The sequence below is a fragment of the Vicia villosa genome, linkage group LG5 (assembly GCF_029867415.1).
Source record: "Vicia villosa cultivar HV-30 ecotype Madison, WI linkage group LG5, Vvil1.0, whole genome shotgun sequence".
In the NCBI taxonomy this organism is placed as follows: Eukaryota; Viridiplantae; Streptophyta; class Magnoliopsida; order Fabales; family Fabaceae; genus Vicia; species Vicia villosa.
The window spans coordinates 114953288-115025376 of NC_081184.1; the positions used below are offsets into that span (position 1 = coordinate 114953288).

At 35.5% G+C, this 72089-nt stretch overlaps 6 protein-coding genes across 6 annotated transcripts; 4 read left to right on the forward strand and 2 right to left on the reverse strand.

The window, feature by feature from the left end:
• The first annotated feature begins 10046 nt into the window (after positions 1-10046).
• On the forward strand, positions 10047-12383 carry LOC131607083 (uncharacterized). Its single transcript, XM_058879125.1, has 3 exons — positions 10047-10190; positions 10272-10331; positions 10532-12383. The coding sequence occupies exons 1-3, from the start codon at positions 10095-10097 to the stop codon at positions 12077-12079; spliced, it is 1704 nt and encodes a 567-aa protein (XP_058735108.1). The 5' UTR covers positions 10047-10094; the 3' UTR covers positions 12080-12383.
• A 7266-nt stretch (positions 12384-19649) lies between these two features.
• On the forward strand, positions 19650-21385 carry LOC131602084 (uncharacterized). The gene is made up of 6 exons (XM_058874088.1): positions 19650-19971; positions 20156-20256; positions 20393-20501; positions 20671-20684; positions 20847-20948; positions 21036-21385. The coding sequence occupies exons 1-6, from the start codon at positions 19794-19796 to the stop codon at positions 21177-21179; spliced, it is 648 nt and encodes a 215-aa protein (XP_058730071.1). The 5' UTR covers positions 19650-19793; the 3' UTR covers positions 21180-21385.
• On the reverse strand, positions 21085-22761 carry LOC131602083 (uncharacterized). The gene is made up of 4 exons (XM_058874087.1): positions 22614-22761; positions 22018-22364; positions 21814-21921; positions 21085-21722 (listed from the first exon to the last, which is right to left on the reverse strand). The coding sequence occupies exons 2-4, from the start codon at positions 22360-22362 to the stop codon at positions 21441-21443; spliced, it is 735 nt and encodes a 244-aa protein (XP_058730070.1). The 5' UTR covers positions 22363-22364; positions 22614-22761; the 3' UTR covers positions 21085-21440.
• Positions 22762-31253: 8492 nt separating this feature from the next.
• On the forward strand, positions 31254-32837 carry LOC131607084 (B3 domain-containing protein At5g18000-like). The gene is made up of 3 exons (XM_058879126.1): positions 31254-31403; positions 31504-31569; positions 31908-32837. Exons 2-3 carry the CDS (start codon positions 31504-31506, stop codon positions 32661-32663), a joined length of 822 nt encoding a protein of 273 aa, XP_058735109.1. The 5' UTR covers positions 31254-31403; the 3' UTR covers positions 32664-32837.
• Positions 32838-41264: 8427 nt separating this feature from the next.
• LOC131602085 (B3 domain-containing transcription factor VRN1) lies at positions 41265-44479 on the forward strand. Its single transcript, XM_058874090.1, has 4 exons — positions 41265-41700; positions 42839-43511; positions 43603-43802; positions 43884-44479. The coding sequence occupies exons 1-4, from the start codon at positions 41641-41643 to the stop codon at positions 44244-44246; spliced, it is 1296 nt and encodes a 431-aa protein (XP_058730073.1). The 5' UTR covers positions 41265-41640; the 3' UTR covers positions 44247-44479.
• Positions 44480-45974: 1495 nt separating this feature from the next.
• LOC131602086 (uncharacterized) lies at positions 45975-46671 on the reverse strand. The gene has a single exon (XM_058874091.1). The coding sequence runs from the start codon at positions 46585-46587 to the stop codon at positions 46138-46140; it is 450 nt and encodes a 149-aa protein (XP_058730074.1). The 5' UTR covers positions 46588-46671; the 3' UTR covers positions 45975-46137.
• Between the last annotated feature and the right edge of the window lie 25418 nt (positions 46672-72089).

Consider the following 72089-nt stretch of genomic DNA (forward strand, 5'->3'; position numbering starts at 1 on the left):
CTCCCCCTTTGGCAAATTTTTGGCTAAAACAACCTGTCACACCATATTAGAGAAACACTTGCAGCGGACACAAAGCAACCAAAACAATCAAGGCAAGCTAATACAATACAGACAGCATGGCAGGCAAACCAGAACTTCTCCAACCTTTTTGTGTTAACAAAGCTTGCCAATACATGGCAGATCCGCTTGATTCACATTGGAGTGCAGTAAAATGCATGATGTGCCACTTGAATGGCATAATATCTCATGGTCTAGTATTGGCACTTGCATCGCCTCAACAAAAAATGTTAGTGCATGCTTATAGTGACTCAGATTGGGCTAGTGACCACGATGACATGTGCTATTTGGAACCTTGTTTTGCAGGCAATAGAATTTTAATCTAGACATCATCTTTTGATAATGAAAACTATAAAGATAAGTACAGAGTCATCTATAATGATAAAGATGCAACCAATGATAAGTTAGACAATGCACTTAAGCGGTTAAAGATGCAAGAATGTTTGATAAACATGACTATTAGATAAAGGCAAACAAACAAAATTTTGTCAAAAGCCTCAAGAGATCTCAAGAAAGTGTCAATGCAAAAAGATTACAACCGAAAAAGGCTTTAAGTAAATATCTTAAATTAGTAAGTGAGTTAAACTATATAAAAGCAAATGGACTTTTTCATAGAAGTACATGGCTATAAGCACACACACTAAAACATTTTTCTCAAATGATTTACTAGAAGAAAATACTTTGAAAAACATATAGAAGTTGTACAGAACAAGATGGGAGCAGTAAAAAATCCATAAAAAAATTTATGACTATATCTAATCGGTTGGAGAAAAATGCTAACCGATTAGATTGGCGCAAACTAAAGGCGTAAGGCAAGATGAATGCACCCAGATTCTATACAACGGTTATATATCTTATTTTTCCATATTGGTAACTTTTATAGAATTGATTTTCAAAAATTAACTGATTAGAAAAAGTGTCAATCGATTAAATAATGACTTTTTTTGCTTAAATTCTATTACTTTTTTTAGGGAACCTCAAGCCTATAAGTAGAGACTCCCTTTCTCATTTTAAATCATCCAGAATACGAATTTTTGTATTGACACGCACACTCTTTATATCTCTCTCTCTCTCTCTCTAAGTTTTATTTTAACTTTCTCTCACTAGTTCTTATAGCCAAATGTTTTCGTAAGGAAAGTACCATTTGTGAGTGAAGTCATCATTGTAATTCTGGAAAGGTAGAATTGTATAAATTCACCAAGGTAAATATGTTTATAAACCTTGGTTGAATATGGTCCAAATAGGGATTTTATATATATATATATATATATATATATATATATATATATATATATATATATATATATATATATATATATATATATATATATATTCCCTTGGTTATTGATTGGTAATAGATTAGCGGATATTAGGTGATTGGTTATCTCGTTAAACCAAAATTAAAGAAGACGCAAACACCCATATCAATCTTCTTGTATCATTTGGTTGAAGGAAAACCATCATTTCCTTGTATAAGGGGGTTCGTGAGTTTTTCATACTAAAAGCTCTCAAGTATTATTGTATACTCTCAATACCAAGTCTTGGGGAGAGAAGCATGTCCTTTTTGTTTTTGACCGAACCTCTATAATTCTTGATGTTCTATTTCTTCCTTTAACTTTTTAATTTCTGCACTTTAAATATTTTCTTTCTGCTGTTTAGAATTAGAAAATGTTTTCAAACTCTGATTTTACTTGCCAAAAGTTTTCTAAGCCATGTTTTTTCAAAACACATAATTCACCCTCACCTCTTGTGTGTGAAGTCTTAAGTCCAACATGTTCCACACCTGGTTCATGCGTGTACCTTGGACCTAATATTGTTGCATGGATCTCGAAGAAACAATCATTGATAGCTTGCTCCAACACTGAGGCGAATTATGTAGATCTTGCTCACACCACATTGAAACCTCATTGGGTTGAATTTCTTCTCAAATAACTCAGCATCAATTACGTACTTCCCACGCTACTCTATGACACCTTAAGCGCGTTCATGCTTTCTCCTAACTTGATACTGCATGCCCGCACAAAACATGCTGAATTGGATATACACTTCGTAAGGTAGAAAGTTGCAGCTCAAAAGTTATGTATTCAACATGTACCAGCTCAAGCTCAAATAGTTGGCATCCTCACTAAGTTGTTACCAACAAATCTCTTTACTTTGTTTTGTGACAAGCTCAAGGTTTCGTCTTTCAATCCACCATGAACTTGAGGGGATGTATTAGAGATACAACTAGTGAGTTATTTATAAAATTTAGTTATGGTGGTTACACCTTGTATGAAGTTAGTTAAGATTCTTAACAACTATGTAAGCTTTACTATATATGCTAGTGCATTGGTGTAAGGAGGTTATGATGGTGAATACAATACTCACACATGTTAGAGAATCTTACATGGTTAACTTTTCTCTCACACTCTTCTTCTTCCTCCTCTCTTCACTCTATTTTTCTTAGGAACATGTATAATTCATACACGGAATACTCCATCGACAGAAAATAATTGCAGCAATTAATGACAAATATGAGGTTGTTGTTCAAAGTGAAACTCAAAGTATTGTCACATTCTTCAATAAAAATTAAATTTTAGTTACATTCAAATATTTAATAATAGTTTGGTTCCCAAATATAAACTATTTAACAATAAATTATAAGAGTTAATACTAATTAATAGGAATATTAAATTTGTTTTTTTGAAGTAATTTTAGAATTTTATCTTTATAAAAGAGAATTATTATACTTTTATATAAAAGTATTTAATACAAAAATCTTAAATAGACAACCAATGAATGTTGACTTAGTTGACAAGAAGTTAACTTACAAATCGAGAATTCATGAATTCAACTCCCATGTTTTATGTGAAGAAATTCTTATTAGATAATTTGTAGGACATTACTTTATCCACCCCATGGGGTTAGATTGAACTAATTGAAAACCTGAATTTTTTCGTCGGAATGATCAGTGTATTGTAAAGACACAAGGGTGTGTTCTGGAAGTATTATGGCTAAAAGACACACACACACACACACACACACACACACACACACACACACACACACACACACACTTAAAAGTGTTTTTGAAGTCTCTCTTTTTAAAATCACCACAAATATTTTTGGAGCCTAGTTGGTTGTTTTGGAAACTGTCAAATTGATTAAGACAGCTTTTTGAATTGTCTAAACAATTAGAATAATTGTCTAATCGATCATATGAGGGAGAATCAAGTCAAGAATAAATTATGACAGTTTCATAATGAATGGTAAGTACTCTATCAAAACCATTCAATTATGACAGGCTTATGTGCTTAACATTCTAAAAGATCTCAAACATTATTGGATACTCTTAATATCAGTACTTGGAAAGAAGAGTAGGTCACTTCTTTAAGACTGAACTTTAATAAATCTTTAGTGTTATCTCTCTTCCCTGAACTCTTTTATTTTCTACTTAATTTCCACTGTATATTTAAATGTTTTTTTAAAATGTATTCAAAATATGTTTTAGAATATAATTTTATTTCAAACTATTGTTTTTCAATCCTCCACAATTCACCCTTCCTTTTGTGTATGGAGTCATATGTTCAACATCGACAACGTATTCTTTTCAACATCTTTCTTCTAGAGCTTAGTTGTAAAGCTACAATGAGTAAGCGTAGCTAATTTCACTTTTGTTGCGGTTAGATATAGTAATTCTAATGCCCATGTATTGATCGCGATCATGATGTTCTATGTAATTCTTCTTAAGCTTTAATATTGATGAATTCTTTGTTCTTAATGCTTGTTTTGGATTAGCTACCTACAACATGTTTTCATGGTAAAACTTGATATGTGAAAGGTACTAGTTACTACTAGATCCAAGATTTGCATCTATTGGATGTTAAAGCCTAGACATAGATTTAGATTAAGTATGTGTATGAATTGTTGAAACTTAATGTTATCGTATTGGTTAATAGGCTGAAAGATCATCTATAAGGTGATAATACAATTGATCTCATGTTATTGACTCAGACATGAGTTGCGACGACAACGGTGGGCGGTAATATTAATAGCTTATTAGAATTCCATATTATCGATTAGTGATATTACATGAGAATAGGTCGATGAAATTTAACTCTGATAATTTTTCTTAACTGTTAAACACCAAATTTCATTTTACTTTCTATTATTTTATTTTTTGTATTCACAAACAATCAAATATTTGATAAATCATTCTTAAAATTATAGACACTATTGAACAATATGTTGTTCCTTTTGATTGGTTGCATTATGCAAAACAACATGGAGTGTACAAGATGTTTTTGTAAAGAAAGGACACACGTGGGACATGGTTTTCCAACAAGTGTGCAACATTTGACCCTTTACAGCAGGCCAATGTTATTGTCAATCTGAGCATAATTTTTAGTTATGTGCAACGTGATTTGTTGCTATCTTTTAGCAATATGCGATTTAGATTTTTTTGGTAGATTGAATAAGATCAAATCTATTTAATTGGAGATTTAAAATTGAATCAAAACAAATCAAATATATTTGGAGGTTTTTGAAAAAACAAATCAAAATAGAATCCTCTACAAATTTGGACGTGATCGAATCTTATGCCCATTGGAGAAAAGCCCAGATTACATCGCTATTTAAGGATACTCAAACCTAACGTTTGAAGGTGTGCAAGTATTGAAGATTCTCTGTGTTATGGTTAATATTTTGAGTCTTTTGTTTGTGCACCACTGTAGTGCCTACATTCATATTTAAGACATAAAGTTTGGTTTGTTAGTTGAGTTGTAATAACATTCTTGAACTGACTATTGTATTGATCACTAGGGTTAGTGATTGAGAAAAAGTGAGACGGATCTCATTTAGGGGGAGTCCTAAATAGAAATACTCGAGTAGAATTAAGAAGAGGGGCATTGAATAAGAGAATTGTTCATCTAAGACACTTTGTACTAATTCTATTGAGAATAAATTTTCTTTCTTGAGTTAGAAGTCCCCCAAACGTAGGTGTGATTGCATCAAACTGGGTTAATAATTCTTTAGGTCCTTTATATCATCTTATTTTCTATTATTTGTTAAATTTTAGTTTAAGATGTTCAACACATTGACTTAGGCATCTGGTCCAACATATGTCCCCATAGAGCAGAATTTCACAATCTTTAAAACATAATCAGTTCATATGGAGACGATAAAACTGCTTTTTTTCCTAAGCTGCAACAAAATGGCATCGCTGCCGGAGGCTAACGAAAGTTTTTAAAGTCATTGCAATAGTTTTTATCATTTTAATATTCTGTTTATATTTGTGCATATATGTGTATATTTTGTTTATAGTCACTAACCTACTAACAATGTTGGTTAGTCTATTGAAATTTGTTTATGCGGGCTAAGAACAAATTGTTTGATCCTGAAATAGAGCGAACCACACGTAGAAACAACAACAATACCTAAAAAGGACAACTTCTAGCAAAGAAACAAAATCTAAAAGAGTCTTATGTTTCAAAACTTGAAACTATGGGAGACTCTGAAAACAACAACAATAGTGATAATGTTGTGCCACAACAGTTCAAAACGACTAGTTCACATAGTTGGATTACAACAATCCAAGACGACTAACTCAACCCTAGACATTCAACAAAATTAAATTTTCTTATGACATAAGTTTACCATCTATTGTGATCTTCCCCATTTTAAGAGATTAATCTCTATAATTATACATAATACATATTTAATTAAAAAACATATAATATTAATTATAACACTGCAAATAATATTGTTAGAGACTATAACAACGAAAAATTTAAAATTTTCTAGTCTAGTCTACCTTGTGCTATAACAAAACATTTTAACGTCTTCCTCGAATTGAAATATTAATCTCCGCAAGCATATTTGATACAAAAAATAATATTAATAAGGGTTAATACCTATTTTGCCCCCTGCCATATAGGGCGCATTTGAAAAACCCCCCTGCAAAAAAAAAAGTTGCAAGAATTCCCCTAACATTTCAAAATTCTCTCATTTTTTACCTTCATCCCATCCAGTCAGCAAAAAAGCTGACGTGGCTTGTATTTTTTTTATTTTTTATTTTTTTTTAATGATGTGGATGCCCAGGTGGCTTTTTATTTTATTTTATGATTATTTATAATGCCACGTATGCAATTAATATTATATTAATTTTTTGTTCATATGTCAAAACATTTCAAATAATCAAAATTTGTTGGAAGTGGGAGTTGAACCCACTCCCTTCCATTTGAAAGCCTAGCGCCTAACCACTAAGCCAAGTGGTTTATCTTGTTCAATAATTACTTTTAATGGTATTAATAGCATACTGCATTTGAATGGTATTAACTAATACTGCATTTGTTTTGTTCAATATTTATATTTTATAATTAATACTATTTTAGTTTATATTTTACTGTTAACATTATTAATTAATATTTTTTATATTAATTTAAATTTTATTTTATATTTTCTAATTAATATTAGTTTAATTAAATTTAATGTTTATACGTAATTTAATTTAATTAATGTTACTTTACTTTTAACGTTATATTTAACTTAATAAATTTAATTTAAAGATTTTATATAAATGTTTATATCTAATTTAATTTATTTTAGTGTTAACATTATTAATTTAATTTAATTTAATTTATTTAATATTATTTTACTATTAACTTTATTGTTTAAATTAATATAAATTGTTTAAATTAAATTAATTAACTTAAATATAATGTTAATAGTAAAATAATATTAAATAAATTAAATAAATTAAATAAATTAAATAAATTAAATTAAACATAAACGTTAAATTAAATTAAACTAATATTAATTAGAAAATATAAACTAAATTAAATTAATATAAACAAATATTAATTAATATTGTTAACAGTAAAATAAAATAAATTAAATTAGATATAAACATTTATTTAAAATCTTTAAATTAAATTTATTAAGTTAAATATAACGTTATTAGTAAGTTAAATTTATTAAATAGTATATTATTTTTTATTAAAGTATAGTATTAAAAAAAGTTATGTAAATTAATATGCAGTATATAATATATATATTAAAAAAGTTACATTAAATCGTATATAATAGTTGTATATAATTATTAATTAAATACAAATAAGTAGATGGATACTATAAGAATAATTAAATGCAAACATATAACAAGTTGGATCTCTTAGCTTAGTGGGCAGGCGCTGTACCTTGTAGTGGAAGGGAGTGGGTTCAACTCCCACCTACAACATATTTTTAACATGTATTCTTATATTAACCTTATATTAATCAAAAATAAAAATAATATAAAATACATGTGGCATTAAAATTAACAAAAAAATAAAATAAAAAGCCACATGGGCATCCACGTCATTAAAAAAAATAAAAAATAAAAAAAATACAAGCCACGTCAGCTTTTTTTGCTGACTGGATGGGATGAAGGTAAAAAATGAGAGAATTTTGAAATGTTAGGGTAATTCTTGCAACTTTTTTTTTTGCAGGGGGGTTTTTCAAATGCGCCCTATATGGCAGGGGGCAAAATAGGTATTAACCCTATTAATAATAAATAACACTGCAAATAATCGTGTTACAGACTATAATAATATTAATTATAACATTGCAAATAATAGTGATGCATACTATCACACTGGAGATATTGTTTGTAGTAATTTGTTTTGAGGCTAGCCTACCTCGTGTTAGATTTATAATTTTAATTAAGTATTTTTTTCTTCTAAAATAAAAAATTAAAATTAAAATTAATTAAAGGTGGAAAAACAATTTCAGCTCATTAGACATATTTGTTTTGCTCATAACTTAGTTTAGTGTGACACGAATAAAAAATTTAAGTCGACATTTTTTTATAAGTTTTTTTTTCTCATAACTTAGTTTGCTCATAACATTGTTTTACCCCTCAATTCTAAATTAGAATTATGAATTACTTTCTAAAAAAAATACTTATATATTATATGTTGTTTTAGATTATCAATACAGCATTCATAATTTTTTTATATTAGTTTGTTATTATTACTCTACTTTCTTTGAATTATTTTAATTTTTTCAATATCATTAATAATAGAGAATTTTGTAAAATAATAAATAATTGTTCATTTTTATAATAAATAAATTGCATATGAGAAATGAACAAAACGTTATACAAGATGTAAGAAATAATAATGAGTGTATGGTAATTATAAAACATTTGATTCACAAATAATTGCATCCACCGAATAGAAATAACTGGATGTATTACAATACATTTGATTCACAAATTATTGCATCCACCGAATAGGAAATAATTGCAAAACATCTAGTCACATTCTTTATAAAAATAACTTTTTTTTTGTCACATTCACATATTTAATATGTTCTCCTTAAATATATAGAATAACTTATATTAATTAAAAAAATTAGTTGAAATATTAAGTTTTTTAATTATTTATATAATTTTACAAATTTATTTATTAAATTTTGTCTATGAATATTTAATATAAAATGTAAAAAAGAAAAGAAGATAGACCTAGATATTAGTGAATAATTAAATAATTAATAGATTTTTAAATTTGAATTTTTTTTATTGAGTTAGTGAAGTAATTTTACTCTGCTAAATGTAAATTGAATTAAATATTGTAGTACACTGTCAGTGTAAAAAATTTTTACACAGACATCCAATCAGAGTGTCAAATAATGAAAGTATTTTAAATTTTATAATGTGACTTGGTACTTTACATGGTTGTCATTGGTTGTCATTGGTTGACAGTGTAAAAATAATTTACACTATCATTTACACCGTCAGTGCACCATCCTTTTTCTCTTAAATATTAGTTAAAATTTCAATTTTTGGTAGTAGTAATTATATTAATATAATTCTTAGTTCTTGGTTGATGAGTCAGGCCTAATCAGCATTATTATGGATGAAGAGGGAAGGGGGTGTGTATGGTTGGTTATTTTCAAAAACCAAATCATAATCATTTTAAAATCACTTAAATGATTTGGATTTATAACCATAGCCACATTTTAATCAAAACTGGTTATAAAACCGGTTATAAATTTGGTTATGATTATATAACCGGTTTATAAAAAAAATTCAGTTTTGAAAATTATTTTTTCCGAAAATATTTTTTTTTAAAAAAATATTAATATTTTGAGAATTAAAATATTTGGATTTGAAAAATAACCGTATTATAACCGAATCCAAAATAATTTAACCGGTTAATAACCATTTAATTATATCCGGATTATATGAATGGATAACCAAACCATTAATAACTAAACCGGTTAATAACCATTGAATTATATCCGGATATTTAAAAGTGATTTAGATTTTGTTATAGATTTGGATATCAAAACCGGATATTTTACATATCCCTAGAAGCACGTGGCCAACTAAGAGAAGCACGTGATCATGGCTTATTAGTCTGAAACTCACGCGGAAGGAATCTTTACATTTTATAGAAACTAGTGCAACACCCATGCTTTCTCACAGGCTCAACTTGTGAGTCTTACATCTATAACAAATACTAACAATAAGTTAAATTTAAAAGACATGACTAATTTTGTCCAAAAAAAATGACATGACTAATTAAAATTGTTTTGTAAGGATGATTAAAAAGGGTCAAAACATATATCAATAATAATTGGTGATGTATTTATAATCACATTTGGCAATGAAAGAATTCAAACTAATGGAAAAAAGATTTTCCTAGAGGAATAAAGGGGGGTAAAAATGTGATAGTCAATAAAAAGTGAATTTATGTAAAAAACTGGTATGCAATTTTTCATAGAACCCTTAAAATATATAATCAACTTGTCATTTGTTTGCATGAATTGAGGAAGGAAGGGGTGTAAATGTATTTTTGATAGTAATGTAGATTAATTTCTCCAAGTTAATAGGAGCAAAATCTCGTGGGCATTAGAAAAATGGTTACATCAATAAATTTGCATTTTTTATTTCAACTATGAATCATGAAAGAAGTAGCTATAAATATCGAAAGATAGATACTAAGTCAAGCAACTTAGCAACAAAAATAACGTGAAAAACTTTACCAAACAAATAAATAAATAACGTGAAAAAAATGGTGCATGCATGGCTCTCACTCAAACTCTCAAAGTCACTTCCACTTCCATCCTCTTCTACTTGCACTTCCAAGATTACAAAATGGTTTTGTTATGTAAGCACTTTTCAGAAAGTCTCTTTTTTCTTCTTGTTCTTCTTCTAGCTTCTCATCTTCATTTTTATTTTTCCTTTGCAGGATTTTCCCAACCAATTTTGCTCCTTGCCATCGCCAGCAATTTCTTATGATAGCTATGAGGTGGTTTTTAATTTAAGAGAAATTATCTATACACCTGTTGTTTTAAAGTTTTTAATGAATATACGATGTCAAGATCTCTGGAATCTGGAACGTTTATACATATATAATTATTTGACCAAACAATTTTAAAAATCCAAAACACTTTTTATAATTATTTAACCAACTCATTTAAGCTCAAATACTAAAAATTGATTTTACAGGAAGGAAGCAGTGCAGTAGAAGACAAGATCACATACAATCCGAATCTGTTCAACAATACACCAGAAGTTCAGCTGAGCAACCTACCACCTCTAGTGAGTGCACTGAAAACCGCAGCTGAAACAAATGTTGCTTCTTTTCATTTCCCTGGACACAACAGAGGCCTCGCCGCTCCTTCTTCCTTGTCTCCAATCATTGGATCAAAAACATATACTCATGATTTATGCGGCATTCCAGAGCTTGGCAACCTCTTTTTCCCCCAAGGACCCGTATTCGAAGCACAAAAAGAAGCAGCCAAAGTGTTTGGATCATCACAAACATGGTTTCTTGTTGGAGGTACTACTTCCGGGATCCAGACAGCAATCATGTCAACATGTTCACCCGGAGATTATCTCATTCTTCCCAGGAACTGTCATGTATCAGCTATATCCGGCATAGTTTTATCTGGTGCAATGCCTAAGTACATTTTTACCGACTCTAATAATGATTGGAATATCCCTGGTGGCATCACTCCGTCACAGGTATTGAATGCTATCCAGGAAGTGGAACTGGAAGGAAAAAAACTAGGAGCAGTTTTCATCACTTCGCCTACTTATAACGGTATTTGCAGTAACTTGAAGGAGATTTCTGAGATATGTCATTCTCGGAAAATTCCTTTGATTGTTGATGAAGCTCATGGTGCACATCTTGGATTTCATCCTGATCTTCCTAGGTCAGCACTCCAGCAAGGTGCTGATCTAGCTGTACAGTCTACTCACAAGGTTCTTTGCTCTCTTACTCAGTCATCTATGCTGCACATGTCCGGCGATATCGTAGATAAGGATAAAATACAAAGGTGTATCCAATCTCTGCAATCCTCAAGCCATAGTTACCTACTTATGGCATCCTTGGATGCTGCTACAGCTCAACTTCGTGAAAGCGCCGATGTTTTGTTCAACCAAGCGCTCGAATTAGCAAATGAAGCAAAGTTACTGCTAAAACAAATCCCTGGCATCTCAGTGCTTGAGCATTCACACTTTCCAAATTTTCCTGCTAAGGATCCATTGCGGATTACAGTAGGTTTCTGGAAGCTTGGTTTATCAGGTTATGAAGCGGATAAAATGTTATTAAAGGATTTCGGAATCACCCGCACACTTGTTGGGACTAAATCTGTGGCTTATTCAATTAATCTCGGAACTAGCAGGGACCATGTTCACAGGCTTGTATCAGGAATAAAGCATCTAGCTGCAAGATTTTCTTCCATTCAGCAACCTAAAGAAACTCCTAACCATGCTCCCTTAGGCTTGGATGATGTTATCATGAGATTGAGTCCTAGAGAAGCATACTTTGCAAGTAAGATAAAAGTATCGGCGAAGGAGAGCATTGGTAAGGTTTCTGGTGAGCTTTTGTGTCCATTCCCTCCAGCCGTACCGGTAGTGGTTCCTGGTGAAGTTATTACACAGAAAGCTATTGATTTTCTCCTCCATTCAAAAAGTACAGGTGCTTCTATTAGTGGAGCTTCAGATCCCTCACTTACTTCTGTAGTTGTCTGCAATGGTGATAACTATTAAGTACTCTTTGATTTTGAATTTACTTTCCTCAAATCAATAATGTTATCTATATGTAGTTGTCGGTGTCGGTGTCAATGTAGTGTCTTGTTTCATGTTTGGATTATTGTTTCAGAGTTTCATTGTCTAGAAGTTTAAACTTCTCAATGTCCTTCTTTAGCCTTTGCATATCACACCAGAAGATCTCATAATAAATGACAAAGATTTCACACAGAAGATGAAATTTTCTGTTATTTATTCTGCTAATGCTAGCAATGGCTGTTGATTTTGATAAATTCCAATTCTTGTTACTCTAATTATCATCTTTTAACTTTATTTTTAAATTTCATTTTATCGCTTTATTTATTATATTTTTAAATTCTATTACTTTTAATTCTCAGCTTTTTTTATGGAATCTTTAATTTTTACCTCAATAGTCTCATGTTAAGATCCAAAAGATTATTCATTTTTATAAACTTCTAAACTTAATAACAATAATATAACTTTTAAAAGCTCTATATTTCAGAGAGATCTACTAAGGGAAAGGGGACTGTGTCGCTTGTAAGGGACGGCATTCTTATACTGTCCGTCATTGGAGACAACCTCGGCCTAAATGCTCCTCATATCGCCTAATTTTAGGGAAACTTAAGAAATGACATGTCTTGGTTACAGAGAAAACAAAGTCAACGGGCTGAATCACGTCTTCCTAAGAAATAGAGATTCAACGGTCCACTACCATGACTAAGTGGACAGTTGTCATTTCAGAGAAGCCCTAACTGCAGGCCCATTGGTTTCTATAAATACCTCATTATAGTATGAGGAAGGACAACAAAGAATATACACGAAATACCTTAAGAATACACAGCTTCTCATCTCAGGCGAGTTTGCTCTCTCCACAGCCAAAAACACCACCGAATAGGATTTCTCACCGCCGTGAACAGACCCTAAACCACTGAAAATCCTTAAAACCTCGGGTCACCCCTACCATCATAGGAGTGCCACGCGTTTTGTACTTTTTGACAAGTACAATGGCGCCCACTGTGGAGTCCGGGTGAAATTAACCTGGACCACACCTTCTAGCATCATTGCCATTTTCAATGCTTTTTCCTGAAAATGACCAAAAAGGATCCAGGCTTTATAGTTAACACCATAGCCGAAGGTTTCACCGACAAATGAAGTTCAAGCTCCTCCCAGAGAAAATATGTCTGTCGGGTGTTGAGTGTGAAAGTAATATTTCGAGGACCTCTCCAAAGCCCAGCGGAGAGGACCAGGGCATTGGACTTGAGACTTTACAGACAAGAGGGGAGTAAATTGTGTGGTTTGGAAAATTTTGGTTTTGAAAACTTTTGGCAAGTTAAATCAGAGTTTAACAACATTTTGAAAAGCTAAGCAGCGGAAAGTAAATAGTTAAAAGAAAAAGAAGAATACAAAGAATTATAGAGTTCCGGTCAAATTAAAAGGACTTACTCCTCTCCCCAAGATTTGGTCTTGAGAGTTTCCAATAATATTTGAGAGCTTTGAGTAGGAAAGGCTCACGAATCCCCTTATACCTGAAAATGATGGTTGACTTTCAACCAAATATTATAAAACGATAGATATGTGCGTTTGCGTCTTTTCTTCAATATAATATTGAGAGTGAAGGGGTCAATCTTCCTTCCCAACGGTGGACTGAAGCGGTTAATTTCCTTTCCACGAAAATGATCTTGGAGCGGTTAGTCTTTAAGTTCCAAAATATCTAAGCTCAATTCCTCTGGTTTAACAAAATAACCAAACAACCTATGAGATTTTAACCGGGATAATCTCTGAACCTATGAAGATTTTAACATTAGACTAATCTTTAATCTATCTTTGTTTTAACCAAGCTAACCAAGAACCAATGAAAATTCTAACAAAGACTAACCTTCAACCTAGGATTGACCATACAATCCTTAACCTAAGCTTCTATCGGGTTTAACTTTCAACCATAAATAATCTCTACTTGGACATTATTCAACCAAGGTTTAATAAACTATTCACTTGATGAGTTTTACAAATCTACCCTTTCTAGAATTACACAAGTAACCTCACTCACACAAAAAATTTCTCACAAAAGCATTTGGCTATAACATCTAGTGAGAGAAAGTTAAAATAAAACTTAGAGAGAGAGAGAGGGCGAGATCGTGAGAGATGGTTATGTCAAAACATGATTATGGATGGTTTGAAATGACAAAAAGAGCCTCTATTTTTAGGCAAGAGGTGTGCCCAAAACAGAATTTGTATCAATGAATTTTCCTATTATCTAATAGATTAGCGCTAATTCTAATTGATTAGAATTTAAAAAATAATTGATTGTAAGTATTTTAAAAACAAAAAAATATATCTAGTCATTGCACATCATTAAGATGTTGTCTAAATGGCTTGGGGCGTAAGATTGAACTAATCTAATCGATTATACCAAAGACCCAATCGATTAGATAGGTCAAATTTTCCCTCTAGCTATTTTCACTGCTCTTAGGTCATCTGGTGCAACTCCAAGACATGTTTAAAGATATTTTCTCTTGATAAAAAACCATTTGAAAAAGATTTTAGTGTGTGTGCTTATAGCCATATACTTTAACGAAAAAACACATTTGCTTACATAAGTTCACTCACTTACTAAATTAGGAGATTAACTCATTTCCTACAAGCCTTTTGTTAAATATTATCATTGTGTTTACACTTCTTGAAATCACTTGAGACTTTATATAATTTCCACTTTGTTTGTCTTATTTGGATAGTCAAGTTCATCAAACCATAACACTTAGGTTTGCATCTTTAACTGTTTTAAGTGATGTGCTTGACTTATCTTTGGTTGTCCTTAGTTATCATCATCAAAAGTTGATGTCTGGATTAAAGTTCTATTACCTGCAAAATAAAGTTTCACACAGGGACTATCGTCACTTGAGGCTTTATATAATTTCCACTTTGTTTGCCTTCTTCGGATAGTCAAGTTCATCAAACCATAACACTTAGGTTTGCATTTAAGTGAAGTGCTTGACTTATCATTGGTTGTCCTTAGTTATCATCATCAAAAGTTGATGTCTAGATTAAAGGTTTATTACCTGCAAAATAAGGTTTCACACAGGGACCAACGTAACTTTCTCTAGCAGTGACTCCATTGGAGTCCTCCCCCACGACAACAACCCCATGGTCACTAATGTGCAACATGATAACTGGGATGTTAAACGAGTCTTGATAAACCTGGGAAGTTCATCTGACATCCTATTTTAAAACAATTTCTATAAACTCCAGCTCGATCCCGAAAATAATATGGCGCTCTAGGGTTCGCTGGTAGGTTTGTCATGCGAACATATGCAAGTAAGGGGTCACATAATCCTAGAGACAACCTGCGACATTGGATTAGATTCAAAGGTGATTGAAGTCAGCTACCTCATAGTGTGCACCTTATTGCCATATAACGTCATCCTAGGCAAATCAACCATAAACTCGTGAGGGGATATTATATCCACCTTGTACCTGGTCTTGAAATATCTACTACCCAGTGGGCGAGTATCAGAGTAGCCTGACAATGGGGGAGAGGATTTCGCCCACGAGGATGCCTCATTCTCCAAAGCACAAGACACATACAATGTTAGTTAGGATCCTAAATTGGCATACAGAACGAGAGGCTAATTCCCACATATGATCTGAAAGGTTCTAATATGTCCTATGGCTCACCAAGTGACAAAGATAGGATCCTCGCTTTTCAAAGAAGAGCGCGAACTATTCAACCAATTCCTTTCGACTTGTTTGATTGGGCCCCCTTGAAAGTCAACAACACTTGGTCACTTGTCGAATAACCTCAAGGCAAGAAGGCAATCAATGTGAAGTGGGCATACAAGGTGAAGTTGAATCCCAAAGGAGAAGTTACTGGACACAAGGCAAGACTTGTGGCGGAAGGATTTCTTCTAAGAAAAGGAATTTATTTTGACGAAGTTTTTGCACTTGTTGCTAGGATCGAAAAATCAAGTTGGTTGTTGGTCTAGCAAACATGAACAATTGGCACATATGTCAGATGGATTTGAAATGTGCATTCCTGAATGACCCCTTAGATGAAGAAGTTTGTGTTGCACAACCAATTGGGTTTGTGAAACAAAGCGAATAAACAAATATGCACAGGCTGCATAAAGCCCTGTATGGACTCAAACAAGTTCTAAGAGCTTGGAATAAGAAGATAGATAGTTTCCTAAGGGAGACATATTTTTTGAAGTGCACAACCGGGCGTTAGGGATGTCAATGGGGCGGGGTGGGGATGGGGGATACATTCCCATCACAATCCCCGCCCTCGAATTTATTCCCCATCCCCGCTTCAGGTCCCCGCTACGGGGGAATTTTCTCCCCCATCCCCGTCCCCGCGGGTCCCCACGGATCCCCGCGGTTCATGCGAAGATCCATAAATATGATTTTTTATTTATTATTTTAAATCAAATTAATAGTAAAAGCTTCAAAAGCTAACCACAAAAAATTTAGAAATTATTCCTTTATGATAAATATATTGTTTTAACAATATTTAATCTATAATATTGAGTGTCATGACCACTAAAATTTCAAACAAAAAAAAAATTGAAATAATCTTTTAGATCCCACTCTTTTACAAACAATACATATATATTTTTAATTTTTGTATAAGATTAATCATATGAAATGAAAAATAAACTTACATAATAATTTAAAATTTTACATAAATTCAGGACATTATGCCATTTTAGGCGGGGCGGGGACTCCACGGGGCGGGGGATATTTACGCCACCCCCGTCCCCGAAGTGTCTTCGGGGAGACTTTGTTCCCCATCCCCGTCCCCGTGGGGGGAAAATTCCCCGTCTTTGGGGCCCCAAACGGAGAATCCCCACGGGGATCCCCGCTAACGGAGGCAAGTTGACATCCCTACCGGGCGTAGAGTATATGTAAGAAGAAGCGAGATTGATTGTTTATAATATGTCTCTATATCGATGACTTGTTGATAACAGGTAGCTGCAAGAAAGAGATCGAAAACTTCAAAGGTGATCTTAGCAAGGAGTTCGAAATGTATGATCTAGGCGACATTTCATACTTCTTTGGAATCAAATTAAACAAAAGCACTAGAGGATTGACGATGCATCAAAAAAGATATGCAAGTGAAATACTCAAGAGATTTGAGATGGAAGAATGCAACTCGACTTTGACATCTGCTGAACCAAGAATGCAACTGTCGAAAGACTTTGATGAAGATGATGTCGACCCAAATTAGTACAGAATACTTATTGGGTCATCAAGGTACCTTTGTCACACAAGGCATGACTTAGCATACAGTGTAGGTATGGTAAGTAGATTCATGCAGAAGTCAAAGGTATCATATCTAGCATTGACGAAGATGGTACTAAGGTATCTTAAGAGTGTGTTTGGATGGAGCATTTTAATGAGGGAAAGTAATGTTTTGAGGGAATTTAAAATGATTTGACCAAAATCCATTGTTTGGATACAAAAATGAAGAATTGTTAAAATGACGGAAATTTATGGGGTATTTCATCTAAGTTAAATTTAATCATTTTAAAATGACACCAAAAACCAAAGAATTTGAAATTCCTCTCATGTTCCATAGAATGTATTTGTTATTATTATTTCTTCAAATTTTACAAATTGGTCCTCATATTTTCCAAAATTATAAAATTGACCCCAAAAAATTTTAAAAAATTGCAAATTGGTCCTTAATAATTTTTAAAATTTACAATTTGGTCATTCAAATTTTTAAAAATTGCAATTTGGTCCCTACTTTTCAATATTTTAATTTGGTCCAAAAAATTTATATTTTATAAAAAAAGACCCAAAAAATCTAACAATGAATTACTTTAATACTTCATCCAAACAAAATAATTTAAAACGAATGGATTTCAATTGAATCATTTGAATTGCTTTGAATTTTAAATTCCCTTAAAATTTCTAATTACCTCATCCAAACACACTCTAAAGGAACTCTAGACTACGGAATTTTATTTCATGTAGTTGATGAAGGAAAAAATGCAAGCTAGTGGGATACACCGACTCAAGTTGGTGTAGTGATGTTGAGGATCGAAAACCCACAGATGATTGTGTGTTTCTGCTAGGTGGTGCACTAGTTGCTTGGAGTTCAAGAAAAGAACCAGTAGTGAAATTATTTTTGTGTGAAGCATAGTACATAGATGCTTCTCTCTGTGCATATCAAGCAACATGGATGGTAAATTTGGTCGAAGAGATTACAACAAAGAATCATGGAGCAATTACCATGAAGATCGACAGCATGTCGGCTATTAATCTGGCGAAGAATCTGATAGCACATTAACGAAACAAGCACATCAAAATGAGGTTTCATTATCTTCGAGAGCATGTAGCAAATGGGAAGCTGAACTTGGAACACTACAGAATTGAGAATCAGATTACAGACATCATGACAAAAGGATTGCATGTCGAATTGTTCAAGAAATTAATAGTTATTATGAATGTAGATAGCTTAGACACAATGAATTAGGTGGTGTGTTGAGATTTTAATTCCTTGTGTCGAAGCAGGTTGTTCGAAAGAAATAAGGTAGTGTCGAAATAACTTAGTGTGTGTCGAAGTTGTGTAGGTGTTGAAATGTGAAATTAGTGTAACTTGACAGAAATTTTGACTTAGGTCTAATTTTGTAGTGTTAGCATAATTATGTGTTTGAGCTTTGTATTTTGGGCTTTGCTTAGGAAGCAAGAAAACCTAAAATATATAAATAGGGAGTTTCCCTTATTATTGAGATACACAGTTGCAGTTGCATAATTCAAAATATTCTCAGTTGAGAAGTAGAGAGAAGCTCTGCATTACAAATTCATATTTTCTTTTCATCTTTCATTATTGATTGTGCTGCGAGAATCATCTTACAATCAAGGTTGGTTGATTCACTCGAGTGAAGAGTGAAGAACAAAAGAGAATTCAATCGGTTGATTGAATCTTGTTCATCCAGAATGATTTAGAATTCTCCATAGGGTTAGGTAATTCTAACACACAACTAACTTTTCATCTCATATATCACTATCAGAATATCTATTTTATTTTAATTAACAATTATTTTTTTTTAGACACAAAATTCTTATTTTTAAATATTAAAATTTCTTTTTTTTTTTCTCATGTATGTCAGCAAAATATCTATCTATTTCTGCAATTGCGATGAAGGATTGAAATTGAAACCGTAAATGTTAAACCTTAAGGCTATGTTTGGGAGTTTGGAGAGGAGGGGAGGGGAAGGCTTCCAAAAATGAAATTTTAAAAAAATATAAGAAAATATTTGACATTTTTTGAAAAAATGATTTTGTTTAAAATGATAAAAGAGTCATTATCATAACTAAATTTTTAATTTTTAGAATACTATAACAACCTAAAAGATATTTGGAAAATTTATGTAAGCCCTTCAAAACCCTCCAAAACCCTCTTTCAATACAATTTTTGAGTTCCCCCATTTTATGGGATTTTTGGTGTTATGAATAAACTCAAACCCTCCAAAACCCTCCTACCCAAAATCTTTTTATCATTTTCACTCAATTCTTCCTATTTTTCAAAGCCCTCCCCTCCCTTCCCCTCCAAACTCCCAAACATAGCCTAAAGATTAGGTTTAGTGGACCAGATATTTGTGGTGGAAAAAAAATCCATCCCCGAGAGTGAAAAAATGGAAATAAGTTGAATTGGCTAATCGAGTGTCGCAAAAGAGAAACGGATCACGCAGTAGATATCGTGAGAGAGACGATGATGATTGGTACCTCAAATTCCATTACACTCCGAGGACTAGCTTCATTCACTACTCCTCCAAACTTGTACACATCAAATTCAGTATCAAGAGTAGCCACTTTTTCTCCGTCACCATCGATAAGAGCAACATCACGTATTCTCCATACGCCAATTTCAGCTGTTGGTTCAAATTCAGGTTATTTTCAGCTTTCTTATCTTTTGCTTTATATATATATATATAAATATATATATATATATATATATATATATATATATATATATATATATATATATATATATATATATATATATATATATATATATATATATATATATATATATATATATTTCTAAACTAATCTTATGCTCTTGCTTTTTAGGTTTAGAAGCATCCGTTACAAATTCAAATGATATCTCAGTCTTGTTAACAGATGCCACTGTAGTTTTACAAGAACAAGGTGACGATGAAAATAAAATACAAGTGAGTGTCATCAAAATCCTGATTTTTAAAATGAGGGACCAAAACTATAAAAAAAAATAAATAAATAGAGGAACTAAAGTTGCAATTAAACTTTTTTTTTTTTATTGATTTCGTAATCTTATGGCTTGAATGGCAGCTAAGAGTGGAGTTGAATGGTGTTCAAACACGCAAGGTGTTTGACCGGATTCTCGTAAACTTAGGCCAGAATGTACCACCAACTCCTGGATTTCGCACGCGAAAAGGAGGTAAAAAGCTTCATTATTGATTATTTATTACTTGTTGTTGATAATATTTTACACGCGATTTATTCTCCTGTTGATTATAGTTCATAATTTCATCAACATATGAAATTCAAGTTCATGGATTTTAACTTGATTACTTTGTACTTGCTTTGTGACATGTGAACTGCTCCAGGGAAAACGGCAGAGGTGCGCAATTTCCGATAAAATTTAGTATTTGATGAATTATTCACTCATTCTTCTGTAATATTGTTTGTAACATCAAAATGTTAGCATTAAATCATTGCTTAGATCATGATTATATATGTTTTAATTTTCGTTGAAGATAACTCGGTTTGGAAATCCATGCAGATCCCGAAAAGCTTCCTTTTACAGGTGCTTGGGGAAGAAAGTGTCACTAAGTTTGCAATACAAGAAATTCTCAACTGTACCATGGCTGAATATGTGAAAAAGGTGAGCGATTTTCCTCCTCCGAATGTGGCTGTCATACTCATGGATACATGTATAAACTTATTTCCATATTTGATTTCTCAATTCCAGGAAAACTTGGATGCAGAGGACAAGAAGGTTAGAACTATTCAAACGGTCCAAGAACTCAGAAAATCATTCACAGCAGGAAAACAATTTGGCTTCGATGTTATAATTGAGCCTAAAAACAATGAAGGTAACCAGATCGATGGTTAACAGGGCAACAAGATTTGTCTCACACAATGATATGCAGCTTAAAGAGTTATTTTATTAGTCAGTTTGATGAGCTCGTTAAAATAAAGATGGAATATTCCTACATGGAACTTAGAGGAAAATGCGTAAGAAACTCATCATTAGATTATTCATCCCGATTTTGCTGTTATACAAAACTACACAGAGTGATATATTGCAGACTTTGAATATCTTTATAGTCTCGTATGTATATAAACTGGAAACTTAGAAAAACTTGTCATATGGTCATATAATAGAATCACGAATGTCGGAGAATAGACCGGTGAGGGAGTACTGCCGTAGATTTTTCACTTCATACCAAGAATTTAAAGCATCGAGATTCCTGTCAGTCCCTGAGAATGTCAATTGTATGCTGATATTGCAACCTGGCTCGCCATTCTTTTGGCACTCTGTGTTTGGCGTTGCACAGTCTTGATTATTTAGGCAAATGCTTCCACCCGAACATGAATCACAGCCGAAACTCTTCCAGAACAAGTTTTGAAGGGTTCCCTCTTGAAATTCAAGAACCTGTTAATCAAACAGCACCCAAATTTAAAATTACATACCTAAAGAAAATTTTGTTCCTACAAAATAACAGATAGGCCATGTCAAACGATACCAAAGTGAAACTGATTATCGTGTGACTGTTGTCGGCAAACATAATTGGTAATGATCTTGCTGCATATTTCTGTCCAGCAAATGCCACCATATATCCACCAGATGTGGCCTGATAAAACCCCAAACAAACCATGAGTCTCGTAACGAACATCTCCTATATACACGAAACATCCGATTTAAAAAACTGCGACATAAAACTGCATACCAGGTCTAAGGTGCTCCTGTTAATTGTAAGTAGGGAGATTTCATCGACCATCGGCCTAAACACAGAAAGTTGTGCTCCTTTGTTTGGAAGGTCAAGACGAGAGTCACAAGGCGAAAGCTGTGGACCATTATCCGGATTGAAAGATTGCTTGCTAGAAAACGCAATGCCGAAGGTAAAACCATCTCCTTTCTGAACTTTAGCATCAAGACATGGACTATAAACATCATTTGTATCAGCTGCATCTGCAACAAACATAGCCATCATAGCAATGGCAATCAACTGTTTCACCAATGCTGTTTTCCTTGTATTGAACATGCCAAAGAAAACTTCCTCATCCACCCCCATCTCTGAACAAAACAATAAAAAGGGTTGAATAAAACAAGCTATGTAACACAACAACAAAAAAAAAAGAACAATATTTTATGATGATGGAAACAATGTAGTATCAACATTTGTCTTTAATTTGGAAAGATTAACGTGCGGCACATAAATCCAAGATGATGATATGATATTTAAACAAGAAGAATTGGAAGATGCATTTGATTAATAAGCAAAAATATCAAATAACTTAAGAATCAAGGAACCAATTTACGTACCTTAAAATCAAATTAATGAATTTGTTATCTCAAGAATTTTTAAGAGATCTAAAGGTGAGGCTTATCTTGTCTATTATTCCAGCACATGAGGATTTAACTGGTGGCAAAGAAGCTGTTATTGAACTTGTGAATTGAACCAGACTGGTAATAACGTAAACAAATCTGTTTGATAATGGGTAATGCAATTTTTTGGGAGAAAACCAGAACAAATATTAATGTAATATATGACCAGGAAATTGTGCAAAGAGGATTTTTGGTGCGTTTGTTATAATTGTTTTTAAGAAAAATATATATTTTTTAAAATACAAGATTTTTAGGGTCTGTTTGGTAAAAATAGCGGTTGACTGAAAAGCTAGCTGATAGCTTATAGCTTATGACTGATGGCTGATGACTGATGACTTATAGCTTATAGCGGATGGTTGAGACCGATAGCTTATAAGCTCATTGAAGTGTTTGGTAAAATTAGCGGTTCAATTAATTTATAAATGTAAAATGACATAAAAGATATTTAATATATAATTATTTTATTTTAAATTAAAATAAATTATAAGGGTTAAAAATGGATTTTAATTGAAATAATAAGGATAAAAAAGGAAGAAAAAGTAATAAGCTATAAGACATAAGTTAAAACGCTATTTGAAATAGCGTCTGAAAAATAAGCTATAAGCTAGTAAAATAAGCTATAAGCTCGTGATGAAAAGACCGTTATCAAACGGATCTAAATTATCATATGAGCTTATAAGACATAAGACATAAACTATAAGCTCGAAAACATGTCTTACCAAACATAGCCTTAGAAAATCATTTTTTGTATGGTTAGTTTGGAAATTTAATTGCACTATTTTAGAGAGAACAAGCAAAAGTCAAATATTTTTTTAAAAGTAATGTGTGACTGGTCGGTGCATATAAATCATTACTTTTATAATCCCAAAAAATCATTATTTTTATAGTATTTATTTAGAATTTTAAGATTTTTTTTAAAAAAATTCATTTTTGATTTTAAAATAAAAAATTATTTCTCATAACTTTTTTTTAAAAAATTAAATAAGAAACCAATGGCGACGGCGTGTTTGTTATAGATTTTTTTAAATAAAAAAATCATTGTAATTATGTTTATGTATTTTGTTTGAGATGATGATGATGACACTTGTATGAAATTTAACACCAAGATATCAAATGCAACAAATGACACCAAGATATCAAACACACCATATAAAACCAAGGTATCAAATAGTCGGGATCAAATGACATAAAGATATTAAATTTGGAAGGGTGGTCTTAACATTATAAATTTGGAAGTCTGGAATAGAATTGCAATGCTAAAATGTCTTTGGAAGATTAGTATCAAGAGAGATAATATGTGGGTGCATTGGGTCCATGTTTATTTTCTGAAAAATAAGAGTCTCTAAGATGCTCAAGTAAGCATAACTACTACTTGGATGTTGAAGGCTATCATGGCTACTAGGGAAGACATTCATTACTATCAACCTTTATGGGATCAGATGAAGGTTAACAGTAGATTTTCCATGAAGAAGGTGTATGATAGAGCTATGGAAGTGGTTGTTGAGGTCAATTGGAAACACATGATTCAAAAGAATTATGTGAGGTCTAGAGCTATTTTATACTTATGGTTAGCATGTCATGGTTGTTTAGCCACAAAAGCCAGGTTAAAAAGATTTGGATTCATTCATGAAGATACTTGTGTGTTGTGTATAATGATAGTTGAAACCATAGACCACCTATTGTTTGCATGCAGTGAGACAAACAAGATTTGAAAAGAGGTCCTTGGATGGCTATATCAATCATCATCCTCAACGTTGGGAGCAAGAGCTTGAATAAATAAAGAGTAATACTAAAAATCATGAAAGTGAATGAAGCGGGAAAACTCACCCTTCGATTGAGGTACCTGTGACGTGATTTGGAGCAGAGCAGCGGCGATGTGTTGGTCCTGGTGCGGACGCAGAACCAGAAAGACTATTGAGAGCACGACTCCGAGAAGTCAAGCGAAAAAGACTGGCATCGAAAGAAGACTCCCCTGTAGTTTCAGAATCAGAAGACGAAGAAGTAATATCTATTCAGTCCGAGCAGTCAGATTCTGAGCCTGAAACTATGGCAGCTGATCCACCTCCTCCAGAGAGACTTTTGGGTGATTATGGAAGGGCCAATGCACCACTTGGAAGAATGACCATTGTAAACCAACCGGTCAATGTTGCACACTTCCAACTTCATCCTTCAACTATCCGACAGTTGGAGAGCAAGCCGTTTGCGGGACGAATCAATGAAGATGCAAATAAGCATCTACAAAGATTCCTCACCACGACAACGTCATTAAAGATTGAAGGTCATTCTGAAGAAGCTAAGAGACTTGTAATGTTTCCTAAAAACATCGAGCCAAAATACCGTATAAGAAAAATTCTAAAAACAAGTTTTCATGAATCAGGATATTTATGAAATAAAAATCCAAGATTATATGAAACTCTTAATTTTTTAGATAGAAGTCTTCTTGAAAAAAAATGCGGGCAAATTTTGGGGTACAACAGTTGCCCCTATTCAATCTTCTTAAACCTGAATAGACCGTTTGGAATCTGAAGGTAGAAGATGGTTGGATATTTTAGATGCTCTGAAAATTTGCACTTACCTCCACCGGACGTGATGTTGGAAATTGCATTTGAATGTTGTCTGAGAAATGTTGTTAGCAGATCGAAACATTACCTGAGATGGGCTTTCAGATGCCATCTGGAAAATGTATTTGATTGTTTGTTCACCAGAATGAATCCATTGATTAAATCTTGATGAAGGATTTTGAAAACCTCTGTGTTGACCGGTTCGGAACCGTCCGAGGTTACCGCTTTAAGTCTTGGAGGCTGATCGTTACGGAACTGTCCAAAGTTTTTCCGCTTTAGATTTTGAAAGTTGATTGTTGTGGAACCGTCTGAGGTATCAGATTTAGATCTTTGATGGTAGATCGTTCTGGAACCGTCTGAGGTATCAGCTTTAGATCTTTGATGGTAGATCATTAAGGAACCGTCCGAGGTATCGACTTAAATCTGTGTTGCTTGATTTTGAGTTGATATGTGATTTGAAAAGAGAGATCTCTTCAGAATGAATCTTTGGCTTGACTATATCTGAGAGGACTGTTCGTCTGAATAGAATTCAGGGGAACACTGCATGTAATCTAAAGATATTCGTCCACCTGAAAAATCAAGTTAGTGACATGCAATGTCATGATGCATGTAATGTATATGTTGAGATTCTCGAACTATAGGAGAAATATGCATGTTATGTATGCGTTTGTCATGAAACATTATATGCTGTGTACGAATATGTGTATGATGTATGATGTATGATGTATGATGTATGATGTATGACTTATGCAGTCTTGAGCGTATCAAGCTTCTGGTTGGGAAAATAAATCCTCGCTAGCCATTTGGAAATGAAGGATTTGTGATTGCTGATGATTTTTGTCGTCTTGCTTGAGAATACTCGGCTGGGGACCTTCTTTAAGGACCAAGGCGCTCTGTTGAAGGATCTTTGACTACCGACCGTGGATGAAAGGTAATTTGAAAGTTCTGATTTTGATGCCCTTTAAAGTGGGAATGAGGAAGATGCATAATCCTCCGATGCACTATTTGACCAAGTCTTGGTGTGGAGACCACACTTTCTGGGGATGGCACTCTTGAACAGCCCTGCTGGGGAATAAGATTTCTCGAATCACTTTGTTGGAGAGAAAAATCTCATTGAAGAATTTGCCGAGAAATGCATTTCTGTTGGGGATTTTTCTTCTAGTGCTGGTTTCGGGATGATGTCCAAATGATTGGGACATTACCCGAATGCTATTCCTGTTTTTCTGGTAAACATCAATCATATCCAAATGCACATGTTCATTCAAAATTATCATTGAGACGTTTACGTATGATGTTATAGAAATGCTGTATGGTGTTATAGAAATGCTGTCATATTTGGGAATAATCTGGATAGTATGAGCATAACCAAGAACATCATTGATGTTATTTCTTATAGAGGGTGGGTACACCAAAAATATAGAAATAGTCTAGCTTTGCTAATGATGTAATTGTTTGTTTTAGCGAGACTTCGGTCGCTTGTTTGTATTTGACATTTTGAAATATATATAATCTTTTATTTCAAAAAAAAAGATATTAAATTTAACAATATGATAGCTTCGATAATTCTGTATTGCATATCTGTATAACAAAGTTAACTGTTGGATTGAAAGTTACTATCTTATAGATCATGTCGATAAAATTTATATCAATTAAAAAAATTATTTGATATGTTAAAGAGATCATCAAAATTAACCATGGAAATTTCTAAGGGATGTAGGTCCCCCCAAGCAAGAGGCCCAATGGGACGAGATGCTTAAGGAAAAAATCATTTGGGTAATTCGACCATTGCATATGGTGCAAGACTCAAAATTCGACCATTGCAATTTCCAGGTTTGTACACATCACTACTATAAATAACACCTTCATGACAAAACTTTCATATCGAACAATAAAAAATCTGAAGAAACGATGTCGATGATGTAATGAAGGTGAATGTTGAACTCAATAAAGAGTCTGACATGAAGGATCTAGGAGCTGCATCCCGGGTTCTTGGGATTGACATTCGAAGAGATAAAAAGAAGTTGAAATTATGCTTATGTCAAGAGATATACCTACGAAAGATTCTCGACAAATTTGGTATGTCGAATTTAAAGCCTGTTGTACCTATGACAAATCCTTAATTCAAGTTGAGTATATAGATAAGTGTCAGAGTATTGAGGTCGAAAGAACTTATATGAATAGCCTCCCATAAGATAACATATGCAGTAAGTTTTGTAAGCATGTACATTGTGAATCCTGGAAAGGCTCACTGGCAAACATTGAAGTGGATTCTAAGGTACATAAATTCTTCACTAAACAGATTCCTAATTTATGTTAGAGCATGTGGTGAAGATAGAAAAGCAGTAATCAAAGAGTATGCTGACTCTGATTATGCAGGTTGTATGGATTCCAAAAAAATTATTTTTGAATATGTGTTCACTATGTTTGGCACATCAATCAGTTGGAAAGCGACGCTTTAGAAGGTTGTAGCTTTATCAACCACTGAAGCGGAATATATCGCCCTCACTGAAATTGTGAAAGAAGCTTTGTGGCTTGAAGCTTTTGCTAAGGATCTGAAACTTCAAGGTCAAGTTATCACTGTTAAATGTGATAGTGAAAGTGTTATACACCTGTTGAAGAATTAAGCCTATCATGAGATATCCGAGCACATCGATGTGAGACTACATTTCATCAGAGGGGAAATCGAGCATGGAGAAGTTCAAGTACTAAAGATTTCGACTAATCAAAATGTTGCTGATATGATCACCAAGACAATGCCAAGTTGCAAGTTTTTCCACTGTATGTCGTTGATAAAACGGCATGAAGAAAGATAATTTGTTCTTTGATGTTATAGAGTTTGTTCTACGGTAGCTTCTTGGTTCTAACTCTTGTATGTTCGAAGGGTAGCTTCTGAAGGATAGAAAAACACTTAGAAAGGGGGGGTTTGAATAAGTGTAGCTTTAAAAAACTTGACAGATAAAAATAAATTGCACAGTTATTTTTATCCTGGTTCGTTGTTAACTAAACTACTCCAGTCCACCCCCGCAGAGATGATTTACCTCAACTGAGGATTTAATCCACTAATCGCACGGATTACAATGGTTTTCCACTTAGTCAGCAACTAAGTCTTCCAGAGTCTTCTGATCACACACTGATCACTCCAGGAACAACTGCTTAGATACCCTCTAAGACTTTTCTAGAGTATTCTGATCCACACGATCACTCTAGTTATAACCTGCTTAGATAACCTCTAAGACTTCCTAGAGTATACTGATCCACACGATCACTCTAGTTACTTACAACTTAATGTAATCAATTCAAGAGTATTACAATTGCTTCTTAAAAGCTATAATCACAAACTGTGATATTTCTCTTAACGTTTAAGCTTAATCTCACTAATATATTACAACAGCAATGTAGTGAGCTTTGATGAAGACGAAGATTCTGAGCTTTGAGTTTTAACAGCGTTTCAGCAAGTCTTTTTGAATAATCTTGTTCAGAGTTGTTAACCTTGCTTCTCATCAGAACTTCATATTTATAGGCGTTGGAGAAGATGACCGTTGAGTGCATTTAATGCTTTGCGTGTTCCGTACAGCATCGCATTTAATGTTATACGCTTTTGTCAACTACCTCGAGCCTTGTTCACGCTGTGTCTACTGACGTAGCCTTTAATAGCTTTTAACGTTCCTTTTGTCAGTCAGCGTAGCCTGCCACTTGTACTTCCTTCTGATCTGATGTTTGTGAATACAACGTTTGAATATCATCAGAGTCAAACAGCTTGGTGCATAGCATCTTCTGATCTTCTGACCTTGAAGTGCTTCTGAGCGTGATACCATCAGAACTTCAGTGCTTCTGATCTCGTGTTCTTCTGATGCTTCCATAGACCCATGTTCTGATTCTGCTTCGACCATTTTCTGATGTCTTGCCAGACCATGTTCTGATGTTGCATGCTGAACCCTTTGAGACAAAGCTTCTGAGCGCTGAATTATGCATACTCTTTATATATTTCCTGAAAGGGAAATTGCATTGGATTAGAGTACCATATTATCTTAAGCAAAATTCATATTATTGTTATCATCAAAACTAAGATAATTGATCAGAACAAATCTTGTTTTAACAGCTTCTTGGTTCGACAATTCGACAGGTTCATAGCATGTCATCGAAGTTTGTTTCCATGCTATAGTCGAAGTATGCTAGGATTGTTAGTATGTCGAATTGGACATGTTTGTTATGCTCAATTGTTTAAGTTATCTTGTTTTTTAGGTTAACTTGTGTAATGGGTCTGTTTGAAAAAATCTATTAGTTTAGTGTGTTAGTTTTCTTATAAATAGCATACTAGTCTCTCATCATTACACAGTGCAAATCCTAATTAGAGTGAGCGAGGTTATTTTTTTATTCTGTAACACTTCTAATCTTGTTTTCAAAGAGAAAGTAAAGAATAGCGGTTTATAAATAATTCATTGTGTTCTTCTTGCTTCCCTTTTTTCTACCCTTATTGGTTTCTTGCCGATAAAGAAATCGATTATAATTTGTTATTCCTGCTCGTTTTCACAACACTTAGAATGAGCTCGTCTAATGTAGATGAGGGGAAAGGTCATCTCCTCATCAAGATGAAAGGAAAATGAAGAGTGATTAAGGTCCAATAAAGCAGATAAGCATATACAAATAAGAATATGCCATATGTATAATGAACCAAACTCCACTTATCTCTATCTATAGAGAGAAAGAGAAAAACCTTGGAGGATATGGAGTAGATTATCAACAACTGGTAGTTCGTGGAGAAAGAATAATCTCTTCCACCTATTCCGGATTACATTCTCATTTTTCCACTGGTCAATCTCTACCACCAACATATCAGGTTGATTAGAAATGGTAAACAGTCCAGGGAACCTAATCTTAAGGGGGATGAGTCCAAGCCATGGATCCTTCAAAAGGAAGTCTAGATCCCCAATCCCACTTTCTTTAAGATACCATCAACAAAACAATTAGAGGGGTCTTCCTCTTTGAACCCAAGAAGAGAAACACATTTTCACCAAGTAGAAACTGACTAGAAGCCCAAGATCCCCCCTTTAAGAGAAGATATAAATGGAGCACATTATTCAGCTCTAATAATATCACACCAAACACCAAAAACACATGTAATAAATCTCAATCTCCATTAGCCAACAAGGCTAAATTGACCAATCAGAGATCCCTAACTCCTAAATCCCCCTTTACTCTTAGGTTTGTACACGGTCTCCTACTTAACCCAAAAGAGCTTAGCATCTCCCTTCATTCCTCCCCATAAAAAATATTCTTTGAACCCTTATTGTCTTCTTCCAAACCTTAACAACCATTTTCCAAAAAAAAAAGATAGATAAAAGAAGGGGATAATATTAAATATTGAATTAAGTAAAACCACTCGACCACAAAAACTTACTCACAAATAAAGGGTCCTAAGTAGTGAAATCTCTTGATTAACAAACTAACTAAAGGGTCCTAAGTAGTTTCAAATTGGGGATTGGCCCTCACAGACAAACTAAAATACTTAAACGAGGTTTTCAATATTACAGTTGAGGACCTAGAGAGTCCTAAAAGGCAAAATTTACATTAACTCCTATAAAACTACTCAAAAAAAAGTTAACCCGAAAACTCAAAACCATCTTAAAATGCCTTAGTAATTAATAGTAGATGTTATGAACAATTTGTTCATAACTCATAGCGAAATTTTACATTCACCTCGCATGATTCAGATAAGCTATTGATATTTTTGTCTTTAATTAAAACTACCGCAAGTATATTTGAGTTTCTAATTTACTTTGTTCAAAGTTTTGTAAGAAAGAATTATTGATATATACATTATTCAATCAATCTTATTATTGATATATTTGTTTTATTGTTAACATCTAAAAATGAATTAAGGGTTTGAATTATTATTGAAACTTGAAATTGTAGTGGAAGCTAGCTACTATACCATATATGTAACCATTACTATTTTTATGCATGGCTTTCATGACAACCATTTCGAGCACTTGCACTAGTATGATTAATAATGCATTTCCACTTTCAGCTACCAACTTCTTCTACTTAATTACCATTTTTCAGTTTCAAAGCAAGTAATTCACGTTTTTGCTAGTTGTGCTCTTGTTTGTTTCAACCAGAGGAGTGAATATTGTAGCTGGAAAGTCTCAAGTTTCAGCTTTCAAAGGTTTTTCAAACTTACTCTCTTCCATGCTTTTAGTTTTTCATTTTTGTTTTATGGTTATAACTTTTGATTCTACTCATCTTTCATCTTTCATCTTTCACAGATGAATCATTTTCAGCAAGACAAACCATCCTTCTTTGCTATCATCAAAGGCAATATCAACCAAATGGTAACTCATTCTACTTCTCTCCATATTCATCTCATGCATGCTACAATTTGTTATCTTTGTAGACAAAATTATGGTAAATTTATTGTGAATTTTTAATGTTAGTTTCTAGGGTTTAAATCTCACACATTCATGCAGTCGGGAGATCTGAATGATTCAGATCTGTTTATCAACTCGATCTGACTGTCATAGATCTTCCGACTGCGTGAATAAGTGCAGTCAGTGACGGAAGACGGAAGGGAATCTGGTTTCATATACATACATGTTTTTTTTTTCTTTCTTTCAAACATTACTTCTTGTAAGCAAGCTACCATGTTTTTTTTGGTTGCCATAATCTACAGAAAGTTCCGCAGAAGATTGTTGTGAATTTAGGTGAAGAGTTGAGAAAAAATGAATCAATTATTCTGATAGGCTCTTCTGGTGAGAAGTGGCAAGTGAGTATTATGAAGAATGAAAACGACATGTATCTGCAAAACATCGGTTGGGAGAAATTTATGAAAGACAACTCAGTGAAGAATTACGAGGTCTTGTGTTTCACATACAATGGAGAGAACAGATTCAAGGTGCAAATTTTCGGTAAGAACGGATTAGAGAGGCCAAGCTTCAAGAAAGCAGAAGTTACTGCAGAAGCTCCAACTACGGTGAAGAGAAAGAGGGGTAGAGCAGGCTTGAAGAAAGAAGAAGAAGTTGCTGCAGAAGATCAAAGTGCGGTCAAGAAAAAGAGAGGTAGACCAAGCTTGAAGAAAGAAGAAAAAGTTGCTGCAGAAGCTACAAGTGTGGTCAAGAGAAAGAGAGGTAGACCGAGAAAAAATCCGGCTGCTGAGACAGTAAGTGGCAACAAAGAAAAAGGAAAAGAGGAAGCTGCAGCAACACTAGTGGCTAAGAAAGAAAAAGAAAAAGAAGGTCAGGAAACAATTGTAGCTAGGAGAAAAATTGATGAACCAGGAAAAAGTCTTGCTGCTAAGAGAGTAAGTGTTAAAAATGAAAAAGAGGAAGCTGTTGAAAAAACAATGGAGACTAAGAGAAACAAGGGAGGACCAAGAAAAAGTGCTCCTGCTCCTCCTCCTCCTCCTGCTGTTATTATTATAATAGACTGATAAGAAAACAAGTATTGTTATATGTATGCGCAGAGAAACTGATATTAATTAAGGCAAGTTTAACAACAATATTTCATATGCTGGAATTAGTTATTAGGAGGATTTATGTAACTGTTATGATTGGTAATGTTTTATAGTTGTTGCATTGTTGGTGAATGAAACTGATATGGTACTAGGTTTTATAATTGTTTCTGGATTTTATTGAAGTTCAAATGAGTTGAATGTTAAATATTGTAGATATCTTGTCTCCTTAGGTTGTAAAAGTCTAGTGGGAAATACATTCAGACACACAAATTATTGAGTGAGAATGATCTAAACTTTCTCTCTTGATTTCTCTTAGAATCTTATTATGGGATGAGTATGAATCTATTTTGTTGCAACTGTTTTGTAACTCTTGTAAGAATTTTTTCATGGTGGATCGAAGAGTTGCTCACTCATTCTAGATCAAATAAACATAGTGTTTGGCCACTCTTGTAAATGTATTTGATTAAACCCTATGATATTATAGATTTTCTCTCTTTAAAGAGTTCAAGCTGATCATTAAGAGACATAAAACTATACTCTTGTAAAGCGCACTTTGTTATCTCTTCAGAGTTAGAGTGTGTTGAGTTCAAAATTTTATTATGTTACACGTTACTTCTTCAGAGTCAGAACCTATTAGCATTCAGCTACACACTAGACAAAATTATTAGGGTACCAAATTATTCTCTAAGAAACAATGTATTTGTTATTATCAAAATCAAAGGCCAGATGCATAACCAAATCTTGTTCTTACAATAGAGACATAGGATTATGCCTCACACACAACATAAAAATGGTCTAGCATAACACATGAACATGAATACATTGGAGCGTATGAGGTGCATGCTATTAGGAGTTAGTTCACCACGAGTTTCTAGGGTAAATTTCTGAGTAATTCAACTTATTTGATCAATGAATTCTTGTCAACATGAATTAACCTCAAGACATTGATAAAGTTATGTAGTGGGAGACTAGTAGATTGCTCAAATTTTGAAGTGTTTTCAGAGCTTTAGCATTTGTGCATATCAATCCATACAGTCTTGATGCTACACCTGTGAAATGCATCTTTATTGGTGAACTAGAAGATACGAAGGGTTACAAGAAGTGGAACAAGAACCTGAAGGATGATCAATATTCATGATAAGTAAGGATGTTACTTTTCATAAGAACCACATGGAGATAAAATTCAAATACTTGGAGAATATAGACTCAGAAACAAGGTAGAGGAAACTCAATTTGAGATGGATCCTTCCACTAGTGTGATTGGATATGATAAAGAGGATTAGGCTCTAGCTTTTAGTCCTAATAGAAGATGACAAACAATAGATCTTTATTATTAGTTGGCTAAAGATGGAGATAAAGGAATATTGTTCTACCAAAAAGATGTGATTGTATTTAACTTAATTGTTATGCTCTTAACTCAATTGAAGAATCGCAAGACTCGAAACAAAACAACTTTAGTGAAGCACTTAGGAGAAAAGAAAGAAACATTTGAAGATAGTGAATGATGAAATGCATTCATTAGATAAAAACCATACTTGAAAACTTATGGATCTACCTAAAAACCAAATGGAATTTAGGTGCAAGTGGATATTCTAGTAGAAAGGAAGAGTTATGGGAATTGAAGAACCATGGTATAAATCAAGACTTGTGGAAAATAGTTTACTCAAGTGGAGGGTATTTATTACAACACAATTTTCTCACTTGTGGTAAAACATTGTCCATAAGGAGTTTTATAACTATTATGAATCAGTACAATTTTGAGTAGAACATATGGATGTCAAGACAACTTTCTTACATGGAGACTTTAAAGAGACAATATACATGGAACAAACTAATTTTTTTATAGAGGAAAAATATAAGGTGTCTCTCTTGAATAAATAATTGTATGAATTGAAACAAATCCTAAGGAAATGGTACATTGGTTTGATGAATTTCTTATAAAGAATGGTTTTGAAATAAACGGGTATAACAAGTGTGTTTACATATTGAAGAGGGTTGAGAAAGTAATTCTTTATATACTTCTATATATGGATGAAAGAGATTTTTAAGGACAAGTTTAATGGTGAATTTGAGATTTGGTTATGCTAAGAGGATACTTGGATTGATTATCGTCAGAAATCATGAATAGAGTGAACTATTCTTATCTCAGTATGGATACTTGAAGAAAGTGATGCAGAGATTTAGGATGAGTGGTGTTAAAACAGATACTACTTATTTGCATCATCACACAAAGTGAGCAGGCAATGTGCTCAATCCGGGTATGAGAATAAAAAGATGAAAAGTACTCCTTATTCAAATGAGGTTGGAAGCATCATGTATAGTACGGTTTGTAGTAGATCGGACTTAGGATATGTAATTAGCATAGTGACTTGGTTTATGGAAAAGTCGGGTCATATGTATCGGGAAGTTTTGAAGTGAGCTTTGAGATATTTAAAAGAATCTTTGAAAGGAAGTTGCAATACTTAATAAAATATAAAGAGGAAGATGTTTGCAGGGATAGGTAGATTTGGAATACTTTGATAATGTGGGTACTATGAATTTGTATCATATTTTATGTTTATATTTCTTAGGGAGACTACTAGTTAGAAGGCAAATCAACAATATTTTGTGACATTATCTACAACTTAAGTGATGTAAATTACCTTTGTTGAAGGGGTGAAATAATTCATATGGCTGGAAGATATGATTGAAGAGTTAAGGATTAATCAAGAGTGCGTGAACATACATTGTAATAGACAAAGTGACACCTATTGGGCTAATCATTAAGTGATGAAAGGGAAAAGCATATTGACATTTTCTAGCACATTTTTGGAGACATGACAAAATCAAAGGAAATCATGGTTGAGAAAGTTATTTTGGAGTACAACTTGGTGGGTGTGTTCACCAAGTCATTACTTAGATCATGGTTCAAGCACTTGGATTAGATCAATTTTTTTGAAGATTAATTCAATACCAAAGAGATCAATAATATGGTTCATGATTAAATTAGCATCAACATCGATTTAGAATCAAGATGGAGATCTATTGTGTATGCCTTAAAACCTCTCTCTTTTTTTTACAGAAGGTTGTTCAATGGGTATTTTAGCTCTTCCTCGTCCACAAGGAGGATGGCCTCACGTGTCATAACATTTTTCATATGTTTTTCCCATGTCTTATCTGTGAGGCACATGGAGAGATACAATATTAGTGTGTGGGGCGCCTAGAGGTGTTCAAAACCAAACCGATCAAATACAAAACTACAAAGTCGTATCGGACCAAACTGAAACTGCAAAAAAAAATGCATTTGTTTCGGATGTGTTTGGGCCCTTTTTACCAAAACCTCACGGTTCAGCTCGATTTGTGGTTTGTAATTTACAAACTGAACCAAATTGAACCAAACCGCATTATGTTACAACCAACATTCACTTAACCCACATCTGACCCAAACTCAAACCTATTGCCTTATCCTTACGATTACAAATGATTTTCCCTTCCTCACACTTAAAGATTCAGTTTAAGTCTTTTCACATATCGCCTAGCGTTATCGCGCCTTCTTCTCATCTTCTTTTCCTAGTACATGTCCCATCTTCTTCTCTAGTATTTCATCTCTTAAGTTATTTCTTTTTCATCTTATCATTTTTATTATATTGTTCTCTCTTCCAATTACGTTTTTAATGCTCCTCTTATTCTCTAATCTCTCCTCACTTCTCCTCTTTCTTTTTCATCTTCTCTAATCTTTCACTCCACTTTTTTTTCTATTTCATTATAATGTTTTTGATATTATTTTATGCTACTATTTTAGATTTTTTATTCCACTTTTATCTAATCTTATTTATGTATATTAAATGAAAAGTTTTTGTCCAATTATGATGAGTTTTGTTGTTATTTGATAACACATAAATGACTAAATACAAAGTTATGTTGCCATCTATATGTAAATGTTTGGCTCAATAATTTAAAAAAACTGAACCAACCCAAACCGCATTGGTTTGGTTCTGAGTTATTTCTAAAAGCACAACAAACCAAACCGAACCGCACACTTTTTTCTCTTGTGTTTCGGATGATTTTTTACGTCAAAACCGCTCAAACCACACCGCGAACACCCCTAGGGGCGCCTAAGGCATGTGTGAGGCGGATGACCTTGAAATCTTACCAAATATAAATGCGCCTCTTAATTCTTTGTGTTTAACCTTGAGAAACCAAAATAGAGAACTTTTAGAAATAATACTTTAGTTTGAGTGCTTTTGCACACGGTTTGGAACCACATTACTAGCTACGTTAAGTTCTAGTTGAAGACATAAACCTTATGCTTTAGCTCTTTCAAAGGCTCCATCGTCGGCTGCTAGGAGATCCACTTGAGCGTCCTTCAGGGATCGCTTCATTTGTTCATTGGATTCCCGAAACTGATCGACCTCTCGAATTAAGCCAGTTGCAGTGGCCTCGATATCTTCTTTCTTTTTTGTCATTTCGGCCAATTTTTTGGTCGCCTCTTCCATCCTGTGGGCCTGGTCTTTAAGGTTGTCCTTCAGCTTGGTCACCTCCTTGGTCAATTGAGCCTCAGATTTTTCAGATTCATTTCCGGCCTCGAACAGAGCTCGGGTTAACACAGCACACCGCATCAGATAAGAGCTCAAGTTAGCAATTAACTAATGATCCCCGATGAACTTTTCCTTGTCTACATCCTCGGTAGAGTTCAGATGGTCATAAAGAAACTTCATGCTATCAAAGTTTTTAGACAAGAAGGTGAACTCTGCAGAATGTCGTGGCTGTTGGCTACAGTCGCCGGTCTCTCTCATCAGGGCGGAAACAACCATGTTGACTTTGCTCATAGAATCTTCCATCAGAGTCTTCCTTTTTGCAGGGTTTTGCTGAGGTTGCTCGGAAGGGACTGAGGTGGCGCCTTGGGGCATCTTTCCGCCTTTGATTTCCTCGTTTTAGAGCCCATGTTTGTATACCGGTCAGGTTGGGCTTCAAGGAGGATTAATCTACTCTGTTGGGCCTAACTTCGGCCATTAATTTCCTTTGTTATTTGATGTCATCAACCGACATTTTCAATATAACAAAAAATAAATAAATAGGGTCAAGAAAACAAAGGTGATGTAAATGCATGTGAGATAGGGCTTATAAAGCCATACCCAAATATTTCTAGAGTTTCTCTTGATCATCAGCCATGCTCATTATGTCCTTAACCTTCAACATTTTGAAGGAGTATAATTTAGCCAATGCTTCGACCTCTTCCACTTTTATCTTGTCGTAATCAAAACCATAAATAGATGATGGATTGTTTGTCCAATAAAATGGGAAGCGACGACTTTAGTTCATCGCACACATGACTCTAGGGCATCTGTCTCCGCTTTTGATACGAAGAAATATGTCCTTTAAGCCTTTATAGTTAGAAGTAAAAGCGCGGAGGAAACTCCTGCCGGGAGACCCATTAAAGGAAACCCAAATACATTTATCTACACCCTTCAATTAGAAAAAAAGAAAAGAATAAGCCCATAGTGGGATCTATGCTCAGTGCTTCACGTTGACTTTAAATTCCTTAATGAATCCTCAACTGTTAGGACGAATCTGAATTGGGGCTACATTTAAGGAGGTGAGGAGATTGGCTTCGAAATAGGAGAAAGAGGTTTGGATTTTGAAGTCCTCGAGCATCCCAATATAGAAGTAGAAGCATTCCTCATTCACACCTTTAGGGCGATAAAGAAAAACTCTCTCTCTCTCTCCGTCCTCACATGTTTCAAGTATTACATCCTCTTCGTTCCTAGTGGGCGAAAGGTTCGTGCTACATCAAAGCTTACCAATATCGGCGTGGTTGACAGTGCTAGGCTTGTAGCTTAGAATTTCTGAATCAACAAAATATTTGTCTGTCTCCATTAGAACTTCTACATAACTCGATGATTCGAATTTTGATTCAAAATCGCTAAGAGACGCGTGACTCTCACCATAAACCTCCCTAATAATTTGGTCAAATTCGGCTCGTCCCAAATGACCCTCATAATATTTCATGCATTGTTCCCAAAGTTCACTTCTTTCTTGGGCACTTTGGGGAACAGGCGCGTTCCCTGAATCATCGCACTCTCGTATAAGAACCACGATTGAAAAATAAAATGGACAAAAGTAAAAAGGGAGGAAAAGTGTTTGCCTGAGTAAAAGGGGAAGTGATAGCGTGTAGACGAGGATGAACTCTTAAACTTCAAACGGGAATTTTTGAGTGAGAATAGTAAACGATGGTGAGGTTGTGGACTTTTAAATACCAACCTACGAGGAATGTCTAGAGAAGAATGCTATAATGAAAACATACTCCCCAAAAAAGACAATCATTGCGAAGTAAGGTGAAAAGGTACGATGGGACATGTAATCATCATGGAATTTAAAAACCCATTGACACACGTTAAATGTTACATGGTCGTTGGATTAAGATACACTGACCACATAAGTCGTCCAAAGAATTTTAGAGGTTTATTTACTAAATACTTCAGTCTGTGGGGTCTCGTGATCGGGGGGGCTTATGTACATCCCAAAAATCCCAGAGACGACGTTATCATCAAACGTAAAGCAAACCGGATTATTTGAGAAGTCGGCATCCCCTATACAGCTGAGGTATCAAGTCGGACACGAGAGATGCTCTTGTTCAGAGAGAAGAGGAGCGTAGTTGGAAAATTATAATATTGTCCTAGGTCGGATAACAGTTACGATATTCCAAAGTCCCTGAACGTCACAAGAATCAGTTGCATGTGTTATGCTTCATGATTACGACGGAAGGGGTTACGCCTAGTCATTTATGAGTGGATGGGAAGGGTCATCTCTTAAAGAAGGTAGGTCACAAGTGTAACAGTATAAAAAGGAGCCTCTCTTTGAGGGAAAGGATAAGCATACACAACGGAAAGCTACCACATACATCAAAGATACATATAATAGTTACCACCCTACCTGATTCACTTCGGAAGGGTTGTCCAAACGTGTTTTACAGGAACAATATCAAAGCAAACAATTTCACCTCAGTTGGTAAACAAAATCGAGGTGAAAATTGACTTATTTTTTTTATTAAAAACATAAACTAAAGTTGCTGGAATTCAAAATATGCATCCTAAATTAATTTACCCCTTGATTTTCTAACAAAACTGATGGGTAAATTAATTCGAAGCATAAACTAAAGCTGCTGAGATAACATGAATTACTTTACCCCTCGAATTTCTAGCAAAATTGGTGGAATAGTTTGTCCATTTTAAAAAGAAAAAACATGACGCTTTAAGATATTATACCTCGGTGTTTTGTTACGTGAGGTGAAAACATTGTCATAAAATGTAATATTTATAGTAGTGTGATTATCTATGTGAATCTTTCTTCTACAAATCCGTTATTGGGGCTCTCCAATATGCAATTATGACTAGGCATGAAATCAATTTTGCAGTCAATAAGGCTTGTCAATTTATGTCTCAACCTCTTTATAGTCATTGGGTAGCAGTTAAAAGGGTCTTGAGGTACTTAAAAGGGTCACTTCATCATGGTCTGCTCAACCAGCCTCTACTCAGTCTTCTATCTCCATTAAAGTATTTTTTGTGCATATTGGGGTGCTGACCAGATGACAGAAAACCATTTAATAGTCATGTATTTTTTTTAGGTCTCAATTTATGGTCCAAGAAGAAAACACTTGTAGCTCGATTCAACACTAAAATTGAGTATAGGAGCTTTGCTAATTCAACTTATGAGGTTCTCTAAATCCAATCATTGATCATTGAACTCACGATTCCATTCATAACTCATGTGCTCTTCTATGACAATTTGAGCACAGTTGCCTTATCTCATAACCCTGTCATCCATGCCAAGACCAAGCACATGAAGTTTGACATTTTCTTCCTCGGAGAAAAAGTACTTAGCAAGACACTCATAATTCAGCATGTTTCCTTTGATCAGTTTGCACACCTTCTCGCTAAACCATTGTCTCCTCTCAGATTCTTGCAACTCAGGGACAAGTTGCATATATATGACAAAGTCACTCTTGCTCGGAGGAGACCCTAATTTTAAGGGAAAGATATTGGAGTATAAGAATAGAACTAAAATTGCATCACTAGAGTTAACTAATCAAGGACTGATGTAACTAACTGTGTTGAGTCACCACAATTAGGATTGACTATAAGTATCATTTCATACTATTAATGTAACTAACTTTGAGAAATTGAAATCAAAATTCGGATAAAGATCTAACCATATCTCTCTCTCCTATCTTCTCCTTCATTTCTATGGATTTCTTTCATTCTATTAAATTGAAGCAAATCAAACTCACTCAAACCGATAAATTTAGTTTGGTTTAATTTTTAAAAATAATGAAAATCAAATCGAACGAAACCAAACCAAATCGATATAAAATTCACTAGTGCAAGCATTTTTTTTTTTTTAAGTTTTAAAACCGATTGAAACTGAAAACCTTATACCCTACCATTAAACATGAGAAATCGAAAAGCTTATGCAAATACAGAATAAAAGTACATTCAATTTAAATGTTTCTTCCCAACAAAATCAATTTAAATATTTATTTGATTGTGAAAGAAAAAAAGAAAAAAAGCAAAATAACTTTTTTCTAATAAACAAAACAAGCTACTCACTCTGTTCCAAACTCCAAACAGAACCAACAAAAGTAGGTTTTATAAAAATGGAAATAAGAAAGTTGCTTGAAAAATCCAAACTTGGAAAACCTCTGTTTTTGTGCTGACTCACCGAGTCACCAACTCGTTATTAGGCCAAGTTGATGTCTTTTTTCTTGGTGGGTTTTTTTTTATAAGCCTTCAAAAAGTAAAAACCATTGTTTTTGTCAAAAAGGCTGAGAAAGTTGCAAAATGCAAAGGGTAGTGGTAGTGATGGTGAAGTAGATCTGAAAGATAAGTTAACTAGAGTTCAAAGCTTTCAACTTTTACTCAAAGGGTCATCATCAAATGTTTTAAGGTTTTGGTTTTGTTTTTTTCACTGTCGGAAAATGCCTTGTCCTTCATTCCACAAGCTTGTTCTACCTTCCACTCTCCAAGCTAAGCAACTGGTATAGCTAAATTTTTTTCTATTTTTTCTATTTTTACTTTTTATTTCTAGTTGAATTTTTGCATGGCTTATTTATTTATCTATTTTTGGAGTGGCTGGTTATTCTTGAGTTTATGAGAGTTTTGGTAAAGTGAAAGAAAGTTTGATGAAAGAGGTGACAAAGTTTTTGTGATCAAATTCTTAGAATGTTAGAAGATACTACTAACCTGAAACTAGTCATGGACTTGAAGCTTAAAGTCAATGATTAAGTGTGGTTGGCCAATTTTATGTCCTATTTTCAACATGTAACACCCAAAAAAATAAATCAGATTTTTCTTATTGATATTGGACTGTGTTTGATAAATGGTGGGTTGCTTTACTTGAGGAAAGTTTGAGGAAGTTCATGCTCAATAAAAATATGCCCTCTGGTCCTGTTTGTAAGCGAAAATTGACTTTTTGGATTTATTCAATAATCAATTTATCTGGTTTATACGATAGACCAGATGCATTAGTTATTCAATGAATCTAAGATAAATTTTCTCTTATAAATAGAAGTTGAGAGGGAGTAAATAATAGTGTACTTTGCTTTAGAGATCTACTCTCTATCAAACATTAGCTAGGTTGTCCCAGCTCGGATGGTTAGCTGAGGGACATTTTGAAGGAGTTTAAAGAAGGAGATCTCAAGTTCAATCCTATCGAGTTTAAAGTTGACTTTTTAGATTCATTGAGTAACCAATGAATCTATAAAAAATAAATTTTCTCCTATAAAGAGGACCGGAGGAAATAAATAATAGTGTACTCTTTAGAGATCTACTCTCTATCAAAGCATTAGCTAGGTTTCCCCGCAAAGGTAGCTCGGTTGATGAGCTGAGGGACATTGAAGGAGTTTAACGTAGGAGATCCCGAGTTCAATCCTATGGAGTCTTTATCGAGTCTATCTTTGTATTAAGCATTTTAGCTTCATTTGCCAGATTAGCCCGCCTTAGTGTGTTACGAGGGAGTTTGTGAAGTTTCATAATTCTGAAGTTGGCTTACTTAAAAGCTGATTTTGCTAAACACAGTATATTAGACTATAACACTTTTTGAAATGAATTGGTATTTTCTATGTTATCATAGCAAATTACAAGTATTTGGAGCCTAACTTGGTTTGTGAATTGCAGAGGCTTCCAGATGATTTTATGAGGAAACATGGAGGTGATATTTCTCCGGTTGTTACTCTCATAGTTCCCGATGGAAGTGTGTGGCGTGTAGGATTGAAAAAAGAAGACAACAAATTTTGGTTCCTCAATGGCTGGCGTGAATTTGTTCAAAACTATTCCATTGGTGTTGGATACCTGTTGCTATTCAGATATGAAGGAAAGTCGTCTTTCAACGTTAATATTTTTTGTTTGGCTACTTGTGAGATTAACTATCACTCACCCGCACAAAGTAGTAACCAAGGGTCCCTTGTTGCAAAACGTCTTAAAATTTTCGAAGAAATGGAAGACGAAGATTCGATTGAAATCCTCAATTTGTCGCCTAAGAACCTTACTCCTAGTCCATTTCAAAACAAAACTGTTTCCGGGGCACTTGATAAATTCACGCCTGGCAAGTCTCGTTCGCCTCCATCGCTGCAGAATCTGTTTAATGGATCTAAACTTAATAGCATAAACTGGGGAGATGGTGGGAATACTCCTTCTTCTAGAAATGCTAGTTCATTAGACAGCCACTTGACCCGAGATATAGGTCTCCAGTTTAATGTAGTTGAGTTTAAAAAGTCAACTGAAGAGGTGAAGTTGCGTGCGGCCTCTGATGAAAAGGTTAAAAAAACTGCGGCAAAGAAGCGGAAATCAGGTCTTAGCTATCGTGTAAAACTTTGTTTTATTTCTCTGATCTCGTTGTTGAAATTGGAATTTATAATCAAAATACATTTTTGAAAGTGCAGATGTTCAGGAACCTCCTTCTGAACATGAAGATGAGGTAGAAATGCGCAATAGGTTTTATGAAAGTGCATCAGCAAGGAAAAGAACTGCAACAGCTGAAGAAAGAGAAAAGGCTATCAATGCAGCAAAAGCATTTGAACCATCTAATCCTTTCTGTCGAGTCGTCCTGCGACCCTCCTATTTATACAAGGGATGCATAATGGTGATTTGTCGAATCCAACACAGTTTTTTTTGTTCTTCTTTGACATTTTGATCTTGCATACTAAATTCTTTCTGTTTCCAGTATCTACCATCTTGCTTCGCAGAGAAGAATTTGAATGGCGTTTCAGGAATTATCAAACTTCAACTCTCTGACGGGAGACAGTGGCCAGTTCGCTGTCTTTATAAAAACGGTAGAGCTAAGTTAAGCCAAGGATGGTTCGAGTTTTCGTTAGAGAACAATTTAGGAGAAGGCGATGTGTGCGTGTTTGAGCTTGTTGACTCAAAGGACGTCGTGCTGCAAGTTACTTTGTTTCGTATTACCGAGGATGAAGGACTATTGAGCCCGACGTCTTTGCAGCAGAACCAACATTTGAGCCCTGCTAAACTGTTAATAGACAGTCCCTTTCAGAATCAGCTTGCTTCACCTAAACTGATTAGAAACTAACTCTGTTCATGATAGGCCCTAGCTTAACTGTATATTAGAATCTCCTGTTTGTTTGTGTGTGCGATCAGCTTGTCATCTAATTTCAGCATGCTTTTGATGTTCTGCATTTTCGGATGATGACTTCGGTGTAACATAGTTTTTAGCTTGCTGCTGTTTGTTTTTCTTGGTTTGTAAATAGAATGTTTAAGCTAGCATATATCAGAAACTGAGTTGTGCTTATATTTTTCTCGTCATCTTGTCATGCAATATTTTTCAGCATGCAATATTTTTCTTTTCTAAGTTGGTTAATTGTTATTAGTTCGCATTTTCTCGTCATCTTGTCATGACACTAATGACTGATGTAAGATGCAAACTTCAAATTTTGCTTTAAGATTTGGTTGGTGAAAATCTTGAAGGATATAGATATCCATTTGATTTTTGTAGGAAAAGGAATTTGACAAAAGACAGGTTTAAATTGGATGGTAGACCCTCCCTTACATCTTGGGTCCATTGGATGTTTTCTCTTTGTTTATTTGTGGAATGTCATTTATAGCCAAAGTTATAGCCAAAGTGTCTTTTCCTTTAGCATGAGAAAACGATGTATTCCTGAACTGTTAGCTTTATAGGGAGTTCCCTGTTTGTCTGGATTTGGATTAGCTGAGATGTGACTGCAAACATCCATCTCGGCCGTTTAAACTTTAAAACAGGTATTGAATTTTTCTTTGACTAAAAAATCTGAGCTTGAAATTTCAACAGTTGTACACAACTCAGATCTGGTTTTTATTTTGCTGGCCTCTGAGTTATCCAAGCACAAACCACTAAACCTATGTTTGGGATTTACTCAAAACCACGTCCACTTCGTGCTTTTAATAGAAGCATGGAATTGTTTTGTTGCTTCAAGAAATCACGGTACATACACCTTTAAACAAGCATTAGCGGCAATTGACCACACAACTTGATGGATGAATTGCGGAAAGCTCTTCACTAATGTGAAAAAGCTAATCCGTATCACTTAAAATCCTCATTCCTACAATCAGTTTCTTTCTATCCTCTTCCTACAATCAGTCCGTATCACTTAAAATCCTCATTCCTACAATCAGTTTCCTTCTATCCTCTTCCTACAATCATTTTTTGGACTGTAACGTATTTTCTCAACCACTTCGACCATTCAGGTCTCATGATTGAGGGTTATAGATCATTTTCACTTGTGACTACAACAGGAGCATGGAGAGCACATAAAATAGAATTGGCGATGCAAACACGTGTCTTGCTATATCATTCGCACTCTCTAGTGGTGTGGAGTCGTGTGACATGTGAGTCTATCATTGGTGACTATTCACCAACCGCGCTCTCTAGTAGGGATGTCAATGGGGCGGAGTGGGGGATACATTCCCATCACAATCCCTGCCGATCGAAAATATAGCCTAAAAAACCACATCCAGCCAAGTCATGGGTGGCTATATATACCCACCTCAAATTTCTGTCTCCAATTTTGTCTCAAATTACAATACAGCTTGTGTTTCATATGATACTAATAACCATGGTTACAACTAGTTTATTTTCCTACCTATCTTTTACCCATGAGAATAAACCACACTTTCTCTCTATAAGCATTACTTAACCATAACAATTCAACACTACTAATATCAAATAATTCTAAAGATCAACTTGTCATATAACCATAATTAATATTCTCTTTAGCTCTAACTGTCAATTTCATTAACATATATAATTGACTAATTAAAAATCTATCAGTTAAGTAACAATAACATTATAATCACTTTCTTCCACTAAACTTGTATTCAACACAACAAAACCATCATGTGAATTCTCACTAAACAGATTAGAAACATAAACAATTAACAACATTATTCAACACTTTCAAAATCAAACTTTGAATTTCCTTAACAATTCAATCAAGATCCTTCACAATTTTAATTCCCATGCTACTAGCCGTACCAATAATCGATTTCGAAAGCGACTCAAGAGGCATATTCTGCAAGAACGGATCAGATTGTTTCACCTTCGCGATCTCATACACGTGCCGAAGAGACAGCGTCGTGGCGGTCACGTGACCGGGGCGAGTACTGCCTAACTCGATTCCGGCGGCTTTCTTCAGATACCACGAGACGGAGGGAGATTTCACGATGAACTCGAACGTGTTGTCTTTGTAAGCTGTTATTGTGACCGCCATTGGTGTGTCTGGCTTGAATTTTTGGGTTCGTGCGTTGAAGTCTTTGCAGAACGCCATTAGGTTTAGGCGGTATTGACCTAGCGCCGGACCTACTGGTGGTGCGGGACGGGCTCCGCCGGCTGGAACGCGCAACCGGATCGTCGCTGCTACGGCTTTGGGAACGCTCATCGTCGGTGATGGAAGTGGTGGTGATGGGATTTGAGATTTGATGGTGGCAGCGATGAAACCAGTCAGGGTTTAACCTTCGTTGTTACATTGGGCTGGGTTGGGTCAAATATAACTATGGACCGGGTCCTTCAATTCTACAAAAGTTTAGAGAATTTTTTTTTAGAACTTCTATATGCAACCATATAACTTGTTAGGGACCTCTATCTGACGATTTTTTTTTTTTTTAACATTCAGAAATGTATTTTCAATGCACCAAATTTATAATTTTTTGGTATTTTTGAAGATGCCTTTTCTGAAATAACACAATTTTTTTGTGTTGAGATTTTTAAGATATGCATTTCCGAAATAATTCAATATTTATAAAAAAAATTAAAATTAAATTGAATCAATTGTATTAATAGTATAATTAATTGTATTAATCAAAATATATAATTAAATATATACTATAATCAATATATAATAATAATAATATCAATCGATTAAATATTTAAATCAACACATTATTTTCATATAAAATTAATTAAGAAAAAAACTAATATAAATTAAAAATTATAATGTTAATAAGAGAATATTTTTAACATGATAATTTCATTAATTATAATGTATAATGTTGTATTTATTTAAAAAATAATTAATTTTATAATTAAAAAAATTTGTGACAAATAAATTATTACAAAATTTAAATTTTATTTATTCTCTTTATTCCTTATTTATAACAATTTGTATTTAAGTTATTTTCTATTAATAATAACTCACTTTAAGCATATTATAACTATATTATAAATAAATATTTTTTTAAAATAAAATCAAAAGAAATTTGGGATATTGGTTAATTCTACCCCATAGTCTAAAGAAATACCCTTTACAATTCCTAAAATGTCTCTCCAAAACCGGAAGTATATTTTTGTGCGCATCGTTTATTGTTAAAATTGATTGAAAACTGGAAGTATATTTGCGGTTTGAAATCAGCAATATATTTTTGGTTTCTGTTGTTACTAGTATCAATGTATCATAGTCATTTTAGCTAATATACGTCTTTTTAGGGTTGATTCGTGCATAATAGAAATACATGTACAATTGAAAAAAATCATAAATTACTAAATAACAAAAAGCTACTGAACTTGAAGTACAGTTCATTAAAATCAACAAATCAAAATTTAATGGTCGTGATTCATTGTTCTCATTTTCTCATAATAACCAAGTGTTCTCCCTATATATATATATATATATATATATATATATATATATATATATATATATATATATATATATATATATATATATTACAAGATACAAAAATGTAATCCAAACTGAATAACAAAAAAGTACAACCAAATAAAAAAATCAACAAAAACTACTGGGTATGGCGGATGATGAGTCGGCTTTCACTATCGAGGCGTTCCTTCGATGCCTCATGTAAAGCATAGCATTCTGAGCCTCCGCATTAATGGCATTCAGAACACCTCTAACATTAGATCCATTCGGAAACAAACCCCGTTCAGTACCATCCCGCACAAACTCCATGATACGACGACACTTGTTGATCAGTCATAGCTTTTCTTTCAAGTTGCTTTCCATTTCTATCTATGGGATGAATGTAGCCATCAACTATTATATCCCAGAGATCAACATCATGACCTAGAAAGAAACTTTTTAGTTTATCTTTCCAGTATTCAAACTTTTCACCATTAAAGATGGGACATTTAGAATAATAGTTATCATTTGAAACTGGAGCAGGTGGTGGTGGTGGTGTAGGATTAACCATAGTGTTTCTAAAACTCGTCTGGATGTTTATCTAACACAGTTAAGTGTATCAAACTAGAGCTCTGATGCCAATTGAAGGAGCGAGAAACACAATGGGGGTTTGAATTAGGTTTCACCATATATAATCTTTTCGAAACTCAACTACAAAGTTAACAAGTGAATAAAAATATATGAACACGATTATTTTTATCATGGTCCATTGTTAACGAAGTTACTCCAGTCCACCCACCAAGGTGATTTGCCTTATCAACAAGGACTTTATCCACTATAATCCAACCAATTACAGACAACCACAATAAGCTTTTATTCAACCTTGTTGACAACTGATCAGTCACCATTTATGTTATAGTTTTCATCATTTTAGGAAAAAAAATCCAGGTAAACTGTATGAGTTGTGACCTATTTATAGTGTTTTAAGTCTATTTGTATCATAATAGTATCTCTAGGAGTTTGAGTGTCTCTTGGCAATTTTTATGCGTTTTTTGTATGGTTTCATGTGGTTGCAGGTCAATAAGAGACAAAGGATGAGTAATCAGATCAAAAAGACTGAGTCATAACACAAGAGCATAACAAAAAAAAGAAAGAATGGAAAAAAATCTTGTCCATACGCGTGTCGCCTTGCCTCTTACGTGTATAGGCCTTGCCTTAAGGAGTCCAGTACGCGCTCCATACGAGAAGGAAGGGGAAGAAGAGAAAATGAATCTGCCATACGCGTAAGGACCATTGTAATACGTGTATCTACAGGGCCCTTACGCGTCCCATACGAGGAGCAACAAAATGATACAAAAAAGGGGCTTCCGCCCTTACACGTATCAAGTGTGTCATAGCGTATTCGTACCCTACGTGTAAGGAAATGTTCCAGGAAAGGTTACCATACGTGTATGATTAGGCAATACACGTATGGAAGCCCACAAAATTGCTGAAAGCCCAAAACTTGTCTATTTAACAGCAAAACACGAATCTCACCGGGTTGGACGATTTTGGAGAGCAAAAACACGTTCTAAAGGCTGGAGAACTTAGATTTACAAGGTGGATTCATATTTTCAAAGGCTTTCTACAACTTAAGAACCAATTCATCAAAGATTTTTTAATGACAACAATCTTTACTATGTTTTTTTTTATATTTACTATGAGTAGCTAACCCCCCGCCCCATTGCTAAGGGGTGTCTGTAATGAATTTGACTATATGTATGTAATAACAATTTTGTTTCGTATAATTGATTTGTTCTCCTACTATTCTTTTTGCTTTATTTGTCAGACAAACGGAGTTTGATGAATATGATACAATAATGTTGGAAAGTCACTGTTAATGATCTGTTTGAGAACATATTTTAGTATATATCACCTAGGACTAGGGATGCCCTCTAATAACCGGTTTATTCTTGATATTATAATGCTTGATTTCGGCCGTAATTATCTATGGACATAGTAATTAGGGCTGAACGATTAAAGGTTTTCTTTCTAAGGATTCTAGATTGAAAATTCCCTTAAGAACCAGTAATCAATTAGTTCAAATAAGTTGTTGCACTGTATGTTCGGAGTAGTTACAAAATTGAATCATAAACCGTCTCTAGCATACTACTCATATTTTTTTAAAGGGTTTTGGTACTTTAGTCTATTTGTACTTCGTTTCATAATTCTAAAAAAACCCATTCGAACAATAGTTTTTGCTTAATTGAAGTAAAAACAAACTCTGTATTAATTCCCAATCCTTGAGATCGATATTTAGGGAAACTCCCTATTATTACTACATTGGTAAAATAGTACACTTACTATTTCCCGGTCAACAATCCCAACAAGTTCAGTTGATCCTTATCGTGAAATCACTATGACCGCATCCAAATTCTTCTTGATAATTATGACTATCACTTAGTCCCCCAAGGCATATATCAGCCATTGTTGATTACAAAGATGTGTATAGAAATATGCTTCTAAAAAGAAGATTACACAATGTTTAAGTACAGCAACACAAAAGTATTGAAAGCAAGATATTAACAAAAGCTCCTTGCTAAAAATACAAAACTATACAAAGACTATCTCAACAGAGTTTGCAACACTTTAGTGTAGTTTTGTAAAACTGATTAGTTTCATTCAAATTCTTCCAATGGCGTCCTTTATAGAGAAGGAAAGATCCGTCGAAGGGTAGAATAGGAAACACAAATACAGCTGTAAAGTTCCCAACGTTCATGATGGGAATGGTAGATAACAAGTACAAATAGAACTCTCCTTACGCCATCCTATAAGAGTAGAGGTTACAATTTATGTTAGTACTTTTTATCACCATCACACACAAGCCATTCTTGATTTTCTAAGTATTCAGAGGCTTCTGATTGTATGTTAATTGAAGCATGTTGTAGAAACATCATAACATGAGTCTTCAGAGTCTAAGTCTTTGAGTCTTCAGAACCTATTTAGCATAACCTTTTCTTTATAGTCTTCAGCACTTGGTCTTCAGAAGAAATGTCTTCAGATATTCAGAATCTGTTCAGCAGAACCTTGGTCTTCAACATCTTCATAACTTGGGACAACAGAAGCAAAGCTTTAGAAGGCCTCCAAATCTTTCTTGCAAAAGTCACGGTTAGAAGCTCTTGTACTAACGTTCCTTAAAACCATTGTAGAAGTAGCATCCAGAATCTTGACTTCCTTTGTAACACACCATAGGTATGAAGGATAGAAAAACACTTAGAAAGGGGGGGGATTGAATAAGTGTGACTTAAAATCTTGAGCGATAAAAATAAAATGCACAATTATTTTTATCCTGGTTCGCTGTTAACGAAGCTACTCCAGTCCACCCCCGCAGAGATGATTTACCTCAACTGAGGATTTAATCCACTAATCGCACGGATTACAATGGTTTTCCACTTAGCCGCAACTAAGTCTTCCAGAGTCTTCTGATCACAACCTGATCACTCCAGGAACAACTGCTTAGTTCACTCCTAAGACTTTTCTAGAGTCTACTGATCAACACGATCACTCTAGGCTTAGTTCACTCCTAAGACTTTCTGCTCAGCCAACTGCCAAGACTTCCTGCTCAGCCAACTGCCAAGACTTCCTGCTCAGCTAACTGCTAAGACTTCCTAGAGTATACTGATCAACTGATCACTCTAGTTCCTTACAACTTAATGTAATCTATTCAAGAGTTTACAAATGCTTCTTAAAAGCGATAATCACAACTGTGATATTTCTCTTACAATTTAAGCTTAATCTCACTAAGATATTACAACAGCAATGTAGTGAGCTTTGATGAAGATGAAGATTCTGAGTTTTGATTTGAACAGAGTTTCAGCAAGTTAATTTGAATTGTATTGGTGCGAAATCGTTAACCTTGCTTCTCATCAGAACTTCATATTTATAGGCGTTGAGAAGATGACCGTTGAATGCATTTAATGCTTTGCGTGTTCCGTACAGCTTTGCATTTAATGTTATACGCTTTTGTCAACTACCTCGAGCCTTGTTCACGCTGTGTCTACTGACGTAGCCTTTAGTAGCTTTAACGTTCCTTTTGTCAGTCAGCGTAGTCTGCCACGTGTACTTCCTTCTGATCTGATGTTTGTGAATACGACGTTTGAATATCATCAGAGTCAAACAGCTTGGTGCACAGCATCTTCTGATCTTCTGACCTTGAAGTGCTTCTGAGCGTGATACCATCTTCTGATCTTCAGTGCTTCTGATCTCATGTTCTTCTGATGCTTCCATAGACCCATGTTCTGATTCTGCTTCGACCATCTTCTGATGTCTTGCCAGACCATGTTCTGATGTTGCATGCTGAACTATTTGAGACACATCTTCTGAGCGCTGAATTATGCGTACTCTTTATATATATTTCCTGAAAGGGAAATTGCATTGGATTAGAGTACCATATTATCTTAAGCAAAATTCATATTATTGTTATCATCAAAACTAAGATAATTGATAAGAACAAATCTTGTTCTAACAATCTCCCCCTTTTTGATGATGACAAAAACATATATAAATGATATGAATTTGCGATCAGAAAGAGTAGACGGCAAAAGACAAATTACACAGCTATAGCATAAGCATATGAATATGTCTCCCCCTGAGATTAACAATCTCCCCCTGAGATAAATAATCTCCCCCTGAAATAAATACTCGAAGAACTTTAATAAAAGACTTCCCTGATTATTTCGGTAGAGACGATCATATGAGCTTCTGCCTTCAGAGAATCCATAGCTTCTGACTTCTGCTTCCATTGGACAGCTTCAGAACTTGAATTTCTTTGATCTTCAGAACATTCACAGCTTCTGACTTCTGCTTCCATTCAGGACAGCTTCAGAACTTGAATTTCTGGATCTTTTAGAACATTCACATCTTCTGATTTCTGCTTCCCTCGGATAGCTTCAGAACTTTGAATTTCTACTAACATCACTTCATGCTAGATTTGTATCAGAACATTGTTGAATGTACCAGAGCATCATCTGAGCATCTCTACATCCTGAAATGTTACAGAACAAAAACTAAACGACAAAAGTCAGCATGAACGAGTTAGAACATAAAATGTATATTCAAATACATGATATGTATCAGAGCCAAATGTATCAGAGCATTTTAGGCTAAAAACATGTATCAAAGCAAATAATGTATCAGAGCCATAACATTATGTGTATCAGGGCAAATAGAATTTTGTCAGAACAGGATAGACAATGATATTCAAATTCTATTATCAGTGCTTCTGATTCATTCTTCTTTCTTGCTTCTGATCTCTGAAGCTTGACAGCACTCAGCTTGCTTCAGTTTCAATGGTTTTGCTTCTAGTGTTTGCTTTGAAGATTCACTTCATTTCTTTGTACCTGCAAAACACTTAAACCATATAGAACTTGCAGTTCTTGTTAGTGAATGTGTGGGAGCCTTTACCCAGCAACTGATAGATTTAATCAAATCATTTATCATTTATCTTTCTCCCCCTTTTTGTCATAACATCAAAAAGTATATATAAAAAGAATTCAGATGCATAAAACGACAAAAGACAACATTTACTGGAATGTAAAACACAAGGAAACTTTTTCATTGAATAATCAAAGTTTTACAAGACGGAATGCAGAAAAACAGATGCAACAAGGAAAGGAGACTACAAAGACTAAAGGACTAAGATCCTAGCCTACGCAAAATCCGCGCCAGAACAGCATGAATCCCGTCAGTGCTTGCAGCTTGCCTTGTCATGAAGGAACGAAACTCAGCATTGGCTGCTTCTTGCGCATCCAAACGAGAAGCCAGCATATCTTGATTCTGATGAAGAGTTTCCAAGGTCTCCATCAGAGCTGAGGTTTCACCCGAAGAAGAAGCACCAGTATTTCTGCCCAGAGGGACAGCAATCTCAGCAGAGTGATCTTCTGGAAGATCTTCAGCTTGTGCATCTCCCATTTCCTCATCTGAGTCTGACTCAGAAAGAGCCTTAGTATATTCTGGTTCAGGCAGCTCAGAAGTTCCATCTTCCAATGCTTGAAGAATAGCTGCAAGGTTTGTTGGAGGAGTAGGACCAGCAACTTCAGCACGATAAACCACTACTGGAAAGACCATGTGAGGTGCATTTTCAGAAGGGTTCATTCTGAACCAGTTGAACAGCCACTGAAAATCTCCAGTCAGCACAGGAAACCAGAGCACAGAAGACCGGGGTTTCCACACCACGATATCTCTGCAGAGATTTTCTTCTTCCAACTCATCTGCAGGTATCTTCTCTTCAAGAACTCTTCTGTTCCTGATGAGACAGTGATGGCTGCTCTCACCAACTTCCAACCGGAGACCACGAACACCAGGAGCTTCAGACATAATCCTTCTCTGAGTGTCTGTAGCCTTCTCCAGAAAATCCTGACGAAAGGTATTCCAGAGGTTGTTTGTAGCATACTCATCCAGATGATTAAGGTGAGCAGCACCAAGAATCTCCAACCAGCCACTTACATCAGCATGTAAGAGCTCCAGATATGTTTGAGTGGTAGGGGTTGGAGGGTTGACAGTGATCCTTGAGTCGGGAAGAACAACACTATAGGGATTAGGTGTTCTGGTGGGAAAAGGGTATGAGAGGGATGAAGAAATATCTGAGGGAAGGGTTAAAGGAGAGGAGATATCAGATGGTGAAGAAGGTGGTTCCGAGAGGATGAATGAGGAGGAAGAGGTGGTGGAGGTCTTTGAAGAGGGAGGTGATTGACGAGAATCGTCAAGGGGTTGATATATTTTGAGAGGGTCATAGGAGATCCTAACTCTTTTAGGTTTGGTTTCAGGTTCAGCAGATGCCTTTCTCTTTTGTTTCTTATCATTGTCTTGATTTCCAGAGCCTGACGATGGATTCATGATGAACTTTCAGATAATGGAAATAGCTAGGGTTTATGATATGAAAAGAGAGAGATGAAAAAGAAACCGAATGCAGAGAGAGAGAAATATGAGAGGGAAAAGAAACGTTTGAAGAGTATAAAAAGAAAACTGAAAAGAGAGTAAATGATGAAAAGCATTTAATGTTACGTGACATGAGGAGAGATAATAATGACAAAAGACGTGATTTGCACAGTTACCTAAGAAGACGTCCCCTCAACTGCACGCACGCTTGTCCAGGAATAGTGAACACGTGTTTACCATCTGGATAGTCAGTTACAGCTGTTTTGCTTTGAGGAGAGATTCTGAATCAACTTAGACATCATACGTAAGAGTTTCTCATCTTCTCATTCTGAGCTTGTTTCTGAAGACCCATTTTGTACCAATTATGTTGAATCCATCTGGTCTAGGAACAAGATCCCAAACATCATTCCTTGTAAACTGATTTAGTTCTTCTTGCATAGCAATTATCCAGTCTGGATCTTCTAGAGCATGATCAACAGAAGTTGGCTCGATCAAAGATACAAGACCTAATTGACAGTCTGCATTGTTCCTAAGGAATGCTCTTGTTCTGATTGGATCATCCTTCTTTCCAAGAATGACATCTTCTGAATGACCAGAGATGAGTCTGGATGATCTTCTGACAGATGGTTCTTCAGAAATACTTAGATCCTCCAGAGAAGCTGTTACTTGATCTTCAGATTCTTTGCTTCTGAGGAGCTCTGCTTCTGATGCGTTGCTTCTTGGCTCAACAACTTCTGATATGTCAATATCACAACCTGCAAAATTATCAACTTGCTTTGGTTTTTCAGAACCAAGCTTATCATCAAACCTGATATTGATTGATTCTTCTACAACCAATGTTTCAGTATTGTATACCCTGTAGCCTTTTGAGCGTTCAGAATATCCAAGAAGGAAACACTTTTGAGCTTTGGAATCAAACTTACCAAGATGATCTTTAGTGTTCAGAATAAAGCATACACATCCAAAAGGATGGAAATATGAAATGTTGGGCTTTCTATTCTTCCACAATTCATAGGGAGTCTTATTTAGAATAGGTCTGATAGAGATTCTATTCTGAATATAACATGCAGTGTTTATTGCTTCTGCCCAGAAATGCTTAGCCATATTGGTTTCATTGATCATGATTCTGGCCATTTCTTGAAGAGTCCTATTCTTTCGTTCTACAACCCCATTTTGCTGTGGAGTTCTAGGACAAGAGAAATCATGGGCAATACCATTTTCTTTGAAGAATTCTTCAAAGGATTTGTTCTCAAATTCACCACCATGATCACTTCTGACCTTTATGATTTTACACTCTTTTTCAGATTGAATCTGAATGCAGAAATCAAAGAACACTGAATGAGTCTCATCCTTGTGTTTTAAGAATTTTACCCATGTCCAGCGGCTATAATCATCTACGATGACTAATCCATATTTCTTTCCTCTGACAGATGCTGTTTTGACTGGTCCAAACAGATCAATGTGCAAGAGTTCTAATGGCCTTGAGGTAGAAACAACATTCTTAGACTTGAATGCAGGTTTGGAGAACTTGCCCTTCTGACATGCTTCACAAAGAGCATCTGATTGGAATTTCAGATTAGGGAGTCCTCTGACAAGATTCAGTTTGTTAATTTGAGAGATCTTTCTCAAACTAGCATGACCTAATCTCCTGTGCCAGACCCACTGCTCTTCAGAAACAGACATAAGACAAGTCACCTTCTGACTCATAAGATCTTGCAGATCTGTCTTATAAATGTTGTTCTTCCTCTTGCCTGTAAATAGGATTGAGCCATCCTTCTGATTTACAGCCTTGCAAGACTCTTGATTAAAGATTATATCATAACCATTGTCACTTAATTGACTGATAGATAAAAGGTTATGTGTTAATCCTTCTACAAGAAGTACATTAGAGATGGAAGGAGAGTTACCAGATTTTATAGTTCCAGAGCCAATTATCTTGCCCTTCTGATCTCCTCCGAACTTGACTTCTCCTCCAGACTTAAGCACCAGGTCTTGGAACATAGACCTTCTTCCTGTCATGTGTCGTGAGCATCCAGAGTCCAGGTACCATGACATGTTGTGCTTTGTCCTTCTTGCAGCCAAGGATATCTGCAATAGGAATAATCTTATCCTTAGGTACCCACATCTTTTTGGGTCCTTTCTTGTTAGATTTTCTCAAGTTCTGATTGAACTTGGGTTTAACATTGTAAGCAATAGGAGGAACAGCATGATAATTCTTAATGTGAGTTTCATGATATTTCCTAGGTTGTGTCACATGCTTCTTAGTGTGTGTACTGTGAAAACTTTGTGCATGTGAAGTGTGCCTAATATCATGTGAGTGGCCATACTTGAACTGATCATACAATGGCTTGTATGTAATTTTCATTTCATCAACAGGTTCAAGTTTGTATGGGGTTTCACCCTCATAACCAATGCCAACTCTTTTGTTTCCAGACACAGCATATATCATAGAAGCTAGCTGACTTCTGCCAATACTTCTAGATAGGAACTTCCTGAAACTTAAATCATATTCTTTCAGAATATGGTTCAGACTGGGAGTGGATTTTTCTGAATCCGAAGGAGATCCAACATTATTGGATAATTTTAAAAGTTTTTCCTTTAATTCAGAATTCTCCAACTCAAGCTTCTTTGTTTCAAATTCAAATTGCTTTTTCAGCTTTTTGTATTTGAGACTGATCTGAGACTTGAGTTCCAGAAGTTCAGTTAGACCGGAAACTAACTCATCTCTAGTAAGTTCAGAAAATACCTCTTCAGAATCTGATTCTGATGTAGATTCTGATCCGTCATCTTCTGTCGCCATCAGCGCACAGTTGGCCTGCTCATCTTCTGAATCATCTTCTGACTCATCCCAGGTTGCCATAAGACCTTTCTTCTTATGAAACTTTTTCTTGGGACTTTCCTTCTGAAGATTTGGACATTCATTCTTGTAGTGTCCAGGCTCATTGCATTCATAGCACATGACCTTCTTCTTGTCAAATCTTCTTTCATCAGAAGATTCTCCACGTTCAAATTTCCTTGAACTTCTGAAGCCTCTGAACTTCCTTTGCTTGGTCTTCCAGAGTTGATTTAGCCTTCTGGAAATCATGGACAGTTCATCTTCTTCTTCAGATTCTGATTCTTCAGGATCTTCTTCTCTAGCCTGAAAAGCGTTAGTGCATTTCTTGATATTAGATTTTAATGCAATAGACTTACCTTTCTTTTGAGGCTCATTTGCGTCCAGCTCAATCTCATGGCTTCTCAAGGCACTGATAAGCTCTTCCAGAGAAACTTCATTCAGATTCTTCGCAATCTTGAATGCAGTCACCATCGGACCCCATCTTCTGGGTAAGCTTCTGATGATCTTCTTTACATGATCAGCCTTGGTGTATCCTTTGTCAAGAACTCTCAATCCAGCAGTCAGAGTTTGAAATCTCGAAAACATCTTTTCAATGTCTTCATCATCCTCCATCTTGAAGGCTTCATACTTCTGGATTAAGGCAAGAGCTTTTGTCTCCTTGACTTGAGCATTTCCTTCATGAGTCATTTTCAAAGACTCATATATGTCATAGGCCGTTTCCCTGTTAGATATCTTCTCATACTCAGCATGAGAGATAGCATTCAGCAAAACAGTTCTACATTTATGATGATTCCTGAAAAGCTTCTTTTGGTCATCATTCATTTCTTGCCTTGACAGCTTCACGCCTCTGGCATTTACTGGATGTTTGTAACCATCCATCAGAAGATCCCATAGATCACCATCTAGACCCAGAAAGTAACTCTCCAGTTTATCTTTCCAGTATTCAAAGTTTTCACCATCAAATACCGGCGGTCTAGTATAACCATTGTTACCGTTGTATTGCTCAGCAGAGCCAGATGTAGATGCAGGTGTAGGTATAGTCCTTTCACTTTCATCAACCATCTTTTAAATGAAGCGTTTTTCTCTTCCTGAATCTTTTCTAAACACGGTTAAGTGCTTGCACCTTAGAACCGGCGCTCTGATGCCAATTGAAGGATAGAAAAACACTTAGAAAGGGGGGGGATTGAATAAGTGTGACTTAAAATCTTGAGCGATAAAAATAAAATGCACAATTATTTTTATCCTGGTTCGCTGTTAACGAAGCTACTCCAGTCCACCCCCGCAGAGATGATTTACCTCAACTGAGGATTTAATCCACTAATCGCACGGATTACAATGGTTTTCCACTTAGCCGCAACTAAGTCTTCCAGAGTCTTCTGATCACAACCTGATCACTCCAGGAACAACTGCTTAGTTCACTCCTAAGACTTTTCTAGAGTCTACTGATCAACACGATCACTCTAGGCTTAGTTCACTCCTAAGACTTTCTGCTCAGCCAACTGCCAAGACTTCCTGCTCAGCCAACTGCCAAGACTTCCTGCTCAGCTAACTGCTAAGACTTCCTAGAGTATACTGATCAACTGATCACTCTAGTTCCTTACAACTTAATGTAATCTATTCAAGAGTTTACAAATGCTTCTTAAAAGCGATAATCACAACTGTGATATTTCTCTTACAATTTAAGCTTAATCTCACTAAGATATTACAACAGCAATGTAGTGAGCTTTGATGAAGATGAAGATTCTGAGTTTTGATTTGAACAGAGTTTCAGCAAGTTAATTTGAATTGTATTGGTGCGAAATCGTTAACCTTGCTTCTCATCAGAACTTCATATTTATAGGCGTTGAGAAGATGACCGTTGAATGCATTTAATGCTTTGCGTGTTCCGTACAGCTTTGCATTTAATGTTATACGCTTTTGTCAACTACCTCGAGCCTTGTTCACGCTGTGTCTACTGACGTAGCCTTTAGTAGCTTTAACGTTCCTTTTGTCAGTCAGCGTAGTCTGCCACGTGTACTTCCTTCTGATCTGATGTTTGTGAATACGACGTTTGAATATCATCAGAGTCAAACAGCTTGGTGCACAGCATCTTCTGATCTTCTGACCTTGAAGTGCTTCTGAGCGTGATACCATCTTCTGATCTTCAGTGCTTCTGATCTCATGTTCTTCTGATGCTTCCATAGACCCATGTTCTGATTCTGCTTCGACCATCTTCTGATGTCTTGCCAGACCATGTTCTGATGTTGCATGCTGAACCATTTGAGACACATCTTCTGAGCGCTGAATTATGCGTACTCTTTATATATATTTCCTGAAAGGGAAATTGCATTGGATTAGAGTACCATATTATCTTAAGCAAAATTCATATTATTGTTATCATCAAAACTAAGATAATTGATAAGAACAAATCTTGTTCTAACAAGGTATTCTTCAAGAGTGTTGAGTTCAGAATTTAATGACATCACACGCCTTCATACCAGAGTCATAACCTGTGAAGCAAAAGCTACACACTAGACAGAAACCATTAGAGGAAACAATTGCTCTTTAAGATAACATGTAAAGTTATCATCAAAACTTAAGGCCAGATTCAGAATCAATCTTGTTCTTACAAAAATCTAATAAAGGAAGACTCGCTTATTATTCTAAATAAAAGTCCAATGACAACTAGATCCACACACACACACTCACACACACACACACACACACACACACACACACACACACACACACACACACACACACACACTTAAGAAAAACTTGTTGAAAAACTTGTTGCATGATTGTCGGTAGACTTTGTTGGAGGTAAGTAATTTTGTTTAGGGACAAACAAAACTCTAAGTTGGGGAGAGTTTGTTAGGAGTAAATTAATGGTAAATTCATGTGTTAATATAAGTGATTTCTTCTCTAAACCAATGCAAAAATGTGATGAATCCATAGGTTTTTATTAAGAATTGAACTGAATAAGTTTAGTTCGTGCGTAAAGCAAATCGAATCACTTGTGGGTGTTATTGTTGCAGGTTTTGAGCTGAATAAGAACTTAAGAAGAACATGAGGAGGAAAGAAAGCTGGAAGTTTCAAAGGCTGAAGAAAAAGATGGAAAGTACAAAGGGCGCGCCGCGAGAGTTCCTAGGCGCGCCGCGAAAATATCTCTGTTTGAGGGGCGCGCCGCGCCAGCCCGTTGCCGCGCCGCGGCCTCGGCGTTAAAAGCCCAAAAGTTCTGTTTTAAAGCCCTAGTTTCCAAGTGGTTAGATATACTTTTGGGGAGCGAAATTAGGAGAGCTATCTGATTCGGAAGCTGAGAACAACAATAGAAGGTGGATTCTTTACCAATTGAAGGCATTCTATTGATGAAGATGAATTCCTCCATTGATTCTTGTATGTTCTTCATGTCTATGGAGAGCTAAATCCCTCTTGTTGAGTCTAAGGTAGTAGTTAACCTATGAATATACATTACCATTGATTAATTCCTGTGAACAATTGTTTGAATTTATTATCAATAAGAAACCTTGCTTTTAATTTACATCATTGTTGAATCTTTGATCGAAAGAAAGGATTTAACTTTTGCCCTAGGTTACTATATTGATTCAATTGCAATTTGCAGAGATGGAATTGTAATTGGGTTTTCATAATTATCGTTCTTAATTACTATTATCGTTATTGTGATTTGGAGAGATCGAATCTCATACCGGTAAAAGTTATCTAATTTGATTTGCAGACATGGAATCTTATTTGAGGATAAGTGAAGATAATGATTCAAAGGATTGTTCTATTATGAATTAATTGATAATTGTATAGGATTAGGTTGATGAACCCTAAAGACTCAACATCTTTCTTTATTCGTTAACACAAAGTCCTTTATTTGCTTTTATTTTATTATTTGCTTTTGATATTATTAGAAGTATAAAACAAACCAAACCAAGTTTCTTAACTCAAAATAAACAACTATAGAACGGCAGTGATATTAACCAATCCCTGTGGATACGATATATTACAGAAAATATTTACCCACAAATACTTTCAACAGTGACCTAGCTCCATCGCTAACTTCTGTGGTCGATGAGATTAGATAAGTTGATGAGTCCAAAAAGCTCTTCTCATGCTAGAATCTGCCTGATACTTAATGTATATTAAAGAATGAGGAGATAACATACTGATGTTAGGCTTTCGTGACCATGACAAGGTAAATGGAATCCCTAATGCTACGTTATTGTTAGTCATAATTGCCACCATAGAAAACCATGTCGCATCAAGCCTCCTAATCGACAATGGAAGCGCATGTAACATGACGTACTTAAAGATATTCAAGATATTAGTTCTACGGATGCAAGATATAAAACCATGCAAGCGCAATAGCCTTCTGGTATTCAACGATTCCACTAGTGGACTGTACGCAGGCGTGAACATAAAAGTTTCGATCAGCAACGAAGAAGATGAAAGAGGTATAAATGTACACTTCTTGGTAGTTCCCTGTGAAAGAATTTCAACGACATCCTCGGGAGGCCTTTCCTAGTAGCATTGGAAGTGTTGGCCTCCCCGATCCATCTCAAGATGAAATATCACGGTAATGGCTGTAAATCGGTCACCATAATCACCGACCTATGTGGAATACTTCATATTCATGTAGCGATAATCAAAAGACTCGATTTTACTTCAGTAGCCACAAAAAAACCCCAGGGGAAGTCAATATGGATGACCTCGATGTCTGGGAAGACGAGGTCTGTTGGGACTAGGAACCCATTTCCCTTGTCGATACCAAGACAAAGACTTTAATGCTATTTCTAGATGGAGAATTTGAAGTTATCCAACTCGATGATAACCCATCCTAATCGAAAAATATAGGTGGTGGTCTCCCAGCCGAGGTAAGGGAAGGGCTTATCAGATGTCCAATAACCAACGCTAAACTTTTCGCCATTTTACCAAAAAAGATGTATGACATCGATCAAAGCATAGACAAGAGGTCCCAAAGTGAAATTCTGGACTCAGACACGCGATGTCTTACAGGATGTCACGACATCACTATCTGAATGTTTTTAAACAAATGAACAAAGTGTAAACAGAAAACAACACAGGAAAATTGTTAACCCAGTTCGGTGCAAACACACCTACATCTGGGGGCTACCAAGCCAGGGAGGAAGTCCACTATAAGTAATGTCAATTCAAGGTAATACAACTCAATATTACGCCTTTCACTTAATATCTACCCAATGCAACTTCAATCTAAACAACTTAGACCAGAGATCCTACTCACTCCCCCTCAATCACAGCAGTGATGAAGAACTAACAGACGAATAACAAAAGAAGACACTCTTCAAAAACACAACTTGATCTTGCTTAAAAGCTTTGATCAAGTACAATAGTACTCTTGCTTAAAAGCTTTGAGTACTTCTTACAACTCAAAACAAAAACGCCTAGACCAAGACAATCATCATGATGATTGTTTGGCTTACAAGAAAACTACAACGAGAAAACTAAATCAAAAAGAGCTCTAACAGTTTCTCAACCAAAAACCCCTGACGGCAACAGCGGCACCTGCACGGATTAAAAAGCCTTCAGACAATACAGCAACTGGGCCTTGGATCCACAAAATAGTTTTTGCCCTAATTAAAACAAATCTCCATTACACAAGGAACTCATAATAGTAATCATCCAAGACGTCCTTGAAACAGATCAGAATCCATTATTACCAAATATAGCGTATAAGGTCTTATCAGATCATACAATCATAAGTAGTAATAGAAAATAACGAACAGCTGCGAATGTCATGACATCGGCCCTGACATCAGGTAAAGGCCTGCATAATGAAGGACTTCACAACAACAGAAAGCATGTCATGACACTGTTTTTGACATGATAGAACCACAATTAGTTTTACCAAAAATTACAGCCAATCAACAACATCTACAAACTCCCCTTTTGGCAAATTTTTGGCTAAAACACTAATAGATGCAAAACAGATATCAGAGCATACAGCAGCCAACAACAGAAAAATAAATTCTGTAAAAAACAGCAGCAACTTGATTCAACTTGATTAATCACCAAAAACCAACTACTTAATCAATTGTTACAGAAACCACTTGTCATTGTCAGGGAGAACCAGAGAACACCCAAATAAAGGGGACCAAAAAAAACCATATCCAAGAAAAAACCAAAAGATCATCAGAACAACAAGACAATCAATACAACCATTACAATCAAAACAACAAACACACACTACTCCCCCTTTTTAGCCACAAAAGGAGCCAAACATCAAATGAAGATTTAATCTTCAGAGCCAGCAGTACCATCATCATCCTCCTCACTCATCTCCACATCACTGGAGCTATCAGTCTGGGCATCAGCATCCTCATCATCCTCAACCTTATATTCATCCTCACTATCAGCATCCATCTTCTCACCATCACTACCAGCAACATCATCAACACCACTATCAGCAGACTGCTCAAGACTGAGTATAAGCTGTTCAAGCTTCATCTTCCTATTTTCCAGCTCTTTGCAGGTCTCCTTCAGCTCAGCTATAAGCATTCCAACCATACATTCAACCACCACCACAACAAGGAGGACAATCAAAGCTAGAAGAAACTATGACACAATTTATGCAAATGTCCACGACAAATCAAAAGAATCAAGAAGCGGCTATAAAGAGTTTAGAAACTCAAGTGGGCCAACTTGCTAAGCAGATTGCAACTAATCAATCAAATGCAACTTTCTCGGCCAACACTCAAGAGAACCCAAGAGAACATTGCAAAGCAGTGGTAACAAGGTCTGGACAAAAAGGTGGCAAGGATGAAACGGAAACTAATGAGGTTGAAGACGATAAAGAAAAAGAAGATGAAAAACATGATGGAGAAGATGAAGAATATGAAATTATTAGAAAGGGGGATGAAGAGGAAGATTTGAGTAGAGAAGTCAAGAAGGAGAAATTAAAAAGAAGGAGTGCTAAAGATAAGATGGCGAACAACACGATTCCAAGTCAACATTTGCCATATCCTCATGCTCCTTCAAAGAAAGACAACGCTAGACAATATGCCAGGTTTATGGAAATTTTTAAGCAACTACAAATTAATATTCCATTCTCTGAAGCTATTGCCCAAATGCCAAAATATGCGAAATTCATGAAAGATATCTTGACAAAGAAGAAAAGACCGGAAGAAGAAGAGGTTGTTATACTTGATGCACAATGTAGTGCTATCATATCGCGTCTTCCTCAAAAGGCGAGAGATCCTGGAAGAGTCACTTTATCGGTTACAATAGGGAATCAAAATATTGGGAATGGATTGATTGATCTCGGATCCAGCATAAATTTAATTCCTTTATCAATAGTAAAGCGGCTGGGAAATATTGAGATGAAAGCAACAAGAATGACTTTGCAACTAGCTGACAAGTCTACCACTCTCCCATATGGAATTGCACAAGACATGTTAGTGAAAGTTGACAAATTTTTGTTTCCGGTAGATTTTGTGGTAATCGATATGGAAGAAGATAAAGATTCACCTATCATTCTTGGAAGACCATTCATGAAAACAGCCCGGATGATGATTGACATCGATGACGGTATAATGAAGCTAAGAGTCCAAGATGAAGAGGTATGTTTTAACCTCTTTGATGCCATGAAACAACCCAAAGACAAGAATGATTGTTTTCGCATGGATGTAACTGAAACAAGTGTCGAAGAAGTAGCAAGCCAAATTCATCTTTCTAACCCTTTAGAGAGGTCTCTTGTTGATTCATTTAATGTACTCACTCAAGAAGAAGAAAAAGAAATTGAGTTGTTTCTAAAAGAATTAGAGAAAGGTGGCAACACATCCAACAAAGAAGACAAAGTGGAGGATTTGGAGCTGAAAAAAGAAGTGAAAGAGTCGAAGCTAGAATTAAAAGTGCTTCCAACTCATTTGAAATATGTATTTTTAGATGAAGAAGGAAGAAAGCCGGTTGTTATTAGCTCAAAGTTAAATGCGACCGAAGAGGCAAGACTCATACAAATCCTTCAAAAGAATAAAGCAGCAATCGGATGGGTATTGGCAGATTTGAAAGGTATCAGCCCCGCATATTGCATGCACAAGATTATGTTAGAAGAAGACTTCAAACCAGTGGCCCAACCACAAAGAAGACTGAACCCAACAATGAAAGAGGTAGTAAGGAAAGAGGTAATCAAACTCCTTGAAGCAGGAATGATTTACCCAATTTCTGATAGTGCATGGGTAAGTCCGGTACAAGTTGTTCCAAAGAAGGGAGGCATGACGGTAATCCGGAATGACAAGAATGAACTCATACCAACTAGAACTGTGACCGGGTGGCGCATGTGCATAGATTACCGGAGACTCAACAAAGCAACGAGAAAAGACCACTTTCCATTACCATTCATGGATCAAATGCTTGAGAGATTATCGGGGCAGAATTACTATTGCTTTCTGGATGGATATTCCGGATACAATCAAATCGTAGTCAACCCAGAAGATCATGAGAAGACAGCATTTACATGTCCATTTGGAATCTTCGCATATAGGAGGATGCCATTTGGACTATGCAATGCCCCAGCAACCTTTCAACGATGCATGCAAGCCATATTCTCTGACCTTATTGAAAAGAGTATTGAGGTATTCATGGATGACTTTTCAGTGTTCGGAAAGACGTTTGATACATGCTTGAATAATCTGGACGTGGCACTTGAAAGGTGTATTGAGACCAACTTGATTCTTAATTGGGAGAAGTGCCATTTTATGGTAACAGAAGGAATTGTACTCAGACACAAAGTATCTTCAAGGGGACTTGAAGTAGACCAAGCCAAGGTGGAGGTAATTTCAAAACTCCCACCTCCAATCAATGTCAAAGGAGTACGAAGCTTTTTAGGTCATGCAGGATTCTACAGAAGGTTTGTTAAAGATTTTTCCAAGATTGCCAAGCCTTTGAGTAATCTACTCAACCAAGGTACGTGTTTTAATTTTGATGAATCTTGTGTTAAAGCCTTCAATGACCTGAAAGAAAGGCTAGCTACCGCACCTGTGATAGTAGCACCAGATTGGAAAAACCATTTTGAACTGATGTGTGATGCTAGCGACTATGCCATAGGTGCGGTGTTAGGCCAACGGAAAGGAAAAGTTTTTCATGTCATACACTATGCAAGCAAGGTGCTAAATGACGCTCAAGTCAATTATGCTACCACAGAAAAAGAATTTTTAGCTATAGTGTATGCTCTTGAAAAATTCAGATCCTATCTCATTGGGTCAAAAGTGGTGATTTATACTGACCATGCAGCAATAAAATATTTGCTCACCAAACCGGATTCGAAGCAAAGACTCATTCGTTGGGTCCTTCTCTTACAAGAATTTGACATAGAAATCCGGGATAAAAAAGGGTCAGAAAATGTGGTAGCAGACCATTTATCTCGGTTGGTCAATGTAACTGTCACCAACCAAGAAGCTGAAATAAATGAGACATTCCCGGATGAACAACTTTTTGAAATACAAACAAGACCATGGTTCGCCGATTTGGCTAATCATAAAGCAACCGGTATGATACCGGAGGACTTTAACTAGAACAAAAAGAAAAAGTTGTTAGCCGATGCAAAGTACTATGTGTGGGACGACCCATACTTGTTCAAGATAGGTAAGGATGGAATTCTAAGAAGATGTGTGACTGAAGAAGAAGCCCAACAAATCTTGTGGCATTGTCATAATTCACCAAGTGGTGGTCATTTTAATGGATGGAGGACAGCAACAAAGGTCCTCCAATCCGGATTTTTCTGGCCAACAATTTTCAAAGACGCCCATCACCATGCAAAGAGTTGTGACAAATGCCAAAGAGTTGGTGGGATAAGTAAACGGGATGAGATGCCACTTCAAACCATCATTGAAATAGAAGTTTTTGATTGTTGGGGCATCGATTTTATGGGGCCATTTCTTCCCTCTTTTGCTAACGAATATATTTTAGTTGCAGTAGATTATGTTTCCAAGTGGGTTGAAGCCATCGCCACACCAAAGGCGGATGCCAAAACAGTGCTAAAATTTTTAAATCGTAACATATTCACACGTTTTGGCATGCCTAGAGTGATCATAAGCGATGGTGGATCTCATTTTGTTAATGAACAGGTGGCAAAAGTGCTGGACAAATATCATATCAATCACAAGATAGCTTCACCTTATCATCCCCAAACCAACGGGCAAGCAGAGATTTCCAATCGAGCAATCAAGAACATTCTCGAGAAGACAGTGTCTGAGTCCCGTAAAGACTGGTCGGTAAGGATAGATGATGCCTTGTGGGCATATAGGACAGCATACAAAGCACCAACTGGTGCATCACCTTTCCAAATGGTTTATGGTAAGGCATGTCATCTACCGGTGGAAGTGGAGCACAAAGCACTATGGGCCCTTCGTTTCTTCAATAGAGATGATAGTCTGGCGTATAAGAAGAGGAAGAATCAACTCCATGAACTTGAGGAATTCAGGTACCTAGCATATGAGTCTAATAAAATGTATAAGGAAAATATGAAAAAGGTACCATGATAAGAGAATCAAAAAGAAAGAGTTCAAGGTAGGCGACCTTGTATTACTATTCAACTCCAGGCTCAGGCTCTTCCCAGGAAAACTGAAGTCTAAATGGTCAGGACCGTTTATAATCAAGGAAATTAAACCTTACGGGGCAATTACTATTGAAGATGGTAAGACCAAAGAAAGTTGGACCGTTAATGGAGAACGGTTGAAAAGCTATCTTGGGGGAGAGTTTGATAGAGAAGTATGCACAATCTCACTGTTGAACTCCTAGTCAAAGGAGTTTAACCGTCGAGCCATGCGACGTTAAACGAAGCGCTTGTTGGGAGGCAACCCAACAGAGTAAGCATCTTTCATTTAAGCAATTTTCTTTTAGTTTTATTTTTTAGTTTTTATATCAGTGATCATCAATCAGTACCATTAGCACAAGGGAAGTTGCAAAAGAGTGAAGTGGGGGAATTTTTTAAAAAGAGCGCGCCGCGGGCGTCAATTGCGCGCCGCGACGCAAAACAGAAATATTTGCGCACCGCGGAGGTGAATTTGCGCGCCGCGGTGCAGGGCTAAAAATAGGTTTTATTTTGAAAACCCCCACTTCCCCCTCATTCTATCTTTTACAACTTCCAAACCCCAAAGACGCAACTGCTGGTTCAGAGCGCCAATCACTCACCTTGTACACTATTTCTCATCATTACTCAATCTACAGCACGGTATGTTCCTCATTCTCTACTCTTGTGTTCTAGCCAGTTTGTTTCACTTGAAGGTAACCCTAAATCATTAGGTATTGGGGATTTAACAACATTTATGTGAACCCTAGGGTAGAAGACATTGATTTGTTGTTCAATTGCTCTGCTATGGTCTGATTAAGGGTGTTAGGGCCTTCAAAGAAGGTTCAGTGCAGGGAAGGAAACCCTCAGATGCGCCGCAGCCGCGCCGCGGGAAACCGCAGTCGCGCCGCGGCTGGAGATTTTTGAAAAATTTTGTTTTGTTTTCTGACCTTATATGCTGCTCTGTCATTGGTTGTGATAATTGCAGATGAATCCGGCCAAGAGAGTGCGCACCAAGTCCACCAGCTCTGGTCCTAGAGGATCCCGTGCTACTGCAAATCAAGCTGATAAGTTTTTAGGTCGGGCTCAAGCCGACAGGTTCAAGATTCTGGGCTCTAGAACCATCTTGGCTGAGAAAATTGTTGCACCTCGGGAAGGTGACGATGGCCCTTATGCTAATCTGTGGGGTTTTCTAGAAGAAAGGAATTGGGAGAAGGTGTTTGAACCACATACTGTAATTGACTACGACATAGTCAAGGAATTTTATGCCAATGCCCTCAAGACTACTGATGAATCTGTCGCGTATTCATACCAATCCTATGTGAGAGGCAAAACTGTGGCTTTCGACAGAGAGTCAATCAGTGAGTTTTTAGGGGAACCTCTCCAATTGGGTGAGAATGAAAAATGCTTTTACAGGCAAAATGTCAACAATTGTGCCAGCATGGTGGAATTGATGACAGAGACAATTTGTGATAGGGGGCGAGGACCAGAGCTTAGTCGGCAAGGGAACCCAACCCACTACAACAGGAAGAATTTGAATATTCAAGCAAGGGGAATTTTATCAGTGATCCTCTACAACATCCGGCCAAGGACTCATGTCACTACCATTCCTCTTGATGTGGCTTTCCTAATAACCGCAATCATGACGGAAAACACTGTTGACGTCGCCTTCATCCTCTCGCAGGCATTGCGACGAGCTGCCTTGAGTGACACACAACATGGCATTAATGCCAAATGTGTGTTGCCATTACCTGGATTGATTATGGGTCTTTGTAAAGACGCCGGAGTGGAAATCCCTGCACAGGGACATCACGTTATTAACACTTTCATTGATGATGTTTATATTGACAGGTTTTGTACAAAGCCATACTACAAGGATCAATCAGCCGATTCTCCTCCAGCTGGACCTTCTGTTCCTGCAGCACCTCCTCAGGGTAATGCAGCTCCGTTTGACCCTCTGGTGGCCCATCATTACTACTCCGCTATGTTTGAAGCTAATCAGAGATCCCAGATTTTTCTGCATGATGCGATGCAGCAACAATTCAGGAACCTGTCTGTAGCTCCTGAAGAGAGAACTTTCCCAACCAGGGAAAGCTATTTCACTTACTGTGGTTGGCTGGAGACCAACCCTTTTCCTGTTGGGGGGATGCAGGCACGGGTACAGGTGCAGATGCAGGTGGTACTGCTGGGGCTGATAACCAAGGCCAGGATAATGAGGCGGATATTGATGATGATATTGATGCCATGTTTGTTTGAGATTTGAGAGGTGATGTACGAGTGAGTGAAAAATTGTTTTGTGTTGGTAATTGAGTTGATGATAAGACTGCTGTTTTGTTTTCTGTTTATCTGATCTAGACTCTAGTGAACCGTAGTGGTCACTATGACTTGTTTTGTTTGAATTAAGTTATGGTAAGTTTTGCAATTCGTTGTTTCTTTCAGTTTTAGTTTTTTTTTCCAGTTAAAGTAAGTAGTCCCATAACAAAACGAGAATCTCAAGCGAAGTATCAACAATGAAGCAACATGTATGAAAGTGGTAGTAAGTGAATGTTCAAAATTTTTGAGTTTCACTCTCTTTTTCAATAAGTAACAAAGCAGGTATGAATTTTCAAACTCAAACTCTTAATGTGTGCAATGAAACTTAAGGTGTTAGTAAATTCTTAACAGAAGTTCTTTATGGTACATTGTTTATTGGATCAGCTTAGCCTTAACCATTGTGAGGAAAGCTTTCCATTGTTTACTATATGCAGGAGACCATCAATTATTTTTGACGTGTTCGTATCATGCTAAACCGGTTGTTGCATCGTCTGTGGAAATCTGTGGAAGTGATTTAGGCAATTGTTTGAATTTGAGAGTTCTTTGAGCCGACTCCACCGTAAAAATTATTTTCTTCTGTGAGAGTGTGATCCTTTGCTAACCATTCTTTGAGCCTGAGGTCAAGGTAAGTATCATAATATGCACCAAGGAAATACCTGGTGAGTTTGATCTCAATAAAAAGTTTTGTTTTGGACCATCAACCATAAAATTTGGTGATGTGTTTTCTCTTTGACCTTTTTTAGAAAGTAGGGGAGCATTCATATAATCTAAATACAGGTTGATCTCCAAGTTGGGGAGAGTCACTCTCAAAAGAAGAGTAAGTATATGTGGTAATTGGTGAAAGATTAAAGAATTCGTAGCTTGAAAAAAAAAAGAGAGAAAATTGATGGAAAAAGAACAACGTTTGAATATAATAGTTGTTGAAAAAAAAAGTGAGAAAGAAAAACCAAGCTACGAATGGAAAAAGATGAACGGGTGAGAGAATTAAAGTTATAGAGAAGAAGGAATGAGTTATGATTTGGATGCTTCCCTAGATTAGGAACAACCCTTGATTATCTTCTTTTCTTTGAATCTAAACCGCATTACAACCCGAGAAAGACCTTCTGATTCTCAGATTTCACAGGACTTGATGCTAGCAATTCGGTGAACGTATGATATGGATTTTTGTTGATTTAATTGTGTGGATGAGTGTTTAACCCCTCGTTTATTCATCATGCTTTTTGATGAGAGTGATTAGTGCTGATTCAATTACAATTGTGTAGTGTTTTGAACTTCTGGAGGTGATTTGCTTTCAAAGTTTGTTTCATGTGTATGTTCTGAGTTTGCAGGTAGAAGAGGAGTATTTGACTTAGTTACTGGATTGAACCACTTAAGAAAAACTTGTTGAAAAACTTGTTGCATGATTGTCGGTAGACTTTGTTGGAGGTAAGTAATTTTGTTTAGGGACAAACAAAACTCTAAGTTGGGGAGAGTTTGTTAGGAGTAAATTAATGGTAAATTCATGTGTTAATATAAGTGATTTCTTCTCTAAACCAATGCAAAAATGTGATGAATCCATAGGTTTTTATTAAGAATTGAACTGAATAAGTTTAGTTCGTGCGTAAAGCAAATCGAATCACTTGTGGGTGTTATTGTTGCAGGTTTTGAGCTGAATAAGAACTTAAGAAGAACATGAGGAGGAAAGAAAGCTGGAAGTTTCAAAGGCTGAAGAAAAAG

Coding starts and splice junctions, on each gene's coding strand:
- LOC131602086 (XM_058874091.1), bottom strand. CDS start 46,587: ATGAGCGTTCCCAAAGCCGTAGCAGCGACGATCCGGTTGCGCGTTCCA.
- LOC131602084 (XM_058874088.1), top strand. CDS start 19,794: ATGATGATTGGTACCTCAAATTCCATTACACTCCGAGGACTAGCTTCA. Junction 19,972..20,155: donor AGCTGTTGGTTCAAATTCAG/GTTATTTTCAGC, acceptor CTTGCTTTTTAG/GTTTAGAAGCATCCGTTACA. Junction 20,257..20,392: donor ACGATGAAAATAAAATACAA/GTGAGTGTCATC, acceptor CTTGAATGGCAG/CTAAGAGTGGAGTTGAATGG.
- LOC131602085 (XM_058874090.1), top strand. CDS start 41,641: ATGCCTTGTCCTTCATTCCACAAGCTTGTTCTACCTTCCACTCTCCAA. Junction 41,701..42,838: donor CTCTCCAAGCTAAGCAACTG/GTATAGCTAAAT, acceptor TGTGAATTGCAG/AGGCTTCCAGATGATTTTAT. Junction 43,512..43,602: donor GGCAAAGAAGCGGAAATCAG/GTCTTAGCTATC, acceptor TTGAAAGTGCAG/ATGTTCAGGAACCTCCTTCT.
- LOC131602083 (XM_058874087.1), bottom strand. CDS start 22,362: ATGGGGGTGGATGAGGAAGTTTTCTTTGGCATGTTCAATACAAGGAAA. Junction 21,922..22,017: donor ACAGGAGCACCTTAGACCTG/GTATGCAGTTTT, acceptor GGGTTTTATCAG/GCCACATCTGGTGGATATAT. Junction 21,723..21,813: donor CGATAATCAGTTTCACTTTG/GTATCGTTTGAC, acceptor TTTGATTAACAG/GTTCTTGAATTTCAAGAGGG.
- LOC131607084 (XM_058879126.1), top strand. CDS start 31,504: ATGAATCATTTTCAGCAAGACAAACCATCCTTCTTTGCTATCATCAAA. Junction 31,570..31,907: donor AAGGCAATATCAACCAAATG/GTAACTCATTCT, acceptor CATAATCTACAG/AAAGTTCCGCAGAAGATTGT.
- LOC131607083 (XM_058879125.1), top strand. CDS start 10,095: ATGGTGCATGCATGGCTCTCACTCAAACTCTCAAAGTCACTTCCACTT. Junction 10,191..10,271: donor TTACAAAATGGTTTTGTTAT/GTAAGCACTTTT, acceptor TTTCCTTTGCAG/GATTTTCCCAACCAATTTTG. Junction 10,332..10,531: donor TTTCTTATGATAGCTATGAG/GTGGTTTTTAAT, acceptor TTGATTTTACAG/GAAGGAAGCAGTGCAGTAGA.